Raw genomic sequence first — 69,410 nt, forward strand, 5'->3', positions numbered from 1 at the left:
TTAAGGTTTGGATTTTGCACTTCCTTGTTGAGTGAAAGAGAACAAGGGGGACTCTCGCGCGCCGCCGCCGTCTCATCTCGGGTCGTGGTCGTGGTCGTGATCGTGGTAATACGTGTCTTCGACACGTCCGCGCGGATATGATCTTTTTAGAGAAAATTCTTAAGAAACAAATGCAATACCATTTTTAAAACTATCGCAACGCGAAATGGAAAATCGCAACGACATTGTAGACTATCGCAACGCGAAATGGAAAATCACAACGACACTGTAGACTATCGCAACGCGAAATGGAAAATCGCAACGACACTGTAGACTATCACAACGCGAAATGGAAAACCGCAACGCGATATTTTCAACTATCGCAACGCGAAATGGAAAATCGCAACGCGAAATGGAAAATCGCAACGCGATTTTCAACTATCGCAATGCGAAATGCAGCGCGAATTTGCGATACTGGAGATCGCGTTGCGAATTAGAAATCGCATTGCGATTTTGTTGGTCATTTTGGCAAATCCAAAAAAAAATTGGTCAAAATCGTATATTATATGGGATTTTTGGTCACTGAGGTTATTTTCTCTAATACAAATTGTAAAATATTTATATATTTTTTTAAAAAAATTAAATTCATAATATTTATATAATTTTTTTTTACAAAATTTAAAATATAAAAAAGGTTTAATGAAATGGTAAAATTTTTTGTAACCCCTGAACTTCATATAAAATTTTAATTATAGACTTTTTTTTGTAAATCTAAAATAATTTAAGGATAAATTTGTAATTTAACCTTCGTAGAATTTTTATTATTCAATGACAGAAGAATGATATTTTTGAAAAAAATAAAAATTTAAGGTCATTTTAGTCCAAAACGCCGGTAATGTTACAATACCTAAGGGAAGGGAGGTAATGACATTCCCGGTAATATACCCCAAAAAATCTACTATTGGTAATAAAACATTACTAGGAATGAGATTTCCGGCCAACCAAACATGGGAATGTCGGATTCCTATCCCATGGGAATCTCACAATCCTTGAACCAAACACCCCCTAAATGTACATCCTGTAAAGACGAAGCTTCTCTAAACCAACCAAATATTGTTAATGCTCAGAATTAAAACATTTATTTATATTTAATTTTGTTTTAAATAGAATATTAATGTTGTTGAATAGAATGGCAGTTTTACCCTCACTGTTTAACCTATAAATAGTAGGCAATTTTACTAATTCTAAATATCCCCTAAATAATTGTTTGCTTTAGAAACACTCTCTTTGGATTTCATAAACTTGTTAGGAGTGTTGTTTTGAGTTGAGAGAAGAGCAGTACCACAGAGTCCACTCCATCTTTCGAGTATACAAAATTTGGAGAGTCGTGCTAACCTTAGGGGCTCATTCGTTCATTGTAGCGATTACACACATCGAAACGAATTCGTTTTTAAGGCAGTGGTTAATATTACGAAACTGTTAATCAATTCTTTGTTTATATATTTCATTATATATTTTTCCAGTCAATGTTAATGCCTCGTTTTGCAACAGTCTATTTTCCAACAATTTAGACATATGGTTGCAAAACGCGATAGAGTTTCAACTATTATTGTTGAAAATAAAAGTTCAAACGAACACATGTCCAACAATTAATAGAAAAATCGTTGGAATCGATAGAGGCTGGTAATGGAAAAATCGTATAACAATGATTAATGCATAGAAACATTTAAACATGAATTAAGGTTGTGCATGATTAATTCAATTTAAATGCAATAAAGTTGTGTATTAAAGTTTACTTGAAACTTACATGTAAATATTTACTGTTTCATGACATTTAATCTTATACATGAATGTTGATTATAGACATTATGATCTAAATGTTTTAAATTTCAATACTAGGTTGGACGATTTATTAAATGGTTATATAAATATTTGTTAATAGCTATATAAATGTTAGTCTTTTTTAAATGTTTACACATGCTATAATCAAGAAGTGACATGTTTATAATGTTATGAACATTGAAATTTCGGTATGAGAGATAATGCGTGTATGATATTTGGTTCATATGGAAATATGAAATCATTTATTCCTATGTGGGGTAATATTATACAGTTCCTGAAAACTAAGGTGAAAATAATTGTAAATGTTTTGCCTTATAAATAATTTCCTTTGAGAAATTTGTAAAGACACGAGACATGTAATTTTTGGAGAAGTATGGAGCTGGTGATGCTGAAATGAGAATATTCTCCAAACCGAATAGTGGTTAAATTTGGATTTGATTTCCACAATCTACTAAAGGAACCAAAATCTTGAAGATAAAAATCTTCTTACTATCAGTAAATTATTTTAATTTTATTATTGTTAGTAAATTATTTCCAAGACCAACCATGTATTATCTTCATTTGAATTTAGAATATTCAAAAGAGATGGTTTAGATGAAGTAACTGTCATGATAGATTTTGGGACCATGCTGATTAAAGATGATTATGCAAAGATTAAAGTTGCACACATCGTGAGAATGAACAAGTCTGTTTGGGAGTTATAATTTTACCTACGTGGTCAAATTATTTAGACTTGTTGCATATTAATTCATGGTTAGAATGATACATGAATTAGTTCAAATGAACCTTTAAGTTAGTCTTTTAAACTTAGTGGATATATTATGAAATGAGACAACCACTAGTAAATACTAAAGCAGTGAAAAACTACTAAGACTAAGGTAGTAGTGAGCACTAAATGTGTATGCTTAATAAGATATTCTTTAAGAAGCCTTAAGAAAGAGAAAATCCATAAATGATTTATTGGAAAGTAGTGATGTGATGAGTATGGAAGTGTATGTCTAGGATTGGTTCTATGAAGACATGGTATTTAAGCGTGCCTAATGCACCACATCTCTTTTATAGAAACCTACTTGGTGCATTGTTCATTACTATGCTCACTATTCCAATTTATAAAATATTATGATGTGTTAAGAACTCTTTAAACTTAGTGCAAAAGTTAGCAGAAGTTAAAAGAGTAGAGATTAATTTGGTTGAGTAGGATACCAAACTTAGTCATAGTAAATTAAAATGTGAATGGTCTCTTTATGGCTAATATATTGAATGTTATGAATGAAAAAAAAATGATATACGCTAGTGCTACTAAAAAGATTATTTTCTTAAGGAGTTATGTTGGAATCTCTTAGTGAAATAAGTGAGATAATTTTCCTAATGCTAGGAAAAGTTGAAAATTCCTGATAAACCTTTTTCATAATATTCATAATTTTCCTAAACAATTCTTATGAAGAATTAGCAAAATTGAAATTCCTTTTGAATGAAAAAAAAAAATCATGAATGACTATTGATGAGATATAAGGAATTTCATAATCGTTTGAGATTATTCATGCTAATCTTAGTAGTTAGTAACTTTGAAAATATAAGTATGTGTGAACATAACTTGATTTTGTTAAACATAGTTTTATAGCTAAAACTCATAACAAACTTTACTCTAGTATGATTGAGTATATGTGCAAGAAAATTTATTTACACATTATCCAAGACACTTATGGATTTATTTATATCCTAAAAATGTTAGAAATGTGGGAGTGTCTTAAAATGATGATTAAAATCATAGAGGAACCTAGTTGATATACTTATGAAATGTTAAAGTCAGAAGTTGGTTCTTGATTAGTCGAGGGGGGATGGGTTTAAAGCCCATTGGTTGAGGAATTTATGGTGGATACCCCACTTAGTTATCTAAGTTCAATGTGGTCAAACGAAGCAATGAAAAGACTCATAGTGTACATTTCTACCTACCTATCCCTATGATGAATAATGTACATGCACAGGATGAGCTTAATAGCTCTTAATAAATTCATAGCTTAGGATTTGGGTGGTCTTAGTGAGAAAGACTAAATGAACTTACCGCCAAAGAGGATGAGTTTTCTTAAAACTCTTAATGAATTCAAACGTGAGAGTTTGAGTAATCCTAGTGAAAATAACATATTGAATTCACCGATTAAAGAGGTTGAATATTTATTCTTAATGATTTCTTATCCCAGAGTTTGGGTGGTTCATTTTAGATGAACTTGAAGAAATTCACTTTACCTATTGTGAGGTTGACCTGTCGTAAAAGCTCTTAATTATTTCATAGTCCATTTTTGGATGGTTTATGTTGAGATAAATCTGATGAAATAACCTACGTAAGTGAGAAGAATTAGCCACCTTCTATGAAGAACGTTGGGTTGTTTTTCTAGTACACTTACAGGAATCCTAAGGAAAGAGGGCTATATATATAAATAAATAAAAAAATTTATATACTCTTTGTAGACACATAGATGACTTTGGTAGATGAAGGAGTTAGTTGTGTGCTATGAGTTCACCATAATCTTAGAAAGTTCAAAATTTGTTCACTTATTTAAGAGAAGAATTACTTGTCATCACTATGTACTAGTTCCATATACGTTCATTGGTGCTTAAGTAACTAATCTCGATGTTGCTCTCCTCATGTTTTAACTTTATTGTTCTCCTTTTTTACGAAAGAGTTTTTTCGCATTAGTGGGGATGTTGTTAATGCTCATAATTAAAACATTTTATTGCTATTTAATTTTGTTTTAAATAGTATATTAATGTTGTTGAATGGAATGACAATTTTGCCTTCATTGTTTAGCCTATAAATAATGGACAATTTTACTCATTCTAAATATCCCTTAAGAAATTGTTTGATTTAGAAACACTCTCTTTGGATTTCATAAACCTGTTATGAGTGTTGTTTTGAGTTGAGAGAAGAGCAGTACCACAGAGTCCACTCCCATCTTTCGGGTGTACAAAATTTAGAGAGCCTAGCTTATCATGGGGTCATTCGTGCATTGTAGCGATTACACATATCGGAACGAATTTGCTTCTAAGGTAGTTGATAACTCCGTAAAAAGACTACTTTTAAGGCATTTTTTACTTAAGTTATTGTTTGTTTAAGGGTACATATAGTTCATTTTAGATGTATGTAGCTATATATAATTGCATTTGTTGTGGTTGTGTTATTTTATTTTATTAAGGTGTTATATGAGGAGGAATGTGTGGTTTTTAGAGATGTGCATAAAATAACAAGCAAAATAGGAGAGATGGGAAGTAATGTCGCGGCATCACACGCAAATTGAAATGTCTTGGCATTTCTGGCACAGAAAACGACAAAAATATATAGTTGTACGAGGACAGATGGCTCTGCACGTGAAATGATGGCTGTAACAGCCTGTTAGGGGACCACTGCCACATTGAGGATAAGGTTCACACACAAGGTGTGATCCTAGGGGTATGAGGGGTATTTTGCACCCAATAATATCCCAAAAACCTCATCATTACCCATAGATATTTTTATTATATATTACACCTCACAAGAGAGAGAGTGTGTGGAAGAAAGGAGACGCATAGAGTAGAGCAGAAAAATCTCATTTTTATTTTCCCTTTTTCTTTCTTCTTCCTTGGGTTTTCCTCCATTGATAAAGCTTCAAGGAGTGTATAGCTAGGTGCCGAAAGGAGGTAGCGAGCTAAGGTGGTTCGTGGTAGCTAAGGAGACCTCCGGTGGCGCGCGTCGAAGGCTACTTCTCACTTCCCTTTTTGCTACTATTTTTCTATTTATTTGTGGGATTGTTGGAACGAATATTTGCATGACTTTGTGTTTGGATATTTTGAACCCCACCATGAACTAACTTATTTGGTGGTGGTTAGTTTAATGGATGTTTAGACTTTATTTTAATGGTTATTTAAGTTTATTTTGGTTCTTTATTTGCTTTGCTTATGAATGCTTCACCATCTAGGCTTGTAAGAGGCATGGAAATGTCCATTTCTTAGATGAAGTTTAGGCATTCGAGAGAAACCTAAGCTAAAAATACTTGTAAGTATTCGAGAGAACCGCAAGACAAGATCCTCATAAGCAATGGGTTATAGTATTTTCAAGGGGCTTTGAACTGGCCTAGGGATATTATAACCTAATCCCTTAGATATCGGGAGAGACTAGGATAGGATTTCAACGACTAAAAAGGGTGTCTTTATCAATAGGGTAGGCTGGCCAACATCGTTGAGTGAGAGCATATGCCTTGACATCCTATTCTGTTAGGTTTCTTTGAGAACATTTTAGGAAAGCCCTGCCGAGCAAGTAATGATTAGATAGCTTAAATATGCCTGAGGAATAAGTTTAGCATCCTTAAATCAATCCCTATCATTCATTCCATTGGAAGCTTGTCACGTGAGGATTATCTACTTTTCATTTCATTTTTTATTTATTTACTATTTTTACCATTTTTCATTGCCTTGATATTTCACCATACTCAACATTAAACATCTGTTCTTGTCACTGCATTTACATTCACTACACCATCAGACCATTCATCTACATCCACCTTCATACACATTTCATTTGCCTCAGCATAATCATTTGTGAATAACATTAGCTATACTTAATTTCTTTAGAATAGTGCATAAACTTTATTCAATATCCTTCCAATCCCTGTGGAGACGATACTCACTTATCACTTTATTACTTGAGCGATTGTGTATACTTGCACATTATTTGCGTATAATTTTATACTACTCACAATACGCAACAGTAGTGGTTACTACCACGACACGGTTAATCGGTTCTTTATTTAATATTTCGTATATATCTTTCTAGTCAATGCTAATGCCTCATTTTGCAGCAGTCTATCAATTCTCTGGACTGCCCTTTTTCACATAAGCATGAAAAAACCTCCATTTATGTTGTCTCTGCTCACCTTTTTTTGTACATGCTGAAATCATCTCTTGGTGTTCTATGCTTTTGTACTATCTCTTCATTTGATTTCTTTTCTCTCAGTTAAAATCGCCCCTCAAAGATTCTTTTTCCACTTTCAGAGATTGGGACCCTACTTCTACGTTTTCCAAGCCTCGTTTTGAAGACCCAGTTTGGTGTTCATGGTCAAGTGTCGAGTGTAATCCTAAGACAGCACAAGTCATGTCTCTCGATCTCTCCACTTTACCAGGTTAAAATTGCTTGAATTGACAGGAAATGCATTGGAAAGCACTTTACCACATCAATTCGGATCCTTAACTCAGCTTAAACGGATAGAGATTAACTACAACGCTTTCTCGGGCACCATACCAGTAGAGTTTGCACTGTTATCAGATCTCAAGTACTTTGACATCTCAAAGTGTATTCTTAAAAGATCACTCACGTGTAAAGAGGATATTGTTCTTCAAATGATTCCAACTTAATTCAAGAGTTTCCCAATTACTAAGTCTTGAAAGCCATTTAAATATCAGTTAAAAACCTTTCACGTTCATTACTTCTCTCACGTATCATGCGATATATCAAAGTTGGTCGTCTAAAATGTATATGAATTTAACTTTACCACTCGTATGATCTGATCATGTGAGAGTGTTGCTTGCTAGACGTAGAGATTTAATAGGCGAAAACTCACTTAATGATGATAATAATATGATATCGTTCAAGTAATTGCCACTTAGGTCGAGGATTTCCAATTTTTTCAATGCAAATGATAGCTTTCCAATACAAAAAAAGAAGAAAAAGCAATGAAATCAAGAATTTTATGAACAAATATTGATTTGTATTCAATGACGATCTTGCCATAGGAAAGGCAACAAACCTTCATTGTCGACAAAACCAGCTACTCCATTTCCAACCAAATATAGACTCTTCAACCCCTTAAAGTGAAGAAACCGGGAAGCATTGGGATAACCATCATATCGATCCTTCTGCCATTGCCTTGTATAATTAAGATATTGAAGCTGTTGCAAATAATGAGAAACATGGTAATAGGAAAAAAAACAAGGAAGCTGTAATGGTAGTTTCTGTCATCTTTTTGTTTTATATATTCGTTTGCTGTTACCAACCAAGAAAAGACATAATAAAACCATAATGATGAAACCTCCCATTAAAGCAATAACCTGTGAAAGAGATTCACCAAACTTTCTTTTTCCTTAAATCTATCTCCGGTAAAGACCGAGCTTCTCTAAATCAGATTCACATTTTTACTCTCCAATCTCCATAGCTTCAGATGACAACTTAGCAGAGCAACGGATAAGAAAAGAAATTAAAGAAAAAAGAATTTGAAAATTAGAAAGTTGGAAAAGAATAATTTAAAATGCCATGTCATCACTCTGTTGGTAATTTAACAGAGCAGTATAAAGTTTAGTTATTAAATTGAAAATTTTTAAACTTGAATGACTAAAATAGGAGTGAGAAGTAAGTTGAATGATGATTGTTATAGTTTATCCTATAAAAATACTCATTAAATTTGTATACTTACTCTATCACAACGATTATTCTGTAACAGATTCATTAATTTTTTATACTTACTGCGTTACAACGATTATTTTGTAATAGATTAATCAATTTAGTATTATTTTATAAATTTTAAAAATTCAATGATCATTTAAGTATATTTTATTAATTTCTAACGTATTTTATTCAGCGGCCAATCCAGAAACTTAAGAAGAGATCTAAAATTTTTATATTTTTTCTTAAAAATAATGGGTGTGCAATTTTTTTTTATTTTTCCCTTAACACATTAAACTAAATTTAATCAATTTTTCAAAATTGTATCCTTAAATTTTAATGATTATCAACAAATTTAATTATCATTTCGTAGTAAGTTTTAAAATTTTAATAAACAAAACAATCATTTAAATATAATTTAATAACTTCGGATATATTTTATCCATTTATTAATTTTTTAAAATTGGTTTCATTATTTTAATTTAAGAACTCAACAATTAAAGTCCGATAATTAACATTGTTAAAAATCTGTTATGATATAATAAATCAAACTCATATAATCATAAATAATAAAAAACGTGAAACAAGACATATTAGCCCCCATTGAAGCAAAAGCTAAAAGCTTAACCATATATTTTCTCTACATTGTGATTGCTTGCCATCGTTGTCAATATATCTTCAAAGTTTCCCGCGACTCTCAAACTCCTCGGACATTTGACTCGAGCTGGAATCATGGAGTCTCCAAGCCAAGCCCCAAAAGAAAGATCGATCGGTTTTACACCCGCGGCTCGTTGAATTGTCTTCCGGCAACTAGCCCGATTATTGTACCTTTGCACCGGCTCGACTGGATGGACCACGCAACAGTTTCACAAACCCAAGGAAACTCAACTTCCCATCAGTATGTCTTATCCAGTCGTTAAGAACCGCATGGACCGGAATCGAGGGTCCAAGACCAAGTTCCTGAATTTAGTGGTAGTGGTCCGTTTAGATTTGCATGTGGCGGTATGATCATAAAATGTTATTTAACGTTTAAAAGGAGGATCCTGAAACTTACGGAAGCGAGTTCCTCGATGACAATAGCCCTGTTTCCATCCTGCTCGAAAATCTCATACGCACAACGGGCATGTTGTTCCCAGTGATCAAATGCCTCGAGCTGATGGACGCTTAATGCAGCTGCACAGAATTCTTCAAAGTCCATTCTTCTGTATTGGAGTGCATTTAGCTGTCATGCAAATGCAAATTAAATGAAAGAAACTCGGATAAGCTACTCCTCTATGACCATATAAGAAGTCGAAGAATAGAAAGAAAGGCAACCGAGTTCATACCGATAAAAGAAAATCCAGAATGCGGGACTCCTTCATTGCATCTGTTGCGTTTTTCATTAGGGCCTGTTAGCAAGAAATCAGATGATCAAAACAAGTGCATAATCTAATATCATCTTAATCACTTCTTTAGGGAGCCGAAAGGCTAACCGTCTTAATATTCTCCAAGGTTATGCTACCATGTTTCGGCTCTAATAAAGCAAATTGCTCTCCCAGGTAAAAGAGTTCATCGGGAGTCGATGTCTTCGACAAAGCCTGCATGAACATATCTTTCTATTAAAGGACATGCCGCATAAGAGATCATTCACAATTTCGATAATGTACAAGAAGAATAAAATTTTTTTTTTCCATTAGTGTATGTACCTTTAAAGCAGCCTTCCGCAAAGGTGATGATTGCATATACGTCTTTATAAGCCTAAATGTTAAAATATCGAGTGGAACCTTAATATTACCAAGACTCTGAATCCAAGGATGACCTGCAAACGGAAGATCACGTTCAGTTACTCTGGCTCAATGATGTTAGCAAAACCTAATATTACGAGTAAAAATGATGCACGCACTCAGAGCCTGAGCTGCTGTCATTCGCTTCCTAGGATCCTTAATCAAGAGACGCTTCACAAAGTCCTTGGCTTCTAACGACAAGGAAGGCCAAGGTGGCTCGTTAAAATTTGGATCAGCTTTCAGGACTGCTCGAAAAATTCCAGACTCGGTCCTAGCCCAAAATGGTCGACTCCCACATAAAAGAATATAAGCTATCACGCCAATACTCCAAACATCAGCTTCTCTACCATAGGACCTATGTAGAACTTCGGGGGCCACATAGTATGCACTTCCCACAATGTCATTAAGTCTTTCATCTGTAAACATGATAAGCATTAGAAAAAGGCATTAGAAAAAGGGAATCTCCAAGGTTGTGCAGAAAGAAGATGAACGAGCAGAGTGCAAACGCAGCAAACCTGGTCTCACGAAATCCGACAGGCCGAAGTCTATGGCTTTCAGCAAAGAGTTCTCCTCCTTTGAATTATACAGAAAATTCTGATCCAGAGAAGTGCAAATTTAGATTCCGGTATGGTAAACAAAACACATAAAAAGTCCGGCATCTATGCTTTTAAACATTAACAGAAATGACATGTTGCTCCACCTCTGGTTTAAGATCTCGATGCACAACACCTTGAAGATGACAAAAAGCAACTACGTTTAGTATCTGAACCATTACACCCTTTGCATCATCTTCCGTGTATTTTCCACCCCTACAAGCATAATAAGTCTTCCAGTTAGAGGCTAATATTGAGGTAGAAGCAAGAACAACGATAAACAATTCCGAAAATTTTAAGATAAATATATTAGAAGAATGATCACCTTGCAAGTATTCTATCCAAAAGCTCACCTCCTTCACATAATCTGTAATTTCAAATAAGTTACTCAAGATCTTATCGACTTTTTTTATTAATTGCCATGAAAAACCAAAACAAGATAACATGAATAGTGGTCCATATTTCATGCTTACTCCATTACTATATAGACATTATCATGATCTTCGAACGCATCGTAGAATTTCACTAGATTGCTATGTCCTGTCAAGGCTCGCAATATCTTCACCTCCCTTCTCACATCCTCAACTGCAATAGCTGTTGTCATCTGACAACATAAAATACTATTAACTGTCAGGAGAAAGACAAGGAAGAAAAAACAAGAGAAAACAAAAAATACAAAGCAAGATCATAATCTCACTTTGTTGAAATTTCTGTACTTCGAACCTTTTTCCCAACAAACAAACCGCGCCCAAGATAACTAGACAAAAGTGTTCTCTTTGCACTACATTTGTAATTTGAGTGAAGAAGAGAATTACAGAAAAATGGCAACCACGTACATTGACCTTATGATTTTCATAACACATGTTCTTTATTTTCCGGAATAAGTGGATACAAGTACTAGCAAAAAGACAATTAACCAATGTTATTCTTCTGCTAAATCCAGTCAAATAGGAGCAAATAATAAAATCTTATCCCAAGAATTTTTTTCATCAGTTCTATTCTACTACTGCATGTTGTAAAGGGAAACCTATTCCTATTGATTCCTCTGATATTTGATTCTCCATCTCACAACAGGCCATCGCAATCAAAGGTACACATGGGAGGAAAGTAAGATAGAGAGCAATAAATCAGTTGTTACTTGTTACAACTTCTTAAGCTGCCTTGCAAGAACGGATTAAACTTAATCAAATTTCCACCTTATAAATCGTAAGATCTTGATCAGAAGCAAAGATTTTGTCAGCTATGTATAATTTGTAAACAACCCTACTCATGAGCGATCTTTGTTAGGTATGTGAGGTACAATGTTTCTTCTACCATGTAAAGGTTCAATGGACTGAATGTACCAAACCCGGATAATGGTTACCAATCAACTAAAATACAAACATTTGTTTCGTCAGCTGAGCTGTAGTTGACCGGCTATGCATGAAAATTACAGGTGAGGCCATGATCTTTTCAATAATTCAGTATGATTCATAACCATGGAACAATTGCGCTCCAATAGAAGCTTTCAGTTCAGAGGTGTAGAGAAAGCGATAAGTCAATACGGTCACCGGAGAATTTCAACAGTTTCTTATCATACAATATTCACATCCACCACCATCCAGATCCAGCCATACAAAACTAAATGATGCAAAGATGCACTTTTTAGAGCCAGCTTTGATTTTATACTTAATATATCCAAGTAAGATGTGGTAAGCTTAGCAGATCAAATCATCCAAGTGGGTCAGGTGGACCAAAGTAATTGACCCCAGAAAAAAATAATCAATAAACAAGTTGGCCATTTGATGCTGTTTTACAATCAAGAAATGGTAACTGTATTTTTTCCCAGTATTTTATCCATCTAAAAGATCTGAAACAGTAAATTACCCCAAGTTTTTACTTTTGCTAAAAGTCTTAAGTCCACTAACCTTTGAAATTTTAACACTTAGATGCAAAATTGATCAAATTTCAACACTCAAATAGGAAATTGAACAAGAATCCATGGAAGACTGAAACCGAAGGTCAAAAGTAAAGCACACTGCATTGAATTCAATTTTGAGAAAAAGAATTGAAGAACTCATTTTGCAAAGCATATATCTATCGACATTTACAAATACATGGATTTTGATTTAACCAAAAATAGTTGATTAATTAAAAAGAGAAGGAAAGGTCTTACCTTGGACTTTGGGACAACTTTAACAGCAACCTGCTGACCTTTGAATTCACCTTTCTTGAACTTAGCAGCACAAGTATACCCAAAATGCCCTCTGCCAACTTCCTCTCCTACCTCCAACCTACTCCTCAATTCCTTTGAGAACCCAAATCTTTTATCCAGCTCAACTCCTTCCTCCTCGTCCGCATCCGTCGTCTCCGCCGCGATTCCCGCCTCCTTTTCCGCCTTCTTATTACTCTTCCGCCGCCTCAGCCCGCCCGAATATGCTTCGCCGGAGAAGGGGGAGGAAACGATCTCCGAAGAAACCTGAGCGGCGTCGAAGGAGTCTTGGGTTTGTTCGGGTGGGCCGGACTCGGAGTGTACATGGGGAGGAAAGGGGTGGTCGGCGGCAGAGGCGGAGGAGGAGATTTGGGTGGCTGAGGTGGCGCAGGATACTCATTCCGGTGGCCATCTCTTGAGCCGTATGGATTTGGCTTGAAGGCTTCGAAGTGCAGCCTCCCATTGTCGAGGAAAGATAAAAGAAATAAAGAAAATTCAACAAGAAACTGGTGATTATGTTTGCATTCTGCAGAGATCTTCGAAGTTTTCAGCTTAGAGAAGCAAACAAAAGGTGGGAGATGAAGGAAACAAATAATATATACATAATTTATACACACAGAGAAGAGAAAGTGAGATTTTGCTGTCTGTTAATTTTTTTAATGTTGTAAGAGGATGAAGAAGGAAGCCCCTGTGATTCAAGTAGGGCTGTACAAACTTGTTACCCACGTGCCACGCACATGATTATAGTTAGCGCAAACATAATTACCATCAATACATTTATATAATTTCGACTGTACGTCACGGATTATAATTTCAATCAGGGTTTTAAATCGCGATCGCGGTCGTATTTTCAGTTATTTCTATTTTATCGTAATTGCAGCCGTCGCGGGTGTTATTGCGGGTGTAGCGGGTAACTTAGACGGCGACGAAACTACTATATCACAGACGAAATCGTAGTCGCGAAACGTTTTTTAAAACCTAATTTCGAGTGCACAAACCATATACCATATTATGGAAATCGACATCTTTTACAAGATTTTGACCACATTTGTTAATTAAGCAAACTTAACAATTACATGACTTAATAAGTTTAGAGATCTCTTCCCTTTGTTTAAATTAATCAAATCCTTGGAGTGCAAAGCACATCTATTATTAAATCTCATGTGAGACAGATGTGGATTAGACCCATCTTTCATTTACCACTTTGGTTTGTAAAATTTGATTACTTCGAGTTTAAGGGTTTTAGTTGCGCCTTGGAATGTACTCTAAACTAAGTTGGACCACTAACTATTTTTGTTTTTGACTACGTTCCTTTAACTAAATCGGTTCAAAGGTCAAGTTATACAAGGATGGTTATGAGTCAGGTTTTTTTATCCACCTAAACTGCACTCAAGTGTAATATTTCTCTAAATTCTCGAATTTATAATTTTTGTCTAACCTAAAATTCGTATGATACAACTCAACTCAACTCGACATAAATATAAATATATAAAATTCTGTCTTTGTGACACATTTTTCTTCTTCTTTCTCGTCGTTTGGTCGCTTCTTTTTATTTTATATTTTTTTAGGGTTGAATTTGACAACACCACAACCGATCAAGATGATACTTATTTATAATCCCGTTAATCTTCCCTGCTATGGACTCTCGGATTGAATTTGAATACACGATTTTAAGTTTGTAGATAGTTTCTCACGACGCTCGACTCTGATTTACGATACTCGATAGCCTTTCAATAGCTTAACCCCTTTCTTGGTTCGTTCTACTGTTTAAATCCATATCTTCAAATCTATATTCTTTAATTTATAAATGTTAGTATTTTGTATTTTGTTAAGAATAATATATAGGTTCAATGGATTAATTACAAACTAATCTGTTTACAAGAACACATTTTAAAAAGTTATATTATACTCTTAGTTATAATTAAAAAATCGTTTTAATTTTTATATTTTTAAAATTTGAAATTTCATTCATGATTCAAACAATACAAAGACTTTACTACTAAATTACATAGACGTAAAATTATCAAATTGAATAACGAAAATAGAAAATTTTGATTTAACAGATTTTACTATCATTATTTAAGATAAAATTAAAAGTTTAAAAACCGAATAAACAAGATTAAAAATAACCTAATTAGAGTACAAACGATGAATCAACAACTATAATATTCTGGGTTTATTTATTTTATTTAATATTTGATTTCTTCTTCGATCCCCATTTTGAAATGAGGCGTTTTTCCCGAAAAATCACTTTTTCATTTAATATTTCGATCAGGCACTATTCAACTATATTTTCCGATCTAACACCCTTTGCAGGAAGGCGTGCCCCTGAACCGTGCTTTACGCCACGTGGTCGAAGGCGCCCCCCCGGGACACGCCTTACCAAATGTGTAAAAAACCCTGGCGTGCTAGTTTTGTAAATATTTTTAAACGGATGTCAAATACGTAATTGATTTCTATTATTGTGTAAAAACGTCAGTATTTTGAATTGTGCACAGCTCACTTCACAGGGTTTTAGGTTCTGGGGTTTTAATGAAGTGTGTAGTGGTTGAGTTTATTAGTATTTTAGTGTCACGAGTTTATTTTTTATAATAATAAATATTTTATAATTTTAAAAATTATAAATTTCATATATTTTTGAAAAAATTTATTGTTTTTTAAAATTAATTGTTTAAAAATATAAAACAAAATATTAAAATAAATTTTTAATTACAATTGAGGGATCAAATTAATTATTATTCATTAATTTTTATTTTTTTAACAACAATTAATAATGTTTATTCATTTTTAATAAAATTATTTAAATTTTTGCATTAAAATTACACAATACGTAAAATCTAGTATATAAAAACTTTGAGGGTAAGTATTTTAAAATATGAATAATTTTATAAAAAATTTATAACTAGTATTTATTTTACAAAATGATGATGATGATGATAAATATTTTATAATTTAAAAAATTATAAATTTCATATATTTTTGAAAAAAGTATTGCTTTTAAAATTAATTGTTTAAAAATATAAAACATATTAAAATAAACTTTTAATTACAATAGTTCAAATGAATTATTATTCAATAATTTTTTTAAAAAAATATATGAATTTTATAATTTTTTAAATTATAAAATATTTATTATTATAAAAAATAAAACTTGTTACACACTAAAATATAATAAACTCAACCACTACACACATTGTCTACTTCATTAACTAGTCAGTTCACCTGAAACCGTGCTGTGTGGGGTGTCTGGATAATTAAAATGCTGACATTTTTACACAAAAGTCACCATAATATAAATTAATAACGTATTTGATACCCATTTAAAAAATATTTACAAAATTAATACTTAAATTTTTTATACATTTAATAAGGTGCGACTCGTATAAATATATAGGGTTAGGGTGGGAGAAACGCCTTGAAATGATTAAAGGTGAAAAGTAGGAGTAAATTCTGGGTTTTGTGTAAAACAATCATAAGGAATGATTATTCATCAGTTATTCGCAATAATAAATCATCAAAGTCGTTGCAGAAAGAAATAATGTCACTGTCAATTTAATCTGCAGAAATGATTAAATATAATACATGCTTTTTATGGAGAAAGAACCCACAATTTCACACATGATGGAGGACGGTGATGGATTCTATAAATTCCGTTATTTATATATATTTAGGGATGGACATGGCGGATAGGTCGGGTTTCGGTCAATTCGATCCGACTCAAAAATTTTACATCTTTCACCCGAAATCTGAAATAATAAAAAATAGTATATATTTTTTAATAAAAACAGTTATTTAATTGAAAAAAATAATATATAGAGGGATATTATTATAATTATTCCTAAATATATAAGGTAAAATTATATTTTTTTTCAGTTCGGGTCGGGTATGATATTTTTCTCCCTAAACTCGAATCTAACCCGATCCAAACACCACCGTTAAAAAAACGATCCGACCCGACCCGAACTCGTATTTTTTTTAAAAAAATTGTCGGGTTGGGTCGGAATCAGTCGGGTTCAGGTCTCATGTCCATTCCTATATATTTTTTGATAGTTCGGATTTTTGATTTAATAATGTTTTAATTTTTTATTAATTAAAATTAAAATTTTATTCTCTTTTAACCCATTAATAAATTGAATATCTAACAAATTCTTATTTATTTATTTATTCCTTTTAATATGTAATTATAACTCCATCTATGTACTTAAAATTTTTAATATTTTATCAATTGAATTCTAACTCGATCAGTATAATCGTTATTATAATATTCAAGCTTACATTAATTTAAATATTATCTTTGAATTTAAAAATTTAAATTATTGTTCGAACCAAATGACTTCAATGGTTCTAGAATTTATTGTTATCTGTTAAGGTTTCAGGTTCGAACATTGTATATGTAGAGCATTCATATTAAATGGTTGAGAATTTTTAAACCTATACTACCATGTATTCACTACGTATTTATCGGAAAAAATTAAAATTATAAAATACCATGCATGGCCATGGATGAATGACGAACATAAAAGAAAAGAAAAGCTCATAAGCATAGCCATATAACCAGTCCTTGTGTGATGAATTATAACTCCATGGATGGATGATGATGGCCATTACTGTATGTCTGTCAACTTTGGGGCGCCCACCTATCTATGATGGGCGTACATCTGATGCATAATGCACACGTAAATCATGCATCACTCTCTCCCGATTCCTTTTTCTGACGTGAACCACAAATATTTTCTACTTATCCGATTAACGATTTAAGTAGAGATGAATGGTATCGAACCAATAGAATCACAGAGATTATAAAATTATCTTGTTGAACGAATTCAGATATTTTGAGTCCTTATAGGATGAAAGCTCGAGGATTCTCTCTCTTTCGTCCTCTTCATTAGCTTAAGCCACTTAAGGTATCGAAGAAGAGGAAGATAAAAGAGAGACAACACGAGCTTGAGTTCATATTACAGTAACTCGAATTCATTTCGTCTTCTTCGAAGAACGTCTCTCGAATCTCGACTCAATCCATCAGCGAACTCGGGATGGGGAGTGGTGGGGGTTGATACAACGATTTTTTAATGGGAATATCTACTTTTAGAGGGGGGGGGGCAACGAAACAGCCGTTAGAAAGCGGAACCAAACAGCTCATTGGAGCCGTGGCCCTCCGGACACATCGTTATCCATTTTCGATGCTCCGAAGGTGTAACATCAGATACGAAACAGCCATTGCAGAGAGCAGAAATTGGTACCTAATCAATTTACACAAACGTACAAAGAAACCTCCAAATGGTCCTAAAACATTCTGCAACAGCCGTTTAGAATATAGACATTTCTCTTTTAGATTGAGGATGACTTCACAAAAAGCTTTAATCAAACTATGGAATATATATATATATATATATATATGTATTTGTATATGTATGTATGTATATGTATATCACATGGTTAAAGGGTTTTAGTACATGTCGTTTGTGGTGTAATTTGTGCTCTGCAAGGGTAGAAATCTCAAATATTGATTCCAAGTTGTGGCATCCTTGGGGTACTACATTAAGGGGTGTCCTTATTGATTCTCTTGTACCCAGGACCCCAAACCCATTCTTTTTTTCTTTGTTGATTTGTGGTCCAAACCTACCACAATTCATTTGTCTCTAAGCTTTTGGTACATTTTCTTCCATCTTCATTACTAGATCTATGATCGTACTTCAAACTATGACCCTCTTAGTTAGTGATCTTCTGTTCGGGAAAGTTATATTGAGGGATATTGGTGCTGTTACAATAATCAATAAAGTAACGATAAGTAAAACAAACAAAAATTAAAAATATTTTTTTTAAAAAACTCATCACAACGTTAAAATTATGGTGTTTCTGTTGTATGACACCCTTAATATACAATTAAAGAAAGACGTTAGTGGAAATGTTAATATTTTTTTAACATTTCCGGTAAAGTGCTACATAAAACATCATTTCTTTACCGTAAATGTTAATTTCGTTACCTAATTTTCGATAGAAAAAATAATGTTTTACCGGTAGAAAAAATAATGTTTTAGGTAACGCTTTACCAGAAATGTTAAACATTTTAGGTAACACCTAATATTAACATTTTCAGTAAAAAAAATAATGTTTTATGTAACGCTTTACCAGAAATGTTAAAAAAATATTAACATTTCCGGTAGCACATTTCCTTAGTAATATATTAAGGTTGTTGTACCTGAAACATCCCTTAAAATTATAGATGTTTGAGACTACAAAATCTCATATGAAATCTAAAATTTCGGATTACAATAATTCTTTTAAATTACTTAATAAGAAATATTTTGAATTCTTAATTAATAAGAAAGAAACATATTAAAACGAGTCTTTTGAATTTCTACTTTCAATGAAAGCTAACCGAAGAATTATAATTAAAGTTAATTGCATCATATGTCCTCAAACTATAATCATTATTTTAAATTGGCCATTAAACTTTTGAATATTCTAATTTCATTCTCAAATTACGACTCCCATTCTAATTAGTCCTTAAACTTTGAATATTCCAATTTCATCCAAATATGTAATTAGTTTCAACCATAGTTTAACATAAATGTTGTTTTTTTAACATATAACAATATAACTTGGCCTAACGATTTTATTAACAAGGGACGTGATCAGTAGATACGTATATTTGGGATGAGATTGGAATGTTCAAAAAGTTTGGGGACCAATTTAGAATGAAGGTCATAGTTTGTGGATGAAATTGAAATGTTAAAAAGTTTGAGGACTATTTTAAAATGATAGTTATAGTTTAGGAATGAAATTAAAATATTTAAAAGTTTAGTGACCAATTTAAAATTAGTCATATTTTGAGAACATGTGATACAATTAACTCTTATGATTATGTATGAATTGGATATACAATAAGGTCCATATTATAAAGGTCACACCGGTCACAAACTCTAACTGATAAAATTATAATTGTCGCACGAATCAAATAATTTCAGTAGTTAAATGACTTGTTATCCCTTGAGATCCCGAGTTTGAGCACTGTAAATGCTAAGAGTATGAACGTTGATTCACATGAACAGAAATTTAATCATGCTTTTGTCCAAATGAAGATCCCAAAATGAGTGTTTGCATGGTCCCAAGAACAAAAATACATAAGAAAATTTTAAATTCTGCTATTTTCCCATTCATTTGAAGCCAATACAACCTGCCCAAAACAGTAGTGAAATACAATGTACCATTGGGAGTAGATCCATCACACAAGTGCATTGTGAAAATACAGAGCATGTTTATCAATGGCTTTCCTTCTGATCCATGGAGGCCATATCATATCTTGTAACAAAACAAGCACTCAATTTTCTTCCCAACTCATCGAGTAGTGGACCGATGCCGATATCAGTGAGATTTATTGCCGCTAAGCGATAGTTTTCCGATAGGTTCCTGGTGAATCTTTAATCAAAACGAGATATCCGGATCTTCATCGAGTCAAATTCAACCTGCACGCAAGTTATATGAGGAAAAAAAGATGGTAATTATGCTGAAACCATGGATTACAAGATATTGAAGCAATCGGTAACATGCTTACACTTTACACTACATATAAAGAATCTTACGTTTTCATCAACCAGCAACGATCCCTGAAATCCAGATGCCGACGTTTTATTCTCTGGATAAGAGTGACCGGAAAAACCCAGTGAGGCATTTTTAACATCACTCTGCCTCAGCCCCATGTCACGGTTCCATTTCTTGAACCGTGCTCGAGTATTTTGCTTGATGGAACTAGAGCTAACAGAGGAAGTTGTAGGAGAGCCTGGCAATGCTAGTCTTTTGATGGAACATTGGTATAGTTATGATCTTCCTAGGAATATGAAAAACCAGAAAGAATAACATAATATCACACATATCCATGTTCAACATTCGCCTTGATCCGAAAAGCATTCAAGTTCCATTGATACACTACAAAAGAATTCCACATTGTTATTTTATACCAGTTGTTTTAAGAAATACCAAAAGGACTATCTTGGACTAAAATTGCAATCAAATCTTTAGTCTACAACAATTGGTTCAAGCCTCATACGTGCAGAGTTCAATTTTGCGCTGAATACCCGAACCATCCGTAGTATTTTGTCTGGAAGGTAAGAGATCCTAATGAAGGTCTGAACCAGATGACACTATCCGATTATATGCAACTGCAAAAGGTTATTGAAGCTCTCGAACATTATTGTTCATCTGCACCTGCATTGAGCATTCCCGTACATAAGTATATACCATCCGTATGTCAAGCAGCAATAAGAAAAAATGAATGTGATCATGTTTTACGTACCAGTTGGGTTTGATTGGAACATCTTACGGTATTGTCTTCTCTCCTCATCGCGTTGATCATTGATCTGTATTCAGCAAGCTTTGTTGCATAAATACATTTGTTCACTTATGTTTGATGCCGAAAGAAACTATGAATTCAACTTTATGTACCAACCTTTTTCATAGCAGCAGCAAGCTCTTTCTTTATTCTGCCTGAATGGAATGCATCGCAGAATGTTATCGGAAAGTCTCAACCAGTTCAGATGTTCACAATATACACTGGCCTGATGTCAAGGAGAATAATCTCATCAAGTTCGTCACTAAGCATCGTTTGGCTCCAATCGCAAAGCTTTCAGCAGCAGCATCAACATCATTAAGTGTCCATGTGTGCCTGGCAAAAAATTATTGCAATCATCAGGACAATAATGTGCTTGAATAGACAGAAAGTGCAAGCATAAATAAGATAACCGAGATACGAGATGCAAAGGCAGCTTTTACAGAAGGCTCACGGTGTGCTTCTCAACAATTTTCCTGGAGAGAAGATTAGCTTAGACCAAAAGCTAAACCCGTCAGCATCCAGGCAGCAAACCAGTGTAAGCCTAGGTTTCAAAATCTTTCGAACCCATAGCGCTAAAAAATTCATATTAAGTCAAAGAGTGGCGAATGAAGCTTACAGAACTATTTGTGAATATCTGGGATTTCGTCTTTCTCAAACTCCAACTCTTCTCTGCAAGGTCACAAAATATTGTATGCAAAAGAACCATGGTGAAATGAGAATCCTACAACTTTATTTATAAGAGAAAAATGATACCATGTACAGAAAAGTAATGTCGTCGCCTTCATCAATACCTTCTTTCTCTAAGCAGATATCTAAATAGCGCAAAGGCTTCCGGTTCTTCTGATACCTATCATATAGTCTTTTGTATGTTAAGGAGCCATTCAACTTCTAGTAAAATAGTATAATTTGGAATATATATATATATATATATATATATATATATATATATATATATCTTGAGAATATTTGAAAAATAATAAAGAAATAATAGATGTCTAGAAATATTCATAAAATAATCTAAATTATTTTTTTTGTGAAAATTGAAAAAATAGAAGAATAATACTAATGCATAAAATTTTAATAGCAATTCTCCATTTAGATTCGTTTCATAATTATATTTTCGTGTAAAACTAATGAATTATACATAATATAAGAGGATCATATGAAAGGTTTAAAAATATTAAAAAAATAAAAAAAGATTAAAAAAAAGATTAAAAAATAAGTGAAAAGTGTAAAATTATAATTATCAGAATTTATAGAGAATAAATTTATAAATTAAAAATATTTATAAAGCATTAAAAAAATAATTATTTTTTTTTCGAAAAAGTTATGAATCGTCTCTCGTTAGTTTGGTCGTTAACCAACACATTATGATCGATTTTCCCTATTTGTTATCACACTGTATCAGATAAAAGCGAACGCAGGCTTATCCTGCAACGAAAAGAAATCATGGATTTACAAGCATGCATGCACGCGGACGGATTTGGACAATGAAAGAAAGAAACAGATGTAACGATTGGATTGGATTATTCGGATACATTACAAGATTCAGAGCAGAAAAGCTGATGGGATGAATCCAGAGAAATACTCAACAAAAACCCAGAAAAAAAATGGTGTGCCAGAAGGAAATCGCCATCAAATAGTTATGAAGCAGTACTAAGCTACACGTAGGCCAGACTTACGCATAACTACTTGATCATTTCTTGCTGCTTTCAGGAAAATGCAGAGCTGTTTTCAGTACTAGTTGGTTAATATAAGATAGGCAGAGCTATTTCATCGTCACTCCAATGGTGAACATAACGGCTTGCCTCGTCCCATGGTGAAACCCCGGGTTCCGTCCGGCATTCTCGGACCCTTCAACATCTGTTTCACTGATGCTTCGCATTGGACTGCATTGCTGGGTTGAGGAGATCCGGGAAGCAGGCCACGTCCGGCGAGGCTTTGGGTGCAACCCCGAAGCTTCCCGCGCGGCTTAGACCATCCCTTTTTCGATCCCATTGCCCTATCTTCAGCCTATCAGGACAGGAATTTTTCAGGTCAGCATGTGACTCAAGGAACCGTATAATGAACATGGATAATCAACATCGATGCTTACATTGTTCTCAAATGATTCAGCATTGTTTGGTGGAGAAGAACCTTGGGAGTATTCAGCATGCGGTGAATCGTTGTCGTCCAATATGCCATCGAATTCTGATTTTCTTGTTTTCAGAACGGATTTAGGCTGCATTTATGTCGTAAATGCTTTCTATTAAAGCAGAAGCATGCAAACGGATCAGGTCTGAATTGCAGAAGACACTACATACCGAGAGTCTAAGCAGCAACCTTACTCGGAGCCCCTTTCTCCAATTCCTTTCATCGTTTAGCTTCTCAACCTGCGTCGAATACGTAAGCTTCAAATGGCATTGCAAAAGAGGAATTCGAAGGACTGAAACAATTGAATCATAAGAAGTTGTAGAAGTAAAACTGCATTAACATACCGCCTTCTCAGCAATCCTTGTCGACTCGTATTCCACAAGTGCATGTAGCTTGATGAATAATAGAAAAAAAGGAACCATGAGGCAGATTGTGTAATAATCTCTCGGCTTAGCTAAGAAAACAAGTTTGATTCCAACTTTCATACCTTGTTCGACAGGAAATAGTCGTTCTTCGAATGGGAAGAATTGGATTCTTGGGGATGACATATTCGGATGTTCTTCACACTGTATATAAACACTAACAATAAGCTGCAAAAGAACCCTTCTATACATATGACAGCGAATTAGGAACATAAACCGAAACTGATCAATGTGATGAAAACCAAACCTCCCGACAACATTAAAGATTTTATCAAGGTTCTGATGAGAGTGATCTTCAGGCAAATTCTCTACGACAACTGTACGAGACTGCAAAACAAGGAAAAAGGTAGATTGCAATCTGCAGCATACAAAGAAGTGGTCAAATCTTAAGGAAATTCCTATATACTACCTGCACTTGCTCTCGTTCTTTCTCGGTGAACGGGTGTTTTCGACGAACCTTCTTGCCATCATCAATCACAACCTTCCCAAGCACATCAAAAGAACAAAGATTTCATTCCAAAAAAAACCCAAAATGAAGATAATGGTGTAGATTAGTTTTACTTTAGTAGATGAACAAGAACAATGGAAGTAAAAGAACTTACAAGCTTTAAAGAGGAACGAAGTGCCTGGGCCAGTAACTGGTGGTTGGTGATGAGGGACTTGATTTTATTTGTTGAAGCAATAAAAGATATAGGCACTAAAGAAAGGCCAATACTCATGAGTGAAGGTGGAATTACTGAACTATATAACTAACTCAACAACGAATTCGACTCGAATCGAAACTAACTCATGGAAGGAATGACGGATTCATAAGTTTTCTTACCATAGCCTTCAGGATCTTTACTTATTTGCTTCGACAACGATTCATTCGCGATCAGACTCATGTCACTGAACTGGTATTCCACCTGTTTTATATACACAATCAGGATCAGATCACACTATTTTCACACCAGGATTGTACAAAAAACACGTGAGCCATATCCCATAACCAGTCATTGTTAAATATAAAAAAGTTAAGGATCGTAATGATGAAGTATGCAAAAAGAGAAGCAACCCAAGAAAGATGACCTGTTTGATGATCTTTTGACGTAGATCATCAGTTAGAACGTTCTTGGAAGAACAATTGGGGATTGAGAGATTAGGGTTAGAGTTCAAATAAGTAGAAGTGTCTTGTTCACCAAGAAAGAACCAATCCGAGGCGGCAGCTGCACCACCACCGAGGTAATGGAAACAAGGGTAATAATAACCCGAGATGGGCCTTTGGCTGAGCGATTTCGGCACAAATTCGGGCGCATGCGCATTGAACTTGAACGTCACACCGTTTCCATTGCCGTTGCGACTCCCACTAGTACCACTTCCACTACTACAACTGATCATCTGTTTTGCAGCAGCCATGGAAATGGGGTTATTACGACTAGTTGTTGGCTTTGCAGAAGCCATTGCAATTGCTTGATGATCTTTCATTTGAAACCTGTCCTGGGGTTCTTCCTTAGGCTTTTCCTCAGGTCGGGCATGCGCCATTTTTGTTAATTTTTCTCTTACAAAAAAGCAAAAACAAAAACCAAAAAGAACTCAGTGTGATCTGTCCCCTCTGTTGTTTTCCTCTGTGTATTTTAGTTGTTAATGTGTGTTTGGAAACTTTAAGATTTGTTCTGTTTTTTTCCTCCTGAAGTTTAGCTAACTGATTGCTTTGAATCCACATTTGGCGGCAAGAGAGACAGAGCAGAGAGACGAGATGTTCTTACATGTGACTGTTGCTTTTGGGGTTTGACCATTTTGTTTTAAGGTTTGGAAATCGGACTCCACCAGGGGTCGGCTCTTAGCCCTTATATTTTCGTCTTGATTATGGATGACATATATTGTGCGACACCAGACGGTGTTTCATGGTGTATGCTTTTCGCTGACGACATTGTCCTAATTGCCGAAACAAAAACTGAGCTGAATAAAAGACTGGTTGCCTGGAAGACTGCTTTGGAAGAAAAATGTCTAAGGATCAATATTGAAAAGACAGAGTACTTATGTTCAAACTTCAGTGGGAACCAAAACGATGAAGATGTAGAAGTATGCATCGAAGGACATGTTCTCTCCTTAAATGATTGTTTCAAGTACATAGGGTCTATGATACATAAAGATGGGGTGTAGATGATGACGTTACACACCGTATAAAGGCGGGATGACTAAAGTGAAGAGCTGCTACTGGAGTTTTGTGTGACAAGAAGGTGCCTCTAAAACTTAAAGGAAATTTTTATAGAATAACAATAAGATCAGCGCTGCTGCATGGATCAGAATGTTGGACAATCAAGAAGGATTACGTAAGAAGGATGGAGGTCGCATAAATGAGAATGCTTCGATGGGTATGTGGTAGGACTCTGTGGGACATGACACCAAACTCTGCAATTAGGATGTCATTGGGGGTGGTGCCTGTATCCGAAAAATTGAGGGAGGGAAGACTACGATGGTTTGGGCATATCCTTAGGTGACAACCGACGGATGCAGTCAGGAGGGTAGAGTCGATTACTGTCGACGGTGCCAGAAGGAGAGGAAGACCAAGGCGGAGGTGGGAAGACTGTTTGAGAGATGATTTGAAGGATTTAGCCATTACTGAAGACATGACCTCTGATAGGAAAGTGTGGAGACTGAAGACCAGGGTAGCTGAGTAGTGCGGGTCACAGACATAGGGTGTAACATCTCTGTCCTCTTTTTAATGCCTTTGTAATATTTTCCATGACTTATACTTTATATATGTTTTCTGTCATTAGAATTTATGAAAGCTTAAGACTAGAGTAGTTGAGTAGTGTTGCCTTAATTTAGGTTTTTAATCCATTAGACTTTATTCCTTCTCGTAGCTTGCTACCGTTGACTATTGTGTATCATTCTCTTCAGGTTCCCTCTTTTTAAATTTAGTCGAGTCTTACGTTTCTGTCTTTATGCAGAGATTTTAATGTAGTGATTTATTTACAAGGATTACTTCTCATTACAGTTGTACATATGAAGATGGCATATGAAGACTCTTCAACTATGTATTTATTTATTTATACATGCATTGCATTTTATCTTTATCTTTAATTTTTTTACTGTCGGAAGTCTTCCACGGAAGCTGCTCTCAACCCTGGCGTTGGGGGCAACCTACTACCCTACCTCCCCCTTACCCCATTACATATGGGAATAGAGTTTTGTTGTTGTTGTTGTTGTTGTTATTTAACTAACTTCCTCTCTTTTCTCTTCTTCCTTTCTCACTTTCCATTTACCTATTTGCAGAGGAGTATCAAGCTCTCGTTGAGATTATCCTCTCTTCATTGGATCATGGAGCCAGAAATTGGGTAAAGTATATAAAATGTTACTAAACTATACTTTAAATGATTTTTTGTCATTAAAATTTTAAAAAATTACAAAATAATCATTAAATTTATCGAACTTCTATAAGATAATCATTAAAATATATCAAAAAAATTTAAATGGTCTTTAAATTTACCGAGCTTTATTATTATAATAACATCATGGTGAACATTGTGTAATTATTTTAAAAATTTAATGACCAAAAAGATTATCTAAGCATAATTTTGTGACCCCTATTGTAGTTTACCCGCCATAAATTTTATTAGATACAGTTATGAAATTATAGAGAAATTGAAGGTAGAAATTTTATTTCCTAAAAGACTAAATTCAATGATGAATTTTTAAGAAGGATGAAAATGTAATTTTCCATCTAATAAAAGAGTTAAAAGGCTTAAATTGTATTGTATTAATGTTTGTGAATAACTAAAAAATAATTCGATCATTTAACCCAATAAGTTAGAATATCAATGTCATACGTTACAATTTAATTAAATATTAAAATATTATATTATACTTTTTTGGATATAACCATCGGTATATGATCAATTGATCGACTAATTCGGATCGGGTAATGCAGAGACGAGGGCGACTCTCCTAACCCAATTTATTTCATTCGCAAATGTTATGATTCGAACTCCTGGCCTTACTTAAGAAATCTTATGTCTTATCCCGCTAAACAAACTCTTCATTGGTAAAATATTGTATTACATTTTAATTAAATGTTAAAATGTTAATGCGATTAAATTAAATTATATATTAAATTAAACGTATTGAGTGAGCTCAATAAAAGAAGAAAATAATATCGTTAACTATGCATGCATGTATGAAATACCTAATCAAGCATGCATATATGCATGCATGCCTATGAATGAGGGCTAACAGCTGGGAGTTTCAAACTTCTTCCTCGAAAGATGTTGCTGCTGTTTACAGTACATGATTGAAAGTTACAATTACCAGACAAGACAACAGCAAGAACCCTAATTTCATCTCGAAGCAAAATACATTGCTTCGCAAGAGCAGCCAAAATCATAGCAAATAGACTTGAAAATATAAGGAAATTCGGATTTCAGTACCGACCCTGAACTCCATGTACATCCACCATTAATTAGGGGATGTCATACTTAAGATGATATCACCCTTCGTCCTTTTTTATTGTCTTTATTAATCGGTGATGACATTAATTTTAATGTTAGTTGTCGATTGTTAGAATTCTTTATTGTCATTTTATTTTTTTATATTACATCTTTATTTTCTTTTGTTTTTCTATTTTCAACCAGTCTGCATGTATGACACGTTTTTTTTACCTTTTGGCATATTTTTCGATTGTTTGATCGTTGTTTTCATTTATTTTTTTAAGGATTGATTTGGTATCGTCACGACTGATCAAGCCGACGTTTATCTGTTATATTGTTGATCCTCTCTGCTTTGGACCCTCGGATTGGATTTAGATGCCCATTTTGCGTTCGTGGATAGCTTTTCACGTCGCTCAAGTCTGATTTGTGGTTTGTGGGTGATCTCTCAGTAGTTTGACCCCCTTTTGTGGTTCGCTTACCGATGTGATCAGATCTGTCTGTATCTATCTTAATTTAAGTTTTCTTGGTTAGATTTTAATCTTGCCTTGTATGATCCTTATGTGATCTTAAGCTGCTAATTTTGTTCCAATGATTATAAGAAATTGTCTTAATTATGTGCTTAATTTACTAATACGATTATAAATCTTTATTGTAGATCTGCTTCTACTTGCATTACCCTCTTGCTCTGCTTCTTCACCCTCCTCTTGCTCCCCTTCGTTTTCCTCTTCTTTTTGACCTTTCAGCATTTATGGAAACAGGATGATCATCATCTTCGTTCTCTTCTTCATTTGACCTTTCAGCATTTATGGAAACAGGATGATCATCGTCTTCCTTCTCCTCTTCTTTCCCCTCTTCCTTTGCACTTTCAGCATTTATGGATACAGAATCATCACCATCTTCGCATTTCATCTCATGATCTGAATCTTCTGAATTTAAATTGATGGCACAGCATTAATATTTAAACAACCACATACATTATGCAAGTTCATGATAATGCCTCAAGAAAAAAGACAGAAAATAATAATAATGAGCATAGAAATTGCTAATTATTGATATTCTCTTTAAAGATAATTTAGATTAAATATTGTAAATGTTGGTTACGATGTTAACACTTTTAATCTAGTTTGTTAGTTTGTTTCCTTCACAATATCGAAATTCAAACTTTAAATATTTTTTGATTGGTATAGCTAGGGCTGTAGATGAAACGAGACGGACCACAAACTACTCGTGTTTGACTCAATCAACAGTCAAATCGAGTTCGAACTCAACTCAAGTTCTTAACGAACTAAAGTGATCTACCTGATATCCGACTCAAAAAGCTCGTGAGCAAATAAAAAATAATATACTAGACTTCTAATTTTTTAAATTAAATTATTAGTAATTTTAACACTTAAATGTTATTTAAGTTCGAGCTTTAATTGAATTAAGTCTGAGAATATTTCGAGTTTATATTTTTTTCCCCGAATTTTAGTCAAATTCTAATTTTTAATTTCAAATTCAAGTTAAATTTGATCATTTTAAACTAATAAACTTTCGAATCGAATCAAATTCAATAATATCTAAACTTTTTAAAATAAGTCAAACTTAATAATATTTAAACTTGACTAAGGTTAAACATAACGACTCAGATTACTAAATCATAACATTATTCCAAAGAAATTAGACAAATTTATCTGAAAAACGAGATGTTAAATTCCACCTTAATTGAAAAATTGTGTGATTACGAAAAATCTTTGATAAAAAAGTAAAGGCATAATAATAAAAAATTGCCCTCTAATATTTGTATAAATCGTCACTTTGACTTTTTTTTTTTTGGAGTTATTTTAACTCCTACCATTCTAATTTTTAATCAAAATATTTTCTATTGGAAGAAAATCATTAATTGATTAACGATTAAAACATATTGCTGACGCGATATTTTCATATGTATTTAATTATTGACGTGGCAATGTAATGTCAACACCATGTGTTGATCATTACTGAACTAATGATTTGCTTTCAACATGGGTTATTTGACAAAAAAAATTAAAACTTTGGAGGTTAAAATGTTAAAAAAAGAATAGGGTCAAATTAATCATTTATGTAAGCTTTAGGAGAAATTTTGTAATTATGCCAAAAGTTACTTAAGGGGTATTGTTTTTCACTGAATTCATAGACCAATCATGGACCATGAAACTTTCCTTCCACTGAGAAATCCGCACTGTCACACTTGATCTCAGTTTCTGGATTAACAGGAGAAAGAGCCCCACCTTTAAAAAGTCGGTATTTTTCTTTAAAAGGAGAGAGAAAAAAGATTGTAGCTTTTTATAAAAAGAAAGTAAAGTCTGGGATTCACAATTTGAGGGGAAGAAAAGCCGCATATTTCACGAGCTCCCACATGTCTTTCTTTCTTTCTGAGATCAGTTCAAGTGGGTAAAGATTTCACGGACAAAATCTCATTCAATCGCCAACCTAAACAGAACCAAACGCATTTAAAAAAAGAAAAAAGAAACTCATCGTACGGATGCTGTTCTGCCACGTTACCCTCCATCAACTTCACCGCCTAGCTTGATCTCAAACTGGGTTTCCTCTTAAACCACAATATCATAATGTGAAAGCTTTGGGTTCTGCCTCTCTTTTTTTTTTGGGTCTGTTTTTTTAGAACTTTAAGCTTTGTTTTGAGTAAAGAGAAATGAGCCGAGAAGCAGTAACAGTGGGACCAGGGATGGATATGCCAATCATGCATGACAGCGATCGTTATGAGCTGGTTAAAGATATCGGTTCTGGGAACTTTGGGGTGGCTCGGCTGATGAGAGACAAGCAGACTGATGAGCTTGTTGCTGTTAAGTACATCGAGAGAGGTGAGAAGGTTAGTTTCCTCTAAAATTTCAGTGATTTTTTTCTGGGTTTTCTTTTTCGTGTTTATGAATTTGGTGGTTGAGCTTGAATGGATTGTAATTTGGTGAAGAATTCGGTGATCTTTGAGTTTACTGCTAATTATGGTCTTTGAGTTTGTCTTTAGTGAAGTTCAATTTTGTAGCTGCAAATTTCAATTTCTTTTTCATGTTTATGAATTTGGTGGTTGAGCTTGAACGGATTGTAATTTGGTGAAGAATTCGGTAATCTTCGAGTTTATTGCTAATTATGGTCTTTGAGTTTGTCTTTAGTGAAGTTCAATTTTGTAGCTGCAAATTTCAATTTCTTTTTCATGTTTATGGATTTGGTGGTTGAGCTTGAATGGATTGTAATTTGGTGATCTTTGAGTTTATTGCTAGTTATGGTCTTTGAGTTTGTCTTCAATGAAGTTCAATTTTGTAGCTGCAAATTTCAATTTCTTGATTCATACTTTAGATTTTATTACATAAATGGTATTGAATTTAGAACATGTATCGAAAATCGATGAGCTCTAGTTGATTATCGTTATCATGCTTAATTATGAAGTTGCAAAGTTTGTCTATGAAGAATTTGTAGCTGCAAATTTCAATTTATTGATTCATACATTAGATTTTATTACATAAATGGTATTGATTTCAGATATTCATTTGGGACGGCATGTATTGAACTCGATGATCTCTAGTTGATTGTCGCAATCATGTTACGAAGTTGCAAAGTGTCTATGAAGAATTTATCAGTTTGACTTAGTGTTTCTTTTCCTCTTCTTGAGTTGTGTGCAACAGATAGACGAAAACGTACAAAGGGAAATCATCAACCACAGGTCGCTAAGGCATCCGAATATCGTCAGATTCAAAGAGGTTTGTTTTCCATTGTTAAATGTTTACTACCTTTTCCATCCTCGAGGAAGTTTTTTAACTTTTGAAAACTGAAAACTGTGATGTGGTATAGGTAATATTAACACCGACACACCTGGCCATTGTAATGGAATATGCATCCGGAGGAGAGCTTTTCGAGCGGATATGTAATGCCGGCCGGTTCAGTGCCCGATCCGCCCCATCTTTGTTCTTTTAGTGTTAGTGATGTGGAATTTTCTTTTATGTATCTCAGTATATTTTCAGGCACGCTTCTTCTTTCAACAGCTTATATCGGGAGTCAGTTACTGTCATGCAATGGTGAGTAACATTTGTTTTGTTCCCTTATCTGAAAGAGAATTCAAGTTGTGATTCAGCTGAGATCCCCTTTTTGCTGATTTTCTATCTGAAGCAAGTATGCCATCGAGACCTGAAATTGGAGAACACGCTACTTGATGGGAGTCCAGCTCCTTGCTTGAAGATTTGCGATTTCGGGTATTCCAAGGTACAATATATGCCTATTACCATTTGCTTGTGCCATGGTAGAGTTTGACTTTAACTGTTCTGTTTTGTAACAAATATAATTGTTTAGTACATCAAAGGGTGTTTGCAAAGCATGCAACTTCATTGTCTTGATTTTCCATCTACATGTATGTTGACATCGAATACTTTTTCCAGTCTTCAGTGCTGCATTCACAACCGAAATCAACCGTTGGAACTCCCGCTTATATAGCTCCTGAAGTGTTACTGAAGAAAGAATATGATGGAAAGGTAATATTGCTTCTTATTTTTCCCGTTTAAACTTCCGCATACTTGTGGTAGTGCAAGCTCCATCTAACTAAGAATGTTGTATTCTCAACTACCAGGCTTATGTTCTTCGAAAGAACTATTCTAGTCTTCCAGTATGTGAACCGTTTTCCCCGTAATAAACCTTTGATAATAACACCTCTTCTTCTGTCAGAAATTAAATGCCGTATTCTTCTGTCTTAATTATTCTGGCGCACATTGTTTTCTGGCTTGTGTTCTGAAGTTCTCGACCAATCATATCAGATCAATAACTATCATCATGTCTTACTATAATGAGGTTGAATATGAACAACGCAAATCTCAGGGACTAGGAGAATAGCCACTAACATCATGCCCTGTGTTTTCCGTGGTTTTGTTCTACTACGTGTCGTAGGTTAAGAGAACAGCCACTAGTGAGAACACAATGCATCCTAGTAAGTGGGATAAGTTAATCATAGATATAGTGACCTGTTAGGGCTTGTCGAGAATATCATTCTGTTTAATTCCGCCTCTAAAGGAAAATGTAAAAAATAATGTGGAATAAGGGATGTAGAATTGCTCGAAGTTTGAATAATTGATGGTTCTTGCTATTGGTTAGGATCAATGGATGAAATAAAGACCATAGAAGCAGATTAGAATTGTAGTCTGCAGGAATGGCATTGTAGCTTATATTAAAATATATTTATGATCGTTTTGTCACTTGATTTTTGCTCTGCTTAAGGTTTTTATGATCGGCTTCTCAAAATGATTCGATGACGTATTATAGTATATTGCTGTAGTACAAGAGCAAGGATAATACATTTTTTAGCTCATGTTTCGCTTTCTAAGTACTATATATGCTTATATTTTCTTTTCCAATGAAATATGTCAGATTGCAGATGTCTGGTCTTGTGGTGTAACCTTATACGTTATGTTGGTTGGAGCGTATCCATTCGAAGACCCCGAGGATCCTAAGAACTTCCACAAAACAATTCATGTAAATGCAGTCCTGTTTTGATAAACTCAGTGGCAACTACTTTAAAATGTTGACTGACGTAATAGAATGGTTTTTGCAGAGAATTTTAAATGTCCAGTACTCAATCCCTGACTACGTTCATATATCGCCTGAGTGCCGTCATCTGATGTCAAGGATCTTTGTGGCTGACCCTGCAAAGGTTGGTTCTCTTTCTCGAGACCTGCGTAAATATGCTTGCCCTCATTTCTTCTTTATTCCTTGATTCCTAAATTCTAATGTAGGAATTTTTTTTTTTATTGCAACAGAGGATATCCATTCCCGAAATTAGGAACCACGAGTGGTTTCTAAAGAACCTACCAGCAGACCTCATGGACGAGAATACGATGAACAATCAGTTTGAAGAAACCGATCAACCGATGCAAAGTGTCGATGAGATCATGCAGATCATTTCTGAAGCCACTATCCCTGCGGCCAATACAAATAGTCTCAATCAGTATTTGACCGGTAGCCTGGACATCGACGACGATATGGAGGAGGACCTAGACAGTGATCCCGAACTTGACATTGATAGCAGTGGAGAGATAATATATGCAATGTGATTATAGCCATGCACATGTGCAGAGAAGGGTGATCATCCAACATTCATTGAAGTTTTACACCCTGAACCTTTCGGGGAGAAACGACAGAAGAGGCTATCATTTTATTGTAAGCATGGGACAGGAAATACTGGGTTTTTCTCCATGTCAAGCCAGAATCCAGCATTTCATCGGTATTGCCGTTTATGTACTGTTTCTTTAGTCTTGTGACAACATGTAATGAAGTGTTGGCTGTCTTTTTAACTGCACTGGTGTGGTGACTCATTGTCTCCATTTCTAGAAAGTTTGTTGTATAACTTTATACAGTACATGAAATGAACCTTTAATGTCCGACCAAAAGAAAGTTTTTATTTAATTAAGATACGAGCTAAATGTCTTCAATAGTTGATGGGTTAGGTGACATGGTAGTTAAATATTTTGGTATAATCTCACATATGGTCCATGTTATTTACATATTCTCTCAATTTAGTCATACTTTTAATAAATTAAAATAAATTTAATCATCTAATCGAATTATGCCACGTGCCATAATACTAAAATATATTTTTATAAGTTTAGATAATAATAAAATATATATTTTTAAATTAAATTAAGTTAATAATAAAATTTATTTAAGAAGTTAATATAAACATATTTTTTGAAGTTAATATATATAAAATATTATAAATTTAAGTTTAGTATTTATATAAAAAATATTTTTTAAAGTTTATATATATATATATTATGCCATGTGGCTTCATTTGATTGGACGATTAAATTTATTTTAATTTATTAAAAGTATGGTTAGATTGAAAGAATGTATAAATAAAATGGACCAAATGTGTGATTATACCAAAGTATCACGTCACTTAATCTGTTAACTGTTAACGACAGTTAACCCGTTGTGACTACATCTTAATTAAATAAAATTGAAAGTGACCCTGTCTTAATTAAATAAAACCGAAAGTGACAATATATTATGCATTTTGAAATCAGTGAAGAAAAGTGAACAAAATACAAACATAACTGATCAACCATGTAATTAACCCTTTTTTATTGCTCTCTCATTTTCTTAGAGTTTTGTTCTGGCTAATTCAGACCGACATATGTCACACAATTGGTTTTGCTAGGTAAACCTTTCACCGGGAATTTGTTGTATACAAAAGATCTCGAACTCGAGACCTACTTAAATGATATCAAATTAATTACTACTTGAACCAACCTATTATACTATACATTGTTTTACTGGACTGAAACTTTGGACAACTTATGAAAATATTTTATGAAATTTCTTATAATTAATTGAGTTCCAAAAGAGAGAAAAATATTTATTCAAAATCGATTAAACGTGGAATGAGCCTTTGAAGTCCGAATGTCCGATTCCAGGGACCCTACCCCATAAAAGCATCGGCAAAACACCATATTAATCTCTTCATGCTTTGAAATTTGAACTCACTTTCATGTGAATGCCAAAACGTTGCTTAAGATTCCTTTGTAATCACGTACTAGACGACCTAATTAGAACCATAATAAATCTTCATTCTTATCCTCAAATAAATTTAAAAATTTTGCATGGGAAGTTTTCTAAATAAAAAAAAGGTTAAAACCCTATATGGTAATTATTATATTTTACATTTAGAGATGAATTGAAAGATTTTGACAGACAATCGTATTAATTTTGGGTAAATATACATTTTGGTATATGAATGACATAAGGTTCAATTAGTATCTAAATAATTTTTTAGTCTTATTTTGGGAGTGTGAATTTGATTTTTTGGGTTCAAATTGGTACATGAACTCATATTCAAATAACTCGTTTACTATAAGTACCAATTTTGATTAAAAAAATTAAATTAAATTATTAATTTGAACCAAAAATTAAATTTAAATATTTAAAGTCAAAACTTAGATACCTACTTAAACCAAGAAAATATTTGGTACCAAATTAGACGTTAAAACTAAGTTCAATTACCAAAATGTAAATTTATCCTTATTTTCAGGAAGGGAAAAAAAAAGGCAAAGACGACCTTTGGTTGTTTCGAAAGGTTATATTTATCTAGTATAAGCAATCGTTTTCATCTATGTTTCCTACCACCCAATAATGTTACACATATAATATATTTTATAAAAATAAAATATTATATAAAAGATATTAAAGATTTTTATACCTAAATGATTATTTCAATTTTTAATTTTTAAAAAAATTAAAATAACTATTAAATTTATCAAACTTTTATAATTATTATAACGTTATCATTATAATTTAGTAAATTTAATATTTATTTTAATTTTTTTTAAAATTTAGCGATCAAAATGATCATTTAAAGAATGATTCGATGACTTCTAGTATACTTTATCAAAACTATAATATTATAAGAAAAAGTAATGCATGAATGTTTTTTTAAATAAAGGGTAAAGTAGATAAATGTTTCGACTATAAATTATTATTTTGTTGAGTTTTATGACTATTAAAAATTATAAAATAACCTCATGATTATAAAATATTATTTTGTTGAATCTACGAGTATCAAAAGTTACAAAATAGTCACTTAACTATTCATATGTTCTAAAATCAACATTTTATATTAAAAAATTGATTCCCTTTTGAACGAGACGTTAACAAGCTAACTGAGATATGATAAACTCACATTTTAATGATGTCTATTGGCATTGTCGTTGCTTTCAAGCACTAGCTCGCCAACATAATATTTCAAGCACTGCCTCGACGATATAATATAAACAGACCTTTGATCCACAAAATATAACTAAAACGATTATGAGATCAAATTTTATCATATCTCAGTCAACAAGTTAATGTCCATCTTAGACGACCACCGATTTTTAACGAGAAATAACGAGTTTGGAACATATGAATAGCCAAGTGACCATTTTGTAACTTTTAATAGTCGGAGGACTCAATAAAATATTGTCCTATCGTTAAGGGTTCATTTTGTAAATTTTAATAGTTAAGAGACTCAATAAAATAATACTCTATAGTTAGGGGATCATTTATACAATTTACCCTATAATAAATACTTGACAATATTATAATTTTGCTTACAAGAAATAGTAGTATATAAATAGAGCCATCTTAAAGAGCAGAGATAGAGAAAGACTCAAAAAAGTTAATACATAGAGAGAGAAAAGTACTTCTTGAAGAGCTTTTGCAAAAATGGTGCTTCAAAGATTGGAGATCTGCGTGGAGTTGATGAGATTAGCCGTCGAATTTGTCATGACCGTGGCTGAAGCAGTTGGCGTGGCTATTCATCAAAACGAATTGCCGACTGTGGTGATGACTAGCCGGTCTTTTGCTTCTCCGATTCCCTTAGTTGGGTTTCTTCCTTGAGATCGATCGATTTCAAATTTTCGAGTTGTCTTGTTTCATTGGAGAAGCGATGATCGTTTCAGATCATTTGTAATTTTGTTGTTTTCTTAACTAGCTACGTTGTGGGGATTTGGACGTGTAAATTTAGGGTATGAATTATGATGGTTTTGCTAAGATAAACATATTTTCTATTTGTATCTCTTCAATTTTCCAACAAGATTTCTGGGTGTAGTACTGAGATTTTGGAATTTTGATCCGTGGTTCTTTTGTGTGTGTGAATTTTATCTTTTAAGAGTTGAGGATGGATGGTTATTAAGGGGGACTCGTTGATTTTGATTCTGGCCGGAGAAGCTGATCGAAGAAGTGGCGGCAGGGAAATCAAGGAATGTGGTGGTCTCGGTTTAGTGATTTAATTGATAGATCTTAAATATTTTAGGGACAAAATAAAAATTAATCATTATTAACAAATGGTTCAGTGAACTTTAGTGATTAAATAAAGAGAAAATAAAAACAAAAGTGATTTATGATGTAGTTTATCCATAATTAAAAAAAGTTTTGGATAAGGTAAAAGGAACTGAAGATAAGGTTGGGGTAGAGCCGTAGAGGGATGTGATATATTTAACGCATTCCTTGTCAGCCGCATTATTGCTTTTTGGAAAAAAATTGACCTTTAAAATTACTTTTGAATTTTAAAAACATGACCTAAATAATTCCTAAATTAATAATTTTAATTATTTTATTGACATGGATCACTAAAACAATAACATTAATGCATGTTTTATGGACTTGTTGGTCTAATGAGATGATATATTTCATCTTTTAAGCAATGATCTAGTGAGACGGGATATTTTATCTTTTAAGGAAAAGTCAGAGATTTAAATCTTGACGTTTGCGAATAGAGTAAACTAGGTTGAGAGTATCATCTTCGTTTTTGTAATACTCAATTCAGATTAATTAATTAATAAATCGAAAACGAATGGTTGTATCAATATATATATATATATCAAATCAGCTTTCAATGTTTATCCTATGACCACTTTAGCTTTCAATGTTTATCCTATGATCATTTTAGCTCTTATATATATATTAGCTCTTATATATATATTTGAAGTTTAATGTTTTAACTTTTAGGTATAAGATACTATTTTGTTGAGTTTCTTGATTATGAAAAATTACAAAATGATCCTTTAACTATATGACATTGTTTTATTGAGTCTCTCGACTATTAAAAGTTACAAAATGATCACTCAACTATTCATATATTCCAAACTCGTATTTTTCTGCTAAAGATTTGATGGTCGTCTAAGCTAAACTTTAACTTACTCATTGGGATATGATAAAATAACATCTTAATGACATCTATTAGCACCACCGTTGCTTTCAAAAACTGATTCGATGACATAATGTTTCAAGTACTAGCTCGATTACATAATGCAAACGGAGACTTGATTAAAAAATTACAACTTAAACGATTATGGGATCAGATTTTATTATATCACAGTCAATATGTTAACATATAGCTCAGATGACTATCGTTTTTTAACTGTAAAGGAAGAGTTTGGAACAAACAACGTCCTATGACTGAGGGGCCGTTTTATAACTTTTAATAGTTAGTCGATGGATCATTTGTGTACTTTATCCTTACTTTTTTTTATCAAAATAGTTCATATTGGATGAAAATAGTTAATTAATTAATTGTCAACGCATGTTAGAGATTAATATTTTCACATATGTTTAATCGGATAACATGACATATACCAGGTCTTCACTTACATGCGACATGTCAACAATATTTAAGCATATATGAAAATATAAAGCCAACAACATGCATTGATCGTTAGTAAATTGACGGTTTCTATCCAATATAGGTTATTTTGATTACAATTTGAAATATTGAAGATTAAAAATATATAAGTAAAAGTGATCATTTGAACAAATGTTATGGGTTAATTTTATTATTATGCCTATTTTAAAAAATTAACCTGTTAACCACAAGTGTTATTTTGTGTTATATTTAAAACTTAAGGAGGCAATTTGAATAAACTTAATAAGATCGGGGACGATTTGATTTTGAAAGAAAAATTCATGGACCAATTTAACGGAAAAAGAAGTTGAAGAGTTACTTGATCAAAGTTACCAAATTTAAGGGTGATTTGTGTTTTAAACCTCTTATAATTAACTTCACATAAAAATAATGTCCAAGCCCAGTACAAGGGTGATTGTTGATCCCAAAGTTGAAGGTGAAAAATCCAATGAAAGAAGCAAAAAAGAAGACAAAGGCATTCTCTCTGCAATGTTTTCCCAACAGAACAACAGCCTCAGGAGTTCCACGTACTCTATTCTGAAATGTTGTTGGATCCTCTCAGATCTCTGATCATTTATACGGCCATGGTAATTTTCTTTTCCGCCTTCGTCGTTTTCATATGCAACGGAGTCAGAAAAAACAATCCCAAGTCCAGCGACGGGAAAGCTACGACGCCGACGACGATAACACCGAGTTCGTTACTGGAAGTGAAGGTTATGCTTCCGATGAAGGTGATATTCGGGGACGCTACGGTCGCCAAGAAATACGATCCGACGGAACTGGCTCAAATCCCGAAAACCAGGCTGGGTGAAGGCACTTTAGGGACACTGTTTAAGGTTGTTCTCGGATGCGGTTCGGTGGTAACAATTCGGAAGATCCGAGAAGGGCTGATGGTGAGCGCGGGTGGTCTGGAGATGTGGGTCAATTTCTTCGGAGGAATGAAGGATGATGGGCTGTTGCTGCCTATACATTTCAGCTTTTGGTACGGTGGAGAGGCTTTCATCATGTATGAGTACTTGATCTTGGGAAGTTTGGAAGAGCTTTTACATGGTAACCTATCATTTCTTCATATGCATATATACTTACATATTCAATTTGCTGAATTAAGCCTTATTGAGGATGAATCTTATGACTCATATTTCATTTTACATTACTTCGAAGTTTATTATACAAATCGTTTGGTATAATATGGTTTTATTCAATTAAAATTAATGTATTCATACACCTATAAATATGTATATAGGATTTATTATTTATGATTCTAAAGTTCGATGTATTATTGTATAATTCTCTTATAATTTATCGTTGATTATTAGGGATGATTATAGGTCGGATTGTGTTGAGGTTTTAGCCCACCCAAACTCAACTTGAGTATAACGCCCTTCCATTCGTCATCCTATTTAATCTGGGTTTAGGAAAGTTTCACTCGAGGTGATATACAATTTGATTTTTGGGATAAAAATTTAAACTCATCCAACCTGACATATATATATATATATATATATATATATATAATTCTCATTTTTATTAGGATAGAGATCTATTTTAAACAAATGTAGAAATGCGTTATAGCAATTATCCTTAAATATGTAAAAGTTAATTATATTATTATTCTCAGGTTGTGTTAAGCATTTTTATCCTAAACCTGATCTAATCTCATCTTTAAAATAACTTGACATAACCCGAACCTAAACTTATAGGATCACGTCAAATTCGAGTCAAATATTAATCTCTACCTACTATAGTAAAATTCTTCTTCTCTATTTATGATTCTTTCTTTTTTATTTTTTTTACATAAATCTTTATATTCTTTATCTTTATTATTGTTTTCCATTTAATTGCCGTTATATTAACCTAACTATTTATTTAGAATTCAAATTATTATTATTTTCTTGGAAATGTGTAGGCAGTGAAGGGATCCAATTCACTCCATTAAACTGGGGAATCAGAAAAAGGATAGCATTATATGCAGCCCAAGCAGTAGCTCTAATCCACAGCCGAGTAACTCAAAATGCCGAACCACTCATATGTGGTGTGATCAAGGCTTCCAACATCCTAATCCGAGTCGATTTCTCCGCATGTCTCTCGAGCTACGAAACGCCGTATCTAGTGCCCCCGGAAATGACCGTCAAACGAAATCCGGGCCGAGTGGCACCCGAACTCAAGGGTCATCACCCGAAAACGTTCACTCAAAAATCCGATGTCTACAGCTTCGGGGTACTGTTGTTGGAGCTAATCACCGGGCAAAGACCCTCGATGACCAACTTGAGGGCTTACGTGCACGAGAGGAAGGGGAAATGGGGATTAAGCAGCGTGTATGATAAGAAAATGGGTGATTTAGTGAACGAAAATTTGGCAGGAATGATAGAAATTGCAAGGATCTGCTTGTTGTGTAAACCACAAAGTAGACCTTCCATGGAGGATGTGGTCCGGATGATCAAAGCATTGTGAGTGGAAAAAATATTTGTTTTCTCCACTTATGTGATAGGAGAGATTATACTGTAAATCAAGATACACTGTCATGTATCTAAATGTTATAAAATCACAATAAAATGAGTAATAAACAAGGTGAAACATTTAAATTGATTTTTTTTCGTATTGATATGCTATGAATTGATTCATTTTATCAGCATAATTGTTAGTTTTGAAGCTTCAGATGACAATTTACTATCAGCTTAAACGACAACTTGATTATAGAATCTAATTTGAATACATGGAACATATTCTAAATGCTTTTGTATGAGGAGCTATAAACCAAGTGCAGACAGAGCGGAAATGGAAGTTTCGAACGCAAGGTTCTTCATTCTTGTTATCAAAGAGGAGAAAGAGTACCGTCGATTCTCGAGGATTGCAGGAATTGGAGTTAACTTCACCGGACATTGAGATCGGACAACCATGCTTCCTTTCGAATTCGTTGAAGATGCTAATATTACCGCCGCGGCTTCCGGTGTAGTGCTCGCCGCTGGCGGTGGTGACAAGTGTTCCAGTCTCTGCTCCGGCGTTTTTTCTCTCTCTCGTTGTTCAAGCAATAATAACTCATGTGGATGTGGTATTGTGGAGGATAGTTTGAGATTCGTAGATCTAGAGGTGAAGTTCGTATTTCCGTTTCGTTTTTCTTCTGATTTCTATTTTTGGTTCTCCCGTTTGGTTGCTGAGAAAAATTAGCGTGCGAGGGAAATTAAGAACAAGAACTGTTTCGTATGAGCTTTTATCTATCGTTTTTTTAATAATTATAGACTTACAGTTCATGAATGTGTTTTTGCAGGCCAAGAGTTTTGAAACTGAAATCTCAACGTGCATCAACATCATCAAATTCAGGTTATTTTTAACTAATTCCTTCATTAATGACTACTATTATTTTTCATTTATCTCCACTTCTATCCATCAAAAAAATTCAAAAAAGGCCGAATCGTTTCCTTTTAACTGTCACCTTTTTATAATCTCTCCTCACCTATTATATTTTCAGTAGAGAAACAACTCCATTATCAAACGAGCTCAGAAGAGACTCAGAGGAAATGGAATCACCGGAGAAAAATCCGCCACCGCCACAATGTAAGCAGCATCCGAAAACACCGTCGCAAGAGGAGATCGACGAGTTCTTCTCCGTCACCGAAAAGTACGAACAAGAACGTTTCGTTGAGAGGTAAGTGTGCGTAGGATAAGGAATGTCACCATAATGTCGCACTTTAGCGTTTGTAGAATCTGGAAATCCTAGTCTCTAACTAACTAATAAACTTTCTTTTTGTATATTTTTGCAGGTACAACTATGATATTGGGAAGGATATGCCTGTGGACGGTCGATACCAGTGGGTTCGGTTAAAGCCATGAAAGATCACAGAAGATGACAGAAAAGAGGTTAGAGTTACAAGCGGTAGCACGGTTTATGCTTTTTGACAGATAATAAATGAGAGTAAAGGAACGGCCTGGTTTATTTTTGTGTCATTCACTTAATTTGTACATACAAGAACATAGTACCAGGGTTTCAAATCGAGATCGCGGTCGCGTTTTTTGTTATTTCGAATTTACCATAATTGCGGCCGTCGCGGGTAACTCGGACGGCGGCGAAACCGTTATATCGTGGCCAAAATCACGGTCGTTGACCGTTTTTTCAAAACCCCACATAGCACAATTTTTAATATATATATATATATATATATATAAAAGACAGGTTATTGAGAGAAATTTTTGTATAAAGTTGTGTAGTTGATTATGTTTTTCTTATATTCATTCCGAATTTGATATCGACAAGTTTTGATTTGAATTATTATTTTTATATATATTTGTGAGTGTGAGTTTTTATCATAAAAATCAGGTTGAGAATCGAGTCGAATGAAATTTTTCTAAATCTGTACCAAATCAAATACAGATGAAAAATTATTATATTCTAGTTGGATTTGAGTGTCAAAAATCCAGCCCCTTCCTATTCTACTCTACCCATAATCATCGATAGTGTTTTTTTTTGGTTAAAAAAGGTACAAAGGGCTGCTTAACTGCTTGTTTTTATCAACAATTAGAAACTTATCAGCTTCCTTGAATCATCGATAGTGTTTATTGTATGAAAGCATAATCGATCATAACTTTTCAAAATCATTTTATTGGTATATATTATTCAAATTAAATTATAATTTATAAAATATTATTTAACGTGGTTTGAGGAAAAGTATAGAGTTTGTTTTATTTAGATGTTAGAACTTTGGGATTAATTTATCAAATATATTAATTTGAACATATTTCTTATTTAATAGAGATAAATTTAATACATTTTAATGGAATTCTTTTGTAAGATAAACATTGATGAATGAACGTTTTGTTTTCTAAGAAATCTTATTCGATAAAATCAAGTTCCTCTAATTCAATTTAGGTCAAGTAATTATAAATAATTAAAATTTAGTAATTGAAAAACAAATTTAATTATTATGTTTAACAGCCCGATCCATCCTTTTGTCTGATTAAGGTGAACGGGCCTGATTCCTCTGATATTCTTTGGTATCACGGTATTTTGTCATCTCACTGATATATAAAAGCATAAACCAACCTTGAAGAATATGATACCGTATCTGTACGTACATGTATGCAAATGCAAACAACGTAGAGAGTTTCAGATAGAACAAATTAGTACGGTGAGAATGTTTCTGGGTGTTCATCATTAGTAGCATTATTTGTCATTTTGGTAAAAAGAACCCAGAGATTGTTTTTCTTTTTGGTTTATTGATGAACATCGACATGAAAATCAAAGTGGAAGAACAAGAGGAGCCCTTGAAAATGGAAGGAAAATGTTCACTTGATGATGACGAAGAAGAAGAAAATGACCATGTCCCCATTTCTCAGCTTTTCCCGCTTCTTCAACAACGCCATGTGGTATGTATGTATGTATGTATGTATGTATGTATGTATGTATGTATGATTTATTTTTGTACGTAGATAACATGACTACTCTGGGTTTTTGCCCTTTGTTCTTATTGTTTTCATGTGACTTGTTGTATAGGATCATGCTAAACTAAACCATCTCTGTAAATCTTTGATGTATTAAGAAAACCCACAATGTAATATGATGTTCTTCAGCTTATAGTTTTGGTTTTTCCAGTGCTTGTTTTAGGATTTGGGTATGAGCCCTAAATTGATTTTAACTCAAATGATAGACTAATGGACAACTGGTTTCTTCAGCAGGGAATCTATGGTTGTCCTCGCAAGGTTGTGAGGTTTGTAAATTCATTGATAAGTTTTTGATTTATTCTCAATGATGTAGATTTTCATTTTTGTTTTTAAGCACTGTTGATTCTGTTCATGTTTATGGATACTGAAGGAAGAGGCCGAGGGACAAGAACTATACCTTTGATTATGCAAATTCCCCGGTCGTAAAGAGAGCAGAAGAGGTTCAAGCCAATCTCTCACCTGAATTCCCTAGTTTTTTCAAAATTATGATCCCCTCAGTTGTTTGTCGTGGGTTTTGGATGGTAAGCAATGATATTCATATCCAAAGTTTTAATGGTTTCCTGGACAATTCTTTCTGCACATTGATTTTTCTGTCTTTGGCTGTGCTAGTCATTACCTAAGGAATTCTGCCAACTCAATTTGCCAAGCCATGATGGTACAGTCATATTGGTTGATGACACTGGAAAAGAATACCGGATTACTTTTCTCGTCCAAAGAAAGGCGTTGAGCGGCGGGTGGAAAAAGTTTTCCGAAGAACATGGTTTACTTGTCGGAGATGCTGTACTTTTCCAATTGATCAGGCCTTCCAAGTTCAAGGTATTGTCTCATACTTTTTACCCCATTGTTGCTTATGACAGTTAATGGATGAAATGAATTCAAGCCAGTTGAAGTTTGGAGTATATTGATGAAAGTGTATGGAGAAACATACTGGTGTGCCATGTTCAAATTTGCAGGTATATATAGTGAGAATGAATGGCTTAGCTGAAATAGATGCAGCTATTAGCTTACTTAGATTAAAGAGCAGTGTAAAGCAGACAGGCATCTGTAGGTTATTTACTCATCGACTGTTCTTTATTACTATTCATATTTCATATATAGCCCCACAAGTGATTTCACTCTGGTCTTCAGGGCATATTTCCCAAGATATTAACCAATATGAAGTCCACAGAAATGGCAGGTCTTATCTTAGAGCTGAAGAAAACCAGTCAGAGAATGGCAGTTTGGATGTTGGATCCGGTGAAGAAAAGGCCGAATTCGTACAATCGAGAGGTACTAAGAAGTTCACTATTCTTCTTGTTGAATTGTTTGGCCTTGGGAACAAATACCAGCAGCCGATCTAAATATCGATATTGTTAACATTGCAGATGCCGTTAGAGCTTTCGAGGTTTCCACCTCACGAGCTGATTTCGCGACTTCGGAGAACTCTTCGACTGGCCTTGAGCTTCTGGATGTTGATGGTGGTTTGCATCATCTACAGAGCCTAAATTTTGAATCAAAACAGGTAGTGAAATCAAGGAGGTCTCTAGAATTGGAGCTTTCGGGGAAAAAGGAGGAAATGCAAAGGCTGGATGCCGAAATAGAGGGCTTGACAGTGAATTCTAAGAGGTATAAACTAATTTTTGAGGCAGCTGCTAACGCTCCATGGTGATGAGTGTGATGAGAAATGTTAACTGATACATCAACCATCAACCGTCCATCATTCTATAGATCATATAGGAAATATTAACTGATACTTGTCTTCTCTTTGTTTCTTAGTATGGGGAATTACTATTAGGTAGGTGATAAATGCACAAGATGAACTTCAAAGTTTAGTTCTTCAAACCATATTCAATTCATAGTCTAGACTTTGGTGCTTTAATCACATGAATGTTCTTCAACATTTACATAGTGGGTACAACTAACGCAAATCAACTAGGGGATACAACTAGAGATGGACACGTGATTTTTTGTTAGAGATGAATTTATAAAATTTTATAGGAACGAAAACAGATTATCAATAGAATGTGTGGAGATATTCTTTCATGCTCTGTTTTATTTCAATCGTGATGGGGCTCGATGTATGCTGTAACCATTGGTGTATCGCTACCGGCCGGATGCATTTCAACGTGTGCACGATATCCGAGACAATATTTATCCATACTCTGTTTTTCTCGTATTTCAAGATTGATTTTAATCTGTCTATATTGAATATGTTGATCGACGATGTCGGTGTAGACCTGCAATGGAAGTCGATATATTAATTTCATTATGTCCAGATTGATGTAATATGATCCGAATTCGATGGATTTTGATCTATCAACTTGACCCAATATAATAGTATAGTTTTAGCCCCTCTCTCTATATACATATATTTTCAATTAGGCCCATTTTTTATCAAATATTTATATATATATATATATTTGTGTCGGGATAATTGTTATAATACTCCTCTATTTATGTTTTTTTTCAATTAGGTCTTTATTTTATCTAATAAAATGAAATTTATATATGTCGGGTCGATTACAGGTTTTTATCTTAAAATTGGATCGGATGGGTTTTAAATTTATATTAGATCGGATGACGAGTGAAATATTATACTCAAATCCGATTCGAGTATACTAAAAAACTTATCTGACTCAACCCATGACAGTCCCTAAATACATCCCAATGATATATATTCAAGGATCAAGTGAAACATATATGTACCTTGTTGGTTTCTTGTGAAAGATTACTCCAGGCAACGATCCACTTTTTGCCATGATCCAGATGGTAGAGAAGACAAGCTTTGGAGCCCAGAGCGTTCTTTTCTTCGGTGCATTCGCTCTGCGTGTGCGTAAAATCGCCGTCGTCTCCATGCATAATGCTTTTGGGGAAATCGGTATAAGTAAAGCCTTTCCAAACTCGGTTGCCCCGCAAGGACAGAGCTCGCGCACAATAGTTTTGAAGCTTTCCCAATGTGTACGTTTTAGCAACGCACGATCCCATGCCAATGCCACCTGATATCTCTGTGTTTCGGTTTCTTTCCCAAATATTGTGTTCCCAATGCTCAATACACACCCTATTTATACACACGAGTGAACTACTTAAATATAATGTGAGGGTTTGTTAGTGTATGAATCTAAGGTTACTTGCCATGTTGCCAATTTGGTGAAAATTATATATACTTTTTTTAGTTGACAAAGGAAAGATTTATTGTAAAATAAGACCTCGTGCAAAATGTCACATGCATATTCAGTTTATATAAAGTAATACGCAAACACTTCTAAGCACGTTGTTTATAAAACATGACCACTATCCATGACTCCATGTGACTTGCAATTTTTAGTTAACACGTCGTCTACGTGAATTAGCCATGTTATTCAGGTTAAATCGGTTTCATTTAATCAAATGTATTGATGGATTATTAATTCTCTTGAAAATATATCTCTTCTAAACATCACGTTTATAAAACTCAAGGCCATATCATCACTACAATTTTTCAAACTCACCAATCTCAACTTGTATCGATGATATGACCTTTAGTTTTGAAAGAAAAAAAAAAAGTTCAAAGCATGGAAAAGACTAGCGGAAGAAGACATTAGTGCAGAAATTGAGGTCCCGAGGTCAGGTTTGCGAGCATTGAGCGGTGACTCAAAAGTTGCGAGTAAAGAAACGGGAAGAGTAGGAGGAGTTTGTTGGGGAAGTTGTTCTTACTGGGTAGGAGAGGATAACACATGGCATAGTTAGGGATGGGCATGTGTCGGGTTAGGTTGGGTCGGATTTTTGGTACACCTGACCCAACCCGAGAACAATGACTGTTCCACTCGAAATTCGACTCGACTCGCATAATATATACCCTTCATCCGACTCGACCCGACCCTAAATTAAAAAAATTATTTTTATTCAATAAAAACAGTACTTTAATTGAAAAAAATAATATATAAATAAGTATTATTGTAATTATTCCTAAATATATAAGGTAAAATTATATTTTTCACGGATTGGGTCGGGTCGGATATTTTTCGCCTTAAATCCGAATCTAACCCAACCCTATAACCACCTTTAAAAAACTTGACTTGACCATACCCGAACCCAAACTATGGAAGGGACCACGGGGATCAACTACGTGAACTGCATGGTAGTTTCCATTCAACTTTTGTATCACAAATATGAAAATGACCATCCAGCTCAGTTGGTAGAGCACAAGGTTCTTAACCTTGAGGTCGTGGGATCGAGTCCCATGGAGCATTTCATAATTTGGAGGTCTCCTACGGAAGTTGCTCTCAATTTAGTGTTGGGAGCAGCCTACTATCTTACCTCCCCTTACCTCATTACATATAGGAACAAGGGACAACCATTTTTCTATCACAAATATGTTGTTTTCTTTTTTCTAATATCGAAGGCCTACTTATGCCTTAAGTCCATGTACTTTTGGGACTTTTGAAATTTAGTTCTTTTCTTTTTTTGATATATCTACTTGTATTCGATCTATTGGTCGAGATTAATTTAGATCGGATATTGTAGAGATTCATTGTGTGATGATTTTCAAATTCGGTTTCTTCCATTCATCATGTCAACATTCAAATAGTTAACTTTGTTTAAGAATTTAGTGACTCATAAAGTTAGATTGATAGTAGTTTTTTCTACTTGTAAATCCTTAATTCTATTTAAAAATTAAAGCGTAATTTATACAAATATTAATCGATTTTCCTTAATTTGATTATGGAAAATAATTTTTAACACGACTTTAATATAAGAATGTCACATCCAAATTTAATGAAAGTACTTAAACAGTTATTAAGTTTTAAACCAAATAAGTAGGGCGATTAAATTTAAAAAATTAAAAGCCAAAGGAATTAGGTACAGGGACCGGAAGCATAATTAAACCATTTATACATGGATGGAAAGCGAAGATCCCTAAAGCAGACGTTTATACATGACGGAGGACACGGAAGAAGAAACACACAAGCAAAGTGAAGGAAAACTGTAATGACTACGTTGAAATTTCAATTTAAACTCACTTTATATTGTACCCTGTACAGAGTTACCCAAATACCCCAATTAACATCGTCTAACTTCAGTGGTACTCGATACGGGTGCCGCGGACTAAGATCGAAAGTTATTCGAGTTAATCTGTACCAAGTAAATCTGAAAACAAATAAAACGTACAAAAAAAAGAAACATGGTATCAGAAGACACAATCTTTGGGACGAAAATGAATAAATCGAACTAATTTTTAAATTTTCATAAAGTATGAGAATTGAATTTTAGCAAATTGGAGGGACCAACTTCTCGATTTTTATAAAGTAGAGGGATAGATTCATAGAAGAAGTGTAGTGTAATCTCACCTACGTGTTGCTGATAAGATGTTCACCATGGAGAAACATAGGCATAGCACCCTTCTCTTCAACTACTTTCTCAAGCACGTGTTCATTTCTATCCTTTTTCTTGGACACAATGTTCGTCCTTTTAAGCCCCAACCGCTCTTTCCACTGCCCCGAACCCTTTCGCAAGTTCGGGAACAAACCGTCGTCGTCGTCGTCATCGTCTACGAGCAGTGTGTCTCTCAAAGTCATCTTTCTGCCATGATCAGTGCCTCTCAAGGGCACTAACGTACCCTTGAAGAAGATCTCATCTGCAGGTATCATGGCATAGTTGTTCACCGAGAATTCGAAGTCCGAAGACACCGGAGCTTCTCGGTAGTTGCTCTCGTACTTGATCCCTACATGAGGATCTGCAAAATCATTGGAGAAAGAAATCCTTGGGTCCATTGTTGAACTACTAAACAGACCTGGCTGCTGCTTCTGTTCACTGTTGAACATCTTTAGGCATTGCCTCTTTAGTAATATATCTTCACAAAACAATATATATATATAATGGAAAGTTGTTGTTTCCTTGTGTTAGAATCCACATGGAGATGTTTGGTTTTATATTATGCTCTTTGGGGACATCTCATGTTACTTAGATTTGTCATGTAATGAGATTTATAATATAATGTGGATTAAACTAAAACTCTCTTTTTAACTTTGTATTTAGTTTAACGATGTGGTAACCATGCAAATGAAAAAGGTGGCAACAAACCCATGTATAGACCCCTAGGATCTACTACTCTTTTCTCACTGCTTTGAGCGTTGGCCAACTCGTGTGATTAAGTTCCAATGATTATTAATTCAATTATTTGCACACAGTTTCTTAATTATGTAATTAACTTGTTAGTGTTAAAGAGTTATTCTCAACTTAAAAGTTGGTTTGTGATTAGGGTTAGAGATTAAAAAAAATATTGTAAAAGGAATTAATTTAAATAATTAATTTTTAATAGGGACCAAAAGTGGAAATTTTCACTTAAATTATGGTTAAAAAGTTTCTATTAATTTTTAATTAATAATTTTGAGTTATGTTCACTCCTAGAAAACTATGTTGTGGGACAATTATTACCTTCATTATCAACTTAGACCCCATGTTTAGAAGGAAGAGGAAAAACAAACAAACTATGATTCACCTACATGTTTGTACTTTTGTTTATGTTTTGTATGGTGAGTTCCCCAAATCCCCATGTTAGGGTTCCTGTATTTTAACGTTATGTTTAGCCAGTTCCAACCATCTAAGAGTTCCAAGTCTTCCTATAGCTCCATGTGAGCCTTAGCTGCTAAGGATTTAAGTAGAAATAAAGTTTCTCAACTCTTACCTATACAACAAAACCACAACGCATACACAAAACATGCAAAAGCCTTAATTTATTCATCTATTTTGACCATCAATAATTTTTTCTCCTCACCTACTGACTTTTCACATGGTTCTTCCTTCTCGTCTCAATGGGTTTCTTTTGAGGTTTAGTTATGCTCACGTCCATAAGCTCTTTCAACTTTTGAAGTTGAGTCTAGGAATGTAAATGAACTGAACGTAAAGTTCGTTTATGTTCGTTTATTTATTAAATGAACGAATATGAACAAGATTTTGCGTTCGTTTAATTAAATGAACGAACATGAATAAAGGGCTCATTCGTTCATTTACGTTCGTGAACGTTCGACTATATGTTCGTTTATGTTCGTTCATTTATTTCATTTATGTTCTAACAGAGTGCAAGTTGAATATGTTACGAAAATTATTGAAGTTGTTTGGATTTCAAGAAGATTGTTTTGTTGAACAAATTAACTTTAAGACTTTATTATGTTCATATAACTTGTTTATGATTTATGTATGTTTTTGTCGTATTCGAACAAATTAACTCTAAAGTTGCAGGTTATATTAATGAATTTTAAGTTGTTATTCTTGTTGTTTACTTTTTTTACATTCGTTTGTAGTGTTCGAATAAGTTTTTTTTTTGTTTGTGTTGTTCGTTTATGTTCGTTAGTTCGTGTTCGTTTATGTATTAAATGAACGAACATGAACAAGCTATATTTCTTAATGAACGAACATGAACAAAAAATATTTGTTCGTTTATGTTCGTGTTCGTTTATTTATTAAATGAAAGAACATGAACATACATCTGTTCGTGTGCGTTCGGTTCGTTTACCGGACTAGTTGAGTCCCACTTTCAATTTCAAGGATTTACGTCTCATTTAACGTTGTTTTTTTTTAAGTGTTTGGGGTCAAAAACCTATTTTGTAGTCATAGACAACACTAACCCAAGTGCAAAGGTTAAATATTTCGGCTTTGGTTAAGCAAGGTCATAAGTTCGAATCTTGGCATTGTAAACAGAGTAAATTGAATTGAGAAGATTGCCCTATAATAGAACTTTATAGTACTCGATCCGGATAATTCGATCAAAAGCTGACCGAAGTAACCCTTTTTTACTTGTTTGGTTAAACAATTAAAATATATTAAATAAGATTAACGAGTTATCAATTGAACTCCTAACTTCTAAATCAAACAAGAGACTAAAAAAATTCTTGAAATCAAACACAGAAGGGTTAAATTTTAAAAGTACAAAGAGACAAGGATCGAGAACAAAATTAAACCTTTTTTGGGGTACTTTGGCAAGTGTACCATTCTGATGTTTAGGGGGTACTTTGGGGTTTATGAGGCAATGGATTATATAAGTAAAGACAATGTGCCAAAAGTGCCCAACTTTTCATGGTCTGATGGAGAAAATATTGGTCTAATTGGGCAGGTTGTGTCTCATTTAGGTCCCCCATTATGATAGCAGGCTTGTCTTTGTTAAATCTTAATCTAAAAGAAGAATCTATCTTTATAATTTTGTGGGGTTGAAAAAGATGCTCGCTTTACAATGTTGGATCTCAAATAAGAAAACCAATTCTTTCTTAATTAGGTGCTTTGAATGTAAACCATGAAGCATGATTTACCACTACTTGAGACCAGGGTAGTTGAGTAGTGCGGTTCACAGCCATAGGGTGTAACATCTCTGTCTTCTTTTTAATGTCTTTGTAGTACTTTCCATGACTTCTACTTTATATATGTTTCTGTCATTGAAATGTATGAAGGCTTAGAACTAGGGTATCGGAGTAGTGTTGCCTTAGTTTAAGAATTAACTCATTTGAATTTATTCCTTCTCGTAGCTTGCTATTATTGACTTCTGTGTATCATTTCTATTCATGTTTCCTCTTTTTAAATTTAGCTGGGTCTTACATCTTCAGTCTATATGCAGAGATTTCTATGTAGGGAATTATTTGCAGGGAATTATTTACAGGGATTACTCCTCATTACAGACGCACATATCAAGACTGCATATGAAGACTGTTCATCTATGTATTTATTTATTTATTTATTTATACACGCATTTGCATCTTATCTTTATTTTTAATTTTTTGACTGCCGGAGGTCTTCCACGGAAGCTGCTCTCAACCTGGCGTTGGGGTCAGCCTACTACCCTATCTCCCCCTTACCCCATTGCATATGAGAATCAGGGTTTTGTTGTTGTTGTTGTTGTTGTTGATGGATTGAAAAATAAGGACTTAAATAGAAAAATAAAGAGAACAATCTCATTACAATTGTCTCTAAATATACAATAGATAAAGTAATTGAGTTATGGGGTAACTAATAAAGTAATTGAGTAACTGGGCTGGTTATTTTAAATTTGGGTATTTAATTTTATTATAATTAATTGGATAATTAAATGAATTGTTTGGGTTATTCAAGTTGGTTTATATTAAATGTTTGGGTTGGATTTACATATTGAGTTTAGTTTGGGCTGGGTTGGTTTCTATGGACATTGGGTGTTGGAATATTAGATTAAACTTATCAATTAAATGTAAAATAAAAACAAGCCATCCTAGCATCCAGCAGCAAGCACCATCCCTCGTCTTCTTCAACCGTTACTATTCCCTTATGAAGGATAAATGGAATAATCACAATAAAGACTGGGTTATTCCTTGGCGTGTTGCTGTTCCCGAACGCATAAGATGTTTTTAGTGCCTATCTCTCAAAGATAAGCTCCTTTCTAACTCGAACCGTTACCATCGTCATCTCTCGGACAACCCTTCCTGTCTCATTTGTGGAGCTATAGAGGAAACTACCCTTCATATTTTGCGCGGTTGCCCCGACACCAAACGACTCTGGGAATCCATCATTCACCGCTCCCAAGTTAAAAATTTCCTCAGCGCCCCGCTTGATCAATGGCTCCTTGATAATCTGAAAACTCCATGTCTATTCCAAGGTACAAATATTTCTTGGAATAAATTGTTCTCTTCTTTAACGTGGCAAGTGTGGAAGAGAAGAAATGAATTTGTTTTCTCCGGCACTAGTCTTCCAAGAGATAATCTTCTCCATTTGAGTCTTCATTGGGCTCGTCTCTATGAAGACCCTTGCACCACTCAAGTTGGAGTCGTTCCTCTCTCCCGTCATGGAGCCGTTTGGAATTCCCCCCTTCTGGTTGGATTGCCCTCAACACAGACGGTGCTGTCTCCAACTCCACATCCCTTGGTTCAACAGCTGGCCTTCTCCGTGGCTCTCTTGGAAATTGGCTCGGAGGTTTCTCTAAATCTCTTGGAATTACTTCACCTGTTCACGCTGAATTTGAAGGCCTCAAGCTCGCATGGTCTCAAGGTTACGAGAAAGTGCAATGCCAAGTCGATAGCAGCGACGTCTTCAACATGGTCTCTTATGCAAACGCTAGATCAAGTCCGCTTTCGCTTGCTCGATCTATTGCTTCCTTGCGTGATAGAGGATGGGCCATTGAGTACAAGCTCATCCTCCGAGACGCCAACGTTGCTGCTGATATCATTGCCAAGTCTTCTCTCCGGCAAACTCCAGCTCAAATGTTTCTCGACTCTGCTCCAAGCTTCCTCCAGAACACATTAGGAAATGATATAAGCAGCCTCTTCAATACTGCTCATTAAGTTGTAAAGGCTGTGCCTTCATTACCATTCCAAAAAAAAAATGTATGAATTATCTACATTTATTGAATGGTTCCCGATTTATTCTTCTCAGATGACTCGGATTCGAACACCTATATTTATTTAACTAAAAAGAGTCAAATTCATGGAGGAAACTGTATAGGAGTGGGGATATGCATATTATGAACAACTACACATTTAGAAATATTTGTAAAGGTGAAAACATTAAAAAATTAAATTTGTTAATGGATACATACCTACCTTAAAAAATGCATGGATCTATATTATTGGTTACGTCGAGATAATCTCGAATAACTTAGAAAATTCAAGAATGAACGTGACATTAAAAGACTACCACAGGCACTTGATTAACGGAAAGCCTGTAACCATTAATGGATAAATTTGTTGGTCAGTTATATTTCCATTTCAGTTGAATTACTCGATCCTTCTGCTAATTAAGATTAGCAATTGTAAGTTAGGTCTTGAAAAGGACGATTACGTGACATGTGATTATATTCGATATTTATACGTAAATGTGAATAATTTTACAAGCAGGTAAATAAATATGGAATTGAAAACGATTTTGATCGTATGTCGAACTCATATAGTCATGATGTTGATGGTGCCATGTGAATATATGCACAGCTGTGGCACCGCGATGGGCTAAATGATGATAATGTGATCCCATGTTCATACAATGTTGTGATCGCCATGTTCCTAGTGACTGAATGATACGTCTTATATATGTTCTTGATGCAGACGGGCACGGTTTAAGCCATGATAATGGACTAATTCCTAGAAGTTTCCTTGAGTCAGATTTTAAAGGTTTAATTTCCAATTTGGTACGCTCAAGTATATTTTTTTTCTTCACTTTGTATCTTAAAAATTTTCTCTCATTTTGGTGGGTCAAAGAATATAATTTTTTTTCACTTTACACCCTAAAATATGGTTTTGTTATATTAAAATTTTCAATCTAATTTATAAATTAATGTCATTATATTAAATTTATTTCATTAAAAGTTAATTGATGATACGTTTCATCGTATGATAATGACTTATTATATATTCAACTCATAGATGATCATGTGGACACAGTGCAGTGTCCTTGTTGCTTAGGTTATTACAACAAGAGTGCACCTCATCTCGGTTACAAGATTCGTGCCTTAAGAAGAAGAAAAAATATCAATTCATTTGGGGCCACCATGGGTTCTAGAGCAGCCGCAAGAACCACAGATGTAGGCCGTATGCATAGGAGTTATTGTGCCTGGTTTTGACGGTACCTTGTGCCCTTAAACAGGGAATGTGCCCACCAGCACAAGGGCATTCGTGAAGAACCAAAATGTACATTTTACACGCGTCGCTCTTGCATGGATGGTGCTCGATTTTTAAACTTACGTATAGATTTATACATCGACAATACATCAGATATTATATTTTATTATATATCGAAACTCGTAACATGATTTGTTGAGACCCCATTGGTGAAAAACAGGTGGGATACAGTGGTGCGATGGGGTAGTAATTTTCCCCAGATTTGGAACTAAATAACTAAATTAAGGGCAAACATCTTGAATAGGACTGCTTTGTTCCTTCCAAAATCTGGCTGGGAGTCCTTGTTGAGGCACTGGGAATGGGCCATATTGAATACCACTTTTAGAACCCACCACCTCCCACCTGCAAATTTCCAAAACCATTCTCAATAAATACAGACGGACTTTTCAAAATTATTTAGGGTTGCTTGCATCAAATGCACGTCATATAAACTTGGAAATATTTTTAATTAATCAAGTACTTTCATCAGCTCAGTCATCAACTTATACACATGTATGTATCTATAGCATGTACAACATGAATCGGACATGTTAAGAAAAAAAATAAACAAGGTCCGAAGCTGTTTTTTTAACACGTTAGATTCAAGTTATTCGTCCTACAGGATATGTTTTACGTCGAACTTGAGCTGGCATTTAACACTCACGTTGATGGTCAGCGGACGAAAGGACTTGATTGATAAGATATTAGCATTTTGAGGACTTAATTAAAATGTTTTCAAATTGAAGGACCGATTTGGAATATAAACCATAATTCTGAGCACATCTAGTAGAGTTAACCAAATTATTCCTCTATGAACAAAATGTATATATACCTAAAGCGTGTTACTAGGTGGTGGATAAAGATGAGAGCCTCCAGCTTGGCCAGCTCGTTGCCGGGGCAAGCATGAATGCCGTTTCCAAATGGCATGAAGGTATTGGGTTTTGGTGCCACCTGCTCAAAACAATAAATTGTAAGTTTTGACGGATTTCGATCCGACTCGATTCGAATCGTAAAATTAACGAAGATTCGGTAAAAGAAAACATACCTCAAATCTAGATGGATCAAATTCATGAGGATCAGGAAAGAATTCAGGGTTATGATGAATATTCCTGAACACTGGCATCACTTTCCAACCCTTGGGGATTAAGTAACCTGAGGGACCAAAAACAATATATTCCAGATTAATGGCAATTACTGCAGTTACATATAATAGAATATTACAGACTAAGCACCCCCTTTAATTACCCTTGTATTCCACATCAACTACTGCTTCTCTAAATGTGAAAGATATGATGCTTGCCATCCTCAAGCTCTCTAGTATCACCTGCAAAGGAAGCTACATCACTTCTAATCCAAATCCAGAACTACTACATGGACAACTTTTAAAGTTTAGACATTATCACGTACCCTATGTGTAAGAGGCATGCTTCTTGTTTGTTCCCATGTTAGGGGCATTGTTCCTCCATTGTTTGACTCATATATCGTCATTTGCTCAGCCTGTAGTAGTGAATTTTGGAAATTACAAAATCAGGATACGATGATATAATTTTGTAACAAACTAGTCCCTAATGAGAAATCCCATGATTTTTCTTACCTTAACTGCTTCTAGAAGTTTGGGGTCATCATGTAGGAATTTAAGAACCCATGTTATAACACTGGCTGTTGTGTCCTGTGCTGCAAAAAGTACTCCAATAATGTTATCGGCAATCTGGTCATCGCTCAGAGTTTGTCCATTTTCGTCCCTGAAGTTAAAAAAATGTCCCAACAAGTCCTCCGACAAAACCCTTCTCTCTTTCCTCTCACAGATTATTTCACCCAAAATCTCATTCAGCTTCTTCCTCGCCTTTGGACAAGTAAAAAGAACAAGGCATCATATGAGTGCATGGTTATGGAATTGTCTGATAAACGACAGTGAGAAAAATGGGTGTAATTCTTACCAGGATTGCTTTGTGATACGCAGTCCCGGGAATGTTTGTTGGGAAAGAATTGTAACCTTTATCTACGTGCCGGTAGTTCTCCTCCAACATCACTTTGAACCCTTTGTCTAGGTGACCAAAAATGGATAAAATGCCAACGTCGAATGACAGCTGTGGGAAAAAGTCAAACAAACCCATGTTAGAAAGGTCCCAGGGTTTGGCTAGCATCGATAAAAGGGTTAATTTCACTATACGTCCCAAACTATTGCACAGATTTTAAATTGGTCCAACGAGCCGTTCATACCATATAGGGGTTAGGGATGGTAATGGGTTTGGGTTGGGTTACATTTTCGGCTAATCCAACCCAAACCGATAAGCATACCTCCTCCTTCGACTTGACTCGACCCAAGTTTCGGGAAGTCCTGCCCGTTCTAAATTTTAGGATAAAAACTCACATCCGATCTGATTAGATCCGACATGTATATTAAAAATATTTTTATTTGATAAAATAGATACCCACTTACAAAAATATAGAGGGATGAGTATTATAACAATTATATATATATATATATATATATTATTTTTGGTCGGATTGAGTCATAGATTTTCTATCCTAAATTCGAACCCAACCAGATCTCACCGTTCTGGTCTGAATCTATTTTTTTATTAAAATACTGATCATATCTTATCAAGTTGGATCGAAATCCATCGAACTCGAGTCAAATTATCTTTCCTAATAAGGATAAACTTTATTTAAACTCAAACATAAAAATTTTAAGGCTTAATTAGAATGTTTTACTATATACGTATGATGCAATTGACTGTCCAGTTAAACAAACCTTTTTCATCTCATAAAAGGTGTTTATAACTTGTTGAGAGGCAGCCCATGATTCGAGGGTTTTAAGGGCTATGTGTTGGATATCAGGGACAAGCTTCTTAATTGTTTGAGGGGCTAGGGAGTTTTGGACCAATCTCCTCAGCCGAGTGTGGTATCCGCCGCGGTGGAAGAAGAGCGCGTGAGGGCCGATGAGCTTCTCTTTGCTCTTGGGGTACGTCGGCTTGAACAAATGGGAATGAGTCACCAGCACAAACCTCACCGCCTCGGGGCTGCTCAGCATCACACAAGGGCAACCCAGGATGCGCGTCTTGAATATTTCTCCATATCTGAAACACAAAAATCATTAAACAAAATGACACCAACCAAACCAATATTACATCTATTTAGGGTTTAACTCGACTCGACTCGACTCGAAGTATATCTGCAACCAACCTTTTTTGTTTAGTCAAGAAGAAGATGTTAGGGTCTTGAGAGTAGAGTTGAAGGGTTTCCCCAACGTATGGCCAACCCATTGAACCAGGAGGAAGCCTGTACAATCTTTTGAACTGAATCCCTCTCTTCTGCTTCCTTAACAATGGAAATGAAACAAGAGTTGAGAGAAAGAGAATAATATAAACCAAATGAGAAGCTGTCTCCATAGCCAAAAAAATGGTGAGTTGCAGGTAAAAGCTCTATAGTACTTGTGCTGTGAAGATCAATGGGGGGAGATAGTTTGAGGGTTTATATAGAGCCAGGGATTCGTTTGATAGATAAGGACCTTTCATCTTTAATTTGTGGTTTTCATTAACAACTGTTATAATTCTCACTTTGGTAACTTTGATTTCCAAACGTTTGCTTTATAGTGACTCCTAGAAATTACTCATATCTTGATGAACGTCAATGGAATCCAAGGGTTCAAGGGGAAGTTGGGGTTTACTTTGAAAATTTAAAACAATTCAAGGGTCTAATTGTGAATTGCATCCTTCTACTTTATAAAAACTTCAAATTAAACTAATATGACTAACTTTATTTTTTATAAAGTAAATGGATGAAATTTATAATTAAACCAGAATAAAATCTATATAGTTAAATATTATGATAAATTTAATCCTCAATTATTATATTTTTATTAAATTGACACTTATTCTTTTTTAAATTAGATTTAGTGCTCTATCTTTCATAAAAATGTCAAATCATTTCTTTCAATGAAAAGTGTTAGCTAAAATATTAAAGCTTCAACTGTTTTGAATTCCACATGTGATACTTCACATGTATTTGGTGTTGTTATAATATTATTTATTTTATGTGTTATATCAATAAATAACTTAAAATTAAAAAATTTGCATGAAATTTACATAGATTGTCATTAATATAGTCAGGATTTCTATTAAAAATAATAATTTTAACAATTTTTTTTGGATAATCAATCTATTTCATCCAAATGGAAGCAGCAAGCTGCTACAAAAAAAAAACAGTTTACAACCAATTAAATGAGGCCCCAATCAATACAAAGCTATCTATTTACCCTATCCAATCTATTCATATCATGCCTATACAACTTAATTATAACATCCTCTTTTATAGCATGTACAATTACATCAGTTGAACGCGACAATCCTCTAAAAATACGAAAGTTGCGCTCTTCCCAAATGGAATAAACGAATCAAGTCCATGCCAGTTTCAGAATGTGAACTAGCAGGGACTTACCCTTCCAATTTTTGGCCATCCAACAGAGCATATCATCCCAGCTTCCTCCTTGCTGTTGTAATCTACAATCATGTAAAACAGAGTCCCAGACTGATCTCGAGTAAGAACATTCCAAGAATAGGTGATTCATGAACTCTAGTCCAATCCCACATAACCCACAAACAAGGTCTGTCGCCACTCCAAACCGAGCAAATCTGTCCTTGGTAGGCAACTTATCAAGGATTGTCATCTATGTGATTAAAGAGAATTTTGGAACGTGAACAGGAAACCATATAAGACGATGCCAATCTACTTTATTCTTCCTTCCCCTAATTCTATCCCATACCCATCGACCTCTAATATGTGTCCAGCTTGCAGAAGCTGGGAGCAGGACCCTGGCCTCATCTCGCAATTTGATTAATTTCCTAAGTATCCAGCTGAAATGGGGCTTAATAATTTTAACAATTGTTGATGACTTCCTATTGTAAAATATATTCCATAATTTTAAATTAATAAACGAAAATTTAGTAAAATAATTTTTTAAAAATAATTTTCAGTCATGTTATTTCTATATTTTTCTTTTTCTTATCATTTCCCTAAATAAATATATTTATTCTACATTTTAATAAGCTATGAATAAATAAGATCATTCATAAGATTTAATAAATTTTAAAAAATGACAAAAATAAAAATAGTATACCTTAGTAGGGACGTAATAGCACTAAAATGGAAACTAGAGGGGGCAAAGTCTATCTTTTTGTGATCGAATTGATACGGCGGTGCATCACAAGTCACAAACTTACGCCGCTATGATCTCGTGTTTTAACCTACCAGATCAGCCTGGGTCCGTGCCACGTCAAGTCACATTTCTGGACGGTGGACCCAATAAGCAAGAATCCATGACGTGGCAGACGATGGAGTGTAGATGGCTGTAGCACGTGTCGGTCCCGAGGCCTACCGGATAATTCCTCCCCATATAAAATTTACGTGACGTTGTAATCGGGGGTGGACAACCGTGAAATGAAAAGCCACGATCAGAGCAAAGCTGACCGAACACGTTTCGTTCATCCGTTGGTCCATATCGAGAGGCTTCGAAGAAGGTCAAACATTTCACATCCAGCCGTCCGATTGGTCGACATGTCGGTCACTGACTATTTTTCATTGATTATTTGTCTAATTTCTGTCGCCAGTCCCTGTACTAATTTAATAGAACTTCAAAGAAAATTATTAAAAGTTCCTTAAATTTCTCAAAACATGAAGATTTCCTGATATTTTTTTTTATAAAAAGTATCAAACTAAATTAAAAAAATCATGTAAGTAATTAAGTGATAATTAAATATAACTTTATATTTTTTTTACATGCCATTACTTTTTTTTAAATTATCAAACTAAATTAAAAAATATATTTAATTAGAAAAGTTTGGAGAGAAAAAAAAGAGGGCGAAAATTGAATGTTTCACGTCTGTCTTATCGGTCAATATGTTGATAACCAAACTTTTTGACAATTTAACAGTATCCTGTAAAGCTTCTATACCTTCAACTATAGGGGAACTTTTTGACAATTCTGTTCCAGTGGAGCTGGGGCTGGGTTGAAATGGGAAAATGCGACAGTCTTAATATACTATTAAAAAGTTTTATTATTATTTTTAATAATAAGATCGGTAAAAAATATCGAAATTATTATTATTTTTATCGATTTTGTTATTATTATTAATTATTGATATAAGTAAACGCGGTAGAAAAATAATATTTTCGGTAAAGAGCTACCCAAAATATTATTTTACCGGGTTTTTACTACTGTATTTACCTATATCGGTAATTAAACTCGGTAGAAATAATAATGTTTTAGGTCATTTTAAATAACAAAACCGGTAGTGCTTTTTTTTAGTCGTATATTAAGATTGTCGCACTGTAGAACTTTCCCGAAATGGTGGAATCAAAAAATTATTTTTTGAAATAGGGTGAAAGTTACAATGAACATTAGAAGTTAGCCGAAGTACATAGCGTCTTTCGAAAAACGACCGAAGCATATGGTGTCTTTAACTCTTCACATTCAAACTTGAATCTACAGTAGAAAGGGAGGAGGAGAGAGGCTGCAGTCAGGGCCGTGGTTAGGTTTTCGGGGGTCTTGTACAAATTCTCATAAAGATGCCCTATTTTTTAAATATATTCGATTTCGAGACAATAATAGTGGCGTTTTTTTTGAAAAAAACGTCGCAATAGGTCAACCTATAGTGGTGTTTATTGGAAAAACGCTACTATATATATATATATTTGCATTTTTTGGGCCCAGCACAATAATAGTGGCGTTTTTTGAAAAACGTCACAATAGATCCATCTATAATAGCGTTTATTAGAAAAACGCCACTATATATATACTTTTTTGCGGGCATTTTTTGGGAGAAGAGAGGGAGGCTAGTCATGGTGGTTCGGCCTTGAAGACGCCGAGTACTCCGGTCGTTTTCCCAAAAATAATGTGTCCATAAGATTCAACAAAATCCCTATTAACTAATATTGTAATTACTCTAAATTCATACCTATAATCTTAGGAGGGAAATGATAATTTTTTTCTCTTCCTCCGTCCAATAAATAATAACCTTTCTCTTATTTACCGAGAAATTCTTTTTCTTAGTTCTTCTCTCATTCTTTTGGGGGAAAACACACACACACACCAATCTTTACTATTCAAAAGTACTCATTATACCCGGACCTCTTTAATCATCATGTACATATAATTTTTCATCCAAATTAAAAATGATGAATTACAATTAACATTAATCATAATCTTCTCCGATATTATGATTCTAACAACTACGTCTTTTCTAGAATTAATATTATGGTCGAGCACGACTACGACATCGACATATTGCTAATTTGTTGTTCGTTTTGGCCTACACGCATAAAAAAAAGAGAAAATAACTTCAGTGACCGAAAATACCTTATAATATACGATTTTAACCAATTTTTTTTAGATTTGCGAAAATGACCAACAAATTCACAACGCGAACTCCAATTTCGCAATACAGGTTCCAAAATCGCAACACGAATAAGTAAATCGCAACGCGAATATGTAAATCGCGTTGCGAATTTGAAAATCACATTACGATAGTACTGTTTACATTGCGATAGTACTGTTTACCTATATTGGTAATTAGCGTTGCGAATTTGAAAATCACATTGCGATAGTACTGTTTACCTAAATCGGTAAATACCGTTGCGAATTTGAAAATCACATTGCGAATTTGGAAAATAACCAACAAATTCACAACGCGAACTCTAATTTCGCAACTCATTTTCGGAAATCGCAACGTAATTTTCCAAATTCGCAATGCGATTTTCAAATTCCCAACGCGATTTTCAAATTCGCAACGGTAATTACCGATATAGGTAAACAGTACTATCGCAATGCGATTTTCAAATTCGCAACGCTAATTACCGATATAGGTAAACAGTACTATCGCAATACGATTTTCAAATTCGCAACGCTAATTACCGATATTGGTAAACAATACTATCGCAATGTAAACAGTACTATCACTATCGCAATGCGAGGTAAACAGTACTATCGCAATGCGATTTTCAAATTCGCAACGCTAATTATCGATATAGGTAAATAGTACTATCGCAATGCGATTTTCAAATTCGCAATGCGATTTTCAAATTCGCAACGCGATTTACATATTCGTGTTGCGATTTTGGAACCTGTGTTGCGAAATTGGAGTTCGCGTTGCGAATTTGTTGGTCATTTTCGCAAATTAAAAAAAAATGTTGTTAAAATCGTATATTATAAGGCATTTTCGGTCTCTAAAAAAAATTACTAGTAATTGAGTTATCCCAAAAGAGAAGGGACTGAGTTGCAAATTCTGCAATATAGCCGGCCTAAAGTTATATAATCCAAAAATGTCATAGCAATGGTCGTTTTCCTTCTCTCATTTATCTGCAAAGATTCGCCACCACCCCCACTACACTTCCTTAGTTTCGCTTTCATTTTTTATTCTATAATATTATCAAATTCATCATTCTGGGTGTCTGGAACCACTTTCTCGTTTCTGTTTGTTTCTTGGGACAATGGTTCAAATTAATGTATTTACAGATAAATGGATTAACTTCATAATTTTATAGTAGAGAAATTAAAATAAGTTATCAACCTTTGTAAAGAAGAGGGATAAAATTCATAACAAAACTAGTTAGATAAGGAGAGAAGCAAAATGTAGAAAGGTGGAATTATCCCAAGAAACAAACAGAAAAGAGAAAGTGGTTCCAGATACCCAGAATGATGACCAAATCCACCTACAACAAGTACTCACCCTTTTCACTTTGCTTTCTCATTGCAGGTTTTTTGGAACATACGGCGACTCATTATGATTAATATGAGTGAAAGAATTCTCTCCACCTTCGTTGCTCGACCCCATGTCCCATGCCACAGTTAGAAGCAGATCAATTTCGTAAGTATTTGTATTCTTATCAAGAGTTTTATCATAAGATGCAATTAGATATGATTCGAGAAGTTTGTAAATAAATTCTGATGTGATCCGATGATAGTTTACGTGTTAAACATGTAGGAGACACTAGTTGAACAATTTCTCCTATAAACAAACTCTTTTCGAGTTAAAACGATTAAACTGATAAAATGAATCGAACAAAGTGATTATGTGTAATAATTTTCGACTAGGGTTGCATTCGTCTGCAAGTGTGGACGATACGACCTGATACGTTAAAGGAACACTTGCAGGGGACTGTGTCTTGTTGTGTGTCACTGTTTTTAAAACTATCGTAAGATTTGCTGGAGATCCTGGTATGATGACACACTGCAGACTAAAATGGAACCAGCAGTGCCAGTGGCCCCTCCTACATGAAAGTTTTACTTATATTATACGTTGCATTTTTAATCACTTTTTTTTTTTAAAGAAAATAGTTATCCTTCTAATTATGTGTAAAGGGTGTTTATAATCGGAGAGCAATAAGATTTGAACATAAATAAAATACTTTAATATGAATTCATTAAACTGTTTTATTGGTAAATAGGAGTGCTATTTTTCTTAACATTCTTACTTCGAGTATGTGCATTGTTAATGGTTAAGAATAGGCATGTAAATAAATATGAACGAGGGTATGTTAATCTTCGTTTAACTTTAACCGAACAAATTAACAAACACGAGCAACTAATCGAACAAAATTTCTTGTTCTTGTTCTTGTTCTTGTTCGTGTTCATTCGTTAATAAATATAGTTTGTTCGTGTTCGATCATGTTCGTTTGTTAAAATGATAAACGAACATAAATTTAAAGGATATAGGGTTTTTTTCCTATCTATCGTAAAATAAAAGTGATAGTGAATTGTTTGGTGTGAAATACATTTGTGAATAAATTTAAACGAACGTATTACTGAATATTCACTTAATGAACGAACGAGTCCTTTGTTCGAGTTCGTTCATTTAATTAAATGAAAAAAAATCTTATTCATGTTCGTTCGTTTAATAAATAAACAAACACCTCCACTGAATATTTGGTTCGTTTACAGCACTAGTTAAAAAAGATTCTAAACATTTAGAACAATAAGGATATCGATATCTAAAACAATGGAGCCGTGTAGTAGTTAGGGCATAATGTTTCTCTTCTACACCAAAAATAAATACTTCTCTGACTTGAAAAATACTCACGTACCCTTGAGATTTATTTATAAAGTAAATTTCAGTAAAATAAATAAATTTACACTTTATTAATTACTTTTTAATCTAATATAATTTATTACAAAAAATGAAGAACATTAGTTAATAACTAGTAGTCTAAATGGCCAACAGCATTGATTAGCACTTAACATTATAGACCTAACAATATTGAACAATAATGGCATGGCAGATCGCAACATTTGTTGCCATTGCAAAGCATTCCACTCTCAGAGAATCAAATTCCAGGGGTAACTTTGTTGATTTATCGTATTCGGGTCGTTATCGGCTCAAACCGAGTTCAAATTCTTGTGTGGTTTGTATTTGTATAGGGTCACAAGTGCATGGCCCTTGACTACTTTCCAGTGTTCCCGGTATTCGTTTCTATGTTTTCTTGTGCTGGCCATGTCTTTGTTCTTCTCATTAATAGGGAATTGACATTTCGTTTCAACTCTTTGGATTCTTACTTCACAGTGGCTTGGCATTGAATTGGGGTTTTAAGTGGGTGTTTGAGGACACGTATCGTACGTGTTTATCATTATTGCAGACGTAACGAATACTATTACGAAACAGCCAAAACTATCAGTAACTATTTAAGTCCCTTGTGGCTTGAGAATTTGTGGCATATCAGGCAGCACCTCTCCCCTAATTAGCCAGTTTTGTCGCTTCAGCAGGCCCATGGTTTCCATATTTCTTTATCAAAGTATCTACATTTATCTGTTTGGGCACTTGTGGTTGCACCATTTGGTAGGCTCGGTCCCATCATGAATCCACCATCTGCCATCAATGAGAGAAGAACACATTATCATACCTCAAATTTGTAAAATCATATTTTTGTCCTAAATGTATAATCTGAAATTGTCTTTAAACTCGCATATTTTTGTCACTTGAGTGTACTTCAAGATATTCGAACCCACATCATTAAACATAAAGACACAACCTAATGTTTGATAATGCGAACATTAATGTCTTTATCCACTCATGGACTTGGCTCTAAACTCCCAGCATCAACCTCCACGAATTCGGGAGCTATGATGCTATCAACCTAATTTTTTTGGGGCTGGAAGAGATAATAGATGGCAATGCTTGAGGTGCAAGGAAACCAACTAGAGTAGATGTTGTCATAGAACTCAATGCATTAAACCGTCGCCCATGCGTGCAAAGCATCGTTTATAAAAATAGGAATGCCAGTTCCATCGGTAACTTGAAGGCTTGTGGGGTCCGAATTATACTCCAAGCAATTGCTAAGCTAAGCAACCTTCTGCATTTACCATGTTCGGTGGGGATATTGCCATATTGGAATCTCAGTAGGGATCAAGCAAGGAATGCAGACGAAGAATTGATTTCTAGTTATTGTAATTGTGAATGGCCTATACAGGGTTATTGGCGACGACATGTTTGCAAGTCTTTCACTTTGAGCAGCCATTTGTGTATAGTGCCCGATTTTCCATGTTGCATGACCTGAACAAGAGTTTCAGTTCAAGGATGATTAATTAACGCGAGATATACAAACATTAATATCGTAATGTAATGTAAAAATGTGTTATGATGACAGGGAAGTTAGGGTTTGATCATAGTGATTTGGGGGAATTTTCGAAGAGAAGATTGGGAGGCAACAGTAGAAATTGGGGGGAGAATCGAGTGAAATTAGGGATTGGAAAAGGGGCTAGGGATTGAGGTTATCTCTGAAGAATTGGGAATCGAAGTTAGGAGAAGGGAGGCAGATGAGGTATATGCGGGGAGTTAGTGGGTATTATGATAACTCAATTTATTTTACTGTTGAGCTTATATTTTGGGCCTGAGTCTGTTAGAACAGTATTAGGAGAGATGTTGGTTGGTGAGTTAGTATGCAGTTATTTTGTTAGAGATACTATTTGACAGCTGGTACAATACATATATAATTTTGTACCGATCCTTAGGGATTCTTATCTTATGAATGAAAGCATATTTCTGTATCTAAGTCTCTCTATTTTTGAAATCCCTAAATTCTTCTAATTTCTCATCTTAAATCATAACAAATTGGTATCAGAGCTGAGTTTTTGATCCCAAAAAAATTCTATTGTTCAAGTTGGGAAAGACAAGAAAAATGCAAAAAACTGGAACCACAGAGGTACCAGAACATGAAACAGTGGAGGTTAAAGAGGAAACCTTACCATCTTGGTGGGCTGGGAAGAAGGTAGAGCTAGAAGGAATGATACAAACATTAGAAGAAGGTATGACTGAGAACAGAGGGTATTTGCAGAGGATCTTGCAGCTGGTCAATCAGGCAGTTGAGGAAAAAGATTCACCTAAGTCAGTGAAGAACCAACCACCAGCAGATGAAAAACAGAACAAAAGTGGAGGTAAAGCACCATGTTTAATTATGGTTCTTAGTGAGAATGAAAAGTACACTTTTCAACCTAATGAACCATGGATTTTAGCTTCTAAACCTGTGGGGTTTACTGGTCCTCAACCTTTTAATCAAAAGTTGCAAGAAGAAAAGCTTATGAGTAGTTCTAGTGAGAGCAAGGGGAGGAGATGATCATGTTGACACTAGAAACTACTATAAAAACCCTTTTGGGAACCCTAACTCTATATTACCTAGACCAAAAGTAGAGTTACCATTGTTTGAGGGTAATAATCCGAGGGGTTGGGTCAGGAAATGCTAGAAGTTTTTTAATTTGTTTGTAATACATGAGGAGCAGAAACTGGAAATAACTGCTATGTATTTAGTGGGGAAGGCTGAGACTTGGTTTGATGGTTACATTATGCAGAAGTATAGGGTGACATGGCATAAATTTGAGGCTGATTTGTGTCACAGATTTTGTGATAGAAATTATTCTGATATTATTGAGGAATTCAATAAGTTAATGCAGAAGGGGAGTGTGGAGGAGTATCAAGAAAAGTTTGAAGAATTAAGACCTTATTTGTTGCAACAGAATATGCATTTGGGGGAGAACTATTTTGTGTCCAGTTTTATTAGTGGCCTCAAGGAGGAATTAAAACATAAAGTGAAAGTGCTGGAGCCTAAGAACTTATCTGAAGCATATAGGCAAGCTAAACTATATGAATTAGCTAATGAGATTGAAGGAAAGAAATACAAATCTCCTAGTAAATT

The 69,410-nt window shown here is 34.3% G+C and overlaps 5 protein-coding genes, 2 long non-coding RNA genes and 3 pseudogenes across 7 annotated transcripts; 5 read left to right on the forward strand and 5 right to left on the reverse strand.

Annotated features, from left to right (window-relative positions):
- Positions 1 to 8,823: 8,823 nt before the first annotated feature.
- On the reverse strand, positions 8,824 to 13,445 carry LOC120214857 (annotated as a pseudogene).
- Positions 13,446 to 20,845: 7,400 nt separating this feature from the next.
- On the reverse strand, positions 20,846 to 21,429 carry LOC120214859. The gene is made up of 3 exons (XR_005524906.1): positions 21,221 to 21,429; positions 21,068 to 21,131; positions 20,846 to 20,979 (listed from the first exon to the last, which is right to left on the reverse strand). It is a non-coding gene; the product is annotated as an uncharacterized LOC120214859 (long non-coding RNA).
- A 1,251-nt stretch (positions 21,430 to 22,680) lies between these two features.
- On the reverse strand, positions 22,681 to 25,223 carry LOC120214858 (la-related protein 6C-like). The gene is made up of 10 exons (XM_039212657.1): positions 24,727 to 25,223; positions 24,482 to 24,563; positions 24,261 to 24,355; positions 24,068 to 24,139; positions 23,906 to 23,985; positions 23,724 to 23,802; positions 23,581 to 23,628; positions 23,407 to 23,475; positions 23,199 to 23,324; positions 22,681 to 23,116 (listed from the first exon to the last, which is right to left on the reverse strand). Exons 1-10 carry the CDS (start codon positions 25,177 to 25,179, stop codon positions 22,883 to 22,885), a joined length of 1,338 nt encoding a protein of 445 aa, XP_039068588.1. The 5' UTR covers positions 25,180 to 25,223; the 3' UTR covers positions 22,681 to 22,882.
- A 5,500-nt stretch (positions 25,224 to 30,723) lies between these two features.
- LOC120214863 (serine/threonine-protein kinase SRK2E-like) lies at positions 30,724 to 34,454 on the forward strand. The gene is made up of 9 exons (XM_039212659.1): positions 30,724 to 30,915; positions 31,724 to 31,798; positions 31,890 to 31,991; positions 32,060 to 32,113; positions 32,205 to 32,297; positions 32,471 to 32,563; positions 33,450 to 33,554; positions 33,634 to 33,732; positions 33,839 to 34,454. The coding sequence occupies exons 1-9, from the start codon at positions 30,739 to 30,741 to the stop codon at positions 34,130 to 34,132; spliced, it is 1,092 nt and encodes a 363-aa protein (XP_039068590.1). The 5' UTR covers positions 30,724 to 30,738; the 3' UTR covers positions 34,133 to 34,454.
- LOC120214864 lies at positions 32,917 to 33,417 on the forward strand. The gene is made up of 2 exons (XR_005524907.1): positions 32,917 to 32,968; positions 33,037 to 33,417. It is a non-coding gene; the product is annotated as an uncharacterized LOC120214864 (long non-coding RNA).
- Positions 34,455 to 39,655: 5,201 nt separating the features above from the next.
- LOC120214860 (probable inactive receptor kinase RLK902) lies at positions 39,656 to 41,802 on the forward strand. Its single transcript, XM_039212658.1, has 2 exons — positions 39,656 to 40,287; positions 41,144 to 41,802. Exons 1-2 carry the CDS (start codon positions 39,780 to 39,782, stop codon positions 41,686 to 41,688), a joined length of 1,053 nt encoding a protein of 350 aa, XP_039068589.1. The 5' UTR covers positions 39,656 to 39,779; the 3' UTR covers positions 41,689 to 41,802.
- Positions 41,803 to 41,976: 174 nt separating this feature from the next.
- LOC120214861 lies at positions 41,977 to 43,115 on the forward strand (annotated as a pseudogene).
- A 1,189-nt stretch (positions 43,116 to 44,304) lies between these two features.
- On the forward strand, positions 44,305 to 46,318 carry LOC120215023 (annotated as a pseudogene).
- Positions 46,319 to 49,976: 3,658 nt separating this feature from the next.
- On the reverse strand, positions 49,977 to 50,450 carry LOC120215024. Its single transcript, XM_039212825.1, has one exon. It carries the CDS (start codon positions 50,448 to 50,450, stop codon positions 49,977 to 49,979), a length of 474 nt encoding a protein of 157 aa, XP_039068756.1.
- A 5,932-nt stretch (positions 50,451 to 56,382) lies between these two features.
- LOC120214865 (abscisic acid 8'-hydroxylase 4-like) lies at positions 56,383 to 59,655 on the reverse strand. Its single transcript, XM_039212660.1, has 9 exons — positions 59,418 to 59,655; positions 58,987 to 59,311; positions 58,169 to 58,318; positions 57,826 to 58,074; positions 57,639 to 57,728; positions 57,477 to 57,555; positions 57,277 to 57,383; positions 57,064 to 57,182; positions 56,383 to 56,594 (listed from the first exon to the last, which is right to left on the reverse strand). Exons 1-9 carry the CDS (start codon positions 59,621 to 59,623, stop codon positions 56,474 to 56,476), a joined length of 1,446 nt encoding a protein of 481 aa, XP_039068591.1. The 5' UTR covers positions 59,624 to 59,655; the 3' UTR covers positions 56,383 to 56,473.
- Between the last annotated feature and the right edge of the window lie 9,755 nt (positions 59,656 to 69,410).

This window comes from Hibiscus syriacus, unplaced genomic scaffold (assembly GCF_006381635.1).
Source record: "Hibiscus syriacus cultivar Baekdansim isolate YM2019G1 unplaced genomic scaffold, ASM638163v2 tig00110109_pilon, whole genome shotgun sequence".
In the NCBI taxonomy this organism is placed as follows: Eukaryota; Viridiplantae; Streptophyta; class Magnoliopsida; order Malvales; family Malvaceae; genus Hibiscus; species Hibiscus syriacus.

Excerpts from the sequence above, each read along its gene's own strand:
- LOC120215024 (XM_039212825.1), bottom strand. The coding sequence starts at position 50,450 with ATGTTCAACAGTGAACAGAAGCAGCAGCCAGGTCTGTTTAGTAGTTCA.
- LOC120214858 (XM_039212657.1), bottom strand. The coding sequence starts at position 25,179 with ATGGCGCATGCCCGACCTGAGGAAAAGCCTAAGGAAGAACCCCAGGAC. Across the intron at positions 23,803-23,905 it reads ATCTTTAATGTTGTCGGGAG|TGTGAAGAACATCCGAATAT; the intron begins GTTTGGTTTTCA and ends GTTTATATACAG. Across the intron at positions 23,476-23,580 it reads CAAGGATTGCTGAGAAGGCG|GTTGAGAAGCTAAACGATGA; the intron begins GTATGTTAATGC and ends TATTCGACGCAG.
- LOC120214863 (XM_039212659.1), top strand. The coding sequence starts at position 30,739 with ATGAGCCGAGAAGCAGTAACAGTGGGACCAGGGATGGATATGCCAATC. Across the intron at positions 32,298-32,470 it reads GCGATTTCGGGTATTCCAAG|TCTTCAGTGCTGCATTCACA; the intron begins GTACAATATATG and ends TACTTTTTCCAG. Across the intron at positions 33,555-33,633 it reads ACTTCCACAAAACAATTCAT|AGAATTTTAAATGTCCAGTA; the intron begins GTAAATGCAGTC and ends TGGTTTTTGCAG.
- LOC120214865 (XM_039212660.1), bottom strand. The coding sequence starts at position 59,623 with ATGGAGACAGCTTCTCATTTGGTTTATATTATTCTCTTTCTCTCAACT. Across the intron at positions 59,312-59,417 it reads TTCTTGACTAAACAAAAAAG|ATATGGAGAAATATTCAAGA; the intron begins GTTGGTTGCAGA and ends TTTGTGTTTCAG. Across the intron at positions 58,319-58,986 it reads CCTTTTATGAGATGAAAAAG|CTGTCATTCGACGTTGGCAT; the intron begins GTTTGTTTAACT and ends TTTTTCCCACAG.
- LOC120214860 (XM_039212658.1), top strand. The coding sequence starts at position 39,780 with ATGTTGTTGGATCCTCTCAGATCTCTGATCATTTATACGGCCATGGTA. Across the intron at positions 40,288-41,143 it reads TTTGGAAGAGCTTTTACATG|GCAGTGAAGGGATCCAATTC; the intron begins GTAACCTATCAT and ends GGAAATGTGTAG.